This window comes from Cyprinodon tularosa, unplaced genomic scaffold (assembly GCF_016077235.1).
Source record: "Cyprinodon tularosa strain WSP-4 unplaced genomic scaffold, ASM1607723v1 ctg319, whole genome shotgun sequence".
Taxonomy (NCBI): Eukaryota; Metazoa; Chordata; class Actinopteri; order Cyprinodontiformes; family Cyprinodontidae; genus Cyprinodon; species Cyprinodon tularosa.
In genome coordinates, this window is record NW_024039029.1 from 1339513 (window position 1) to 1411601 (window position 72089).

The following is a 72089-nucleotide window of genomic DNA, read 5'->3' on the forward strand; positions in this document are numbered from 1 at the left end:
CAAAAGGCAAAAGACTTTGAAAAGACACAGCTTTTGATGGGGGGAGGGGAGGAAGGGAGGAAGAGGAGGTGAGAAGGCAGGATAAACAGAGGTGTGGAGGACCAAAGCTTCCTCCTGCGGAGCAGAGACTGGGACACGAGGAAACAGGAGGAGCGTCTGCCGTCTCCAACTGTTCCATCGCTGTAACACAGGCACATGACAAACACATAGCAGGAACAGCAAAAGTGAAATATAAAACAGTTCTTTGAATTGTGATGCACTTCCAAATCCGAAAGGCCCAGAGAAAGTTTGTCAAAGCGAATGCCATGTTTACCAACTCTTTAAGAGATTAATAATCTCTTTAAATTCTCATTAAATTAACATATTTTTCATGCTCATGATTATGTTACTGTTTGTATTAAGCTGCTGAATGGTCAAAATGTAAGATAAATGTATGTTTATGTCATTTTTTCACACACAAGACAATTCAAAGGACTTTATCGGAAAATAAATGATAAAAGGTAAAGAAAACGGCGCGCACTGTGAGGTTTAGTGTTCTGAGGATAGATGAGTGTTGAAAATTAAACTTGGATTTTGTCTTTTCAACGTTAAGATGTAAAATATTGAAGCATCAGATTATAAAAAATATGGTCAAAGTTCTTTATGATTGTAAAGGTACTTTTACACCCAGGGCTGGCCCAAGGCTCCAAGGGCAACATTTGATTTTTAGGCCCTTTATTTCTACCAATAATATGGATTACTTTAATCAGCACTCAGATAGACAGATTTTCCACAAACATTCTATACACTCATTGCAGCTCTGTCTTAGCGCTGTTTCATAAAGTTTACCTTATGGTGATGAAATGAAACCGGTATCCAGTATCTACAGTATACTTGCTGTATGTGGTTTATAGTTCTCACTTTCAAAGGCAACAGCAATGTGCAACACCATCAAAAATACAATAGCTATATATATATAAATACAAAAAATTGTAGAAAAAAGGTAATTAAAGCAAACAATAAAATACCAAGTATATTTTTAAATACTGAAGAAAAAAAAGATATAAAGTTTTTTGATTCGTTTTTAAGACTGATGTATGAAACTACTGTATATGCAAAAGCACTATTTGACAATATAAGCTGCCTTTATCCGCACATGTGGCTATTTCTGTCACACTGATCCTATTCATTACTGTTTGCAAAGTCACTGGTTTCTTTACTGTAAGAGATCCAGCTGACCATTTTGTTTTCTGTTGCTGCAGACCGTCTGCAGAGCTAAGCGAAGGTTTGGGTAGGACTCAGATATCCGTAGGAGAATAAATGAGGTCATCTGTGCTTTAGGATGTCTGGAAGGTTTTCCATCTCTAAAGCCATTGAACTGTCGTTGCCATCAGGCGGTTCTCCAATGCTATGTTTGTCTGGGAGAAGTTCACACTGATCCTTCTCAGTCTGAGTCTCTATCTGCCCCCAAGACCAATGTTTGTTTGTTTTTTTTTATGAATAATTAATGATTTCTACATGAGTACAGTGTAAAAAAAAAAAAAAAAAAAAAAGCAACTTGGCATTGTGTACTTTATTTTTTCAGAAATAATTACAAAGTAAAAAATTTTCTCGGGGCCCATGGGACCCCTACTTGCTCTAAGCCGTTTGCGTATGCCTTGGGCCGTATTCACAGCTAACACGAATGTAACAAGTAAAGCAAGTGATAATATATTATATATATTATTCCTGTGTGAAGGTGCATTCAGACTTGAACAGACTTTATTGTAATTTTGTACACACAAGGGTCAGGGGCGTTGCTAGGCACAAAGCTTTACTGGGGCACTGGCCTCCTACCGCATATGCCCCTCCTTCCATACACAAACACAGACAAGCACACTGCCCCACCCTGATACATTCCTACCAAAATTACCAGTTGAGATATTAATGAGTGTAAGAGCATATTTGTTTTAACAAACATGAACATTTTCAACACTGCAGCTATAAAAAATAAAATGTTTCCTTGTACACATTCTAAAGTAATCATTAATTCCTAGGTTTCAGAGTTTTAGTTCAGGGGAAAGTTTAACTCAACCCGAACTAAGTTTTTCTTTTATTTTTTTAGCATTAAAGTGTACCTCCTATTTTTCATTTTTGCAAAGTGGTCAATCACTAGACTGTGCCTCAGCTTAGAAAGTTCTTCCTTTTCAACTGATAAAATAGCAAGATGATGGAGCCTGTCTTGTCCCATTGTGCACCTCAGCCAAGTGTGGATCCTTCTCAACACACTGAATGACCTTTCACAACTACAGCTGTTGATTGCGATTGTGAGGGAGATCTGGATGACCTGCGTTAGTGTGGGGAACATGATGTTATCAAGCAAGTTGAAAACACACTGCATATCCTTGATGACAAGGCTTTTCTTTTCAACCAGGAAAAGCTTTGAAACCATTTTGAATTAAATGAAAGTTTTTTTTTACTCCAAATTTGTCCTGGGGATTGTGGGACAACTTCACTTGTTTAGGACCATCATGCTTTCCCGCTAAGTCACTAATGTCCCCTTCTTGTTTGTGGAAGCTGGTTGTTGCTCCCTCATCACCTTCATGGTCCTGTCTCTCCTGTCTCTCACCTGTCTCTTGCCTGTCAGTCTCACCTCCTCCTCCCTTTCCTACTCCAGCACCTTCATTCTCATTCTCTACAGCAGACATTAAAAAACGTTAATTTATAATTATGTAAATATCTATTATATTGTTTATAACGTTCCTAATGTAACTAGTTAGCTTAAATCACTAATTCATCACGGGACCTTACCTCCCTCTCTCTCATCTTGTTTTACTGCTTCCCTGTCTCTGCTTCGTGTGAGGAATTTCCTGATATCCATCTACGAACCAATGCAGTAATTTTCAGTTAGTAGCCTATAAATCATGTGGTTTCACTGGGAAAATAATAAAATTGCATGGTAAGAAACGTTACCAGAACTAGAAATGCGTCGCGGCCGCACAGTGTCCCATCCAACTCAGTTGAGAGCAGCGCGTTAATTTACCAGCAGTTCATGCAGTGACATGCGCTGACGTGGGGGCGCTAATACATCCTCAATTTGGAGTTACCAACACACTTGCTGCGCATTTGAGTAGAAATATACGTCTCCTTCCGTTGGAATTATCTAAATTGATGCATTAAAAAAAATGTATCACTGTTGCAAATATTCATGAGATTTATACTGGGGCACAGCTCATTTATACTGGGGCACGTGCCCCAGTAAATGGGGTCTGGCGACGCCGATGCACAGGGTGTAAACTTAAAAAATTTCATTCAGTACAGCTCTCAAGACATTTCCATTTCTAAAATGCAGCAAGACTGGTATATGATTTACAGTTTCCAATATTCAGTGCCTTTTATTTTTTATTTTCTTTTAACCCAATTTTATACAACATTTAGCAGTATAATGACGCTGAGGAAGAAGCTGTTGCAGAATCTGCATCGAATGCTGTGAAGTATCTTCCCAGAGGGCATCAGGGAGAACAGTCCATGGTGGGGGTGTGAGGGGTCATTTATGATGTTTTGCTCTGGACAAGCAACGCTGGGATGAAATGTTTTTAATTGAGGGAAGAGGAGCCCCAATGATCTTCTCTGCTGTTCTCATCGCTCTTCTCACCTTCTTCCAGTCTGAGGCGCTGCAGCATCCACACCATACAGTGAGACAGCTGGTGAGAACGGTCTCTATGGTGCTACTTTAAAAGGTGGTGAGGATGGGTGGGGGCAGGTGGGCTCTCCTCCACCTCCGCAGGAAGTACATGGGCTTTGCATAAGGAGGGGCAATGCAAAGTCACTTTAACAAACTCAAGGAACTGGCAGCTGAACAGATGTTCCTCCTATCAAATGACACTGTGGGGGGAGCTGGGTGGAAGTTCATAGGGTGTCTGGGTGAATTGCAAGCAAGGAAGGCAGAATAGGAAGTGAACCACAGAGAAAAGTATAACTTGTTGGAGGGTAGAAATATAAAGATGTGATTCAGCCTCTTTTTATGATAGCAGATCTTGTAATGGTCCACAATCGGAGGTTTGTAGAGATATGAATTATTAAATAAAAGTGTCATTTAAATGGAGCCTTGAGAAGCACATGAGATCTTTGTTTATTCTGATTTATATTTGACACATTGCAGCTCCAGTCAGTGAGGTAAGAACTGAACTGTACAGAGAAATATGTTTGTCCTTGAAAGGTTTTATGCTGCGCAGCACAGAGGACGATGCACAGGTTAATGAACCAGAAGTTCAAAGGAACTAAAAGGTGACTGACAGCCGAGAAAGCCCTTGCATGTAAGCATTTAGACATCAGTTAACACCTGAAAAGTGAATGACATTTTAAAAGGATTTCATATTTCATTTATGAAGAACATGACAGTCTTTTCTTGTAATAGATTTCTATTTAAGAAAGCTTAACAAACTGATTATAAACGATCCAGAGAAGCTGCTTGTCCTCTTTAGGTTATATCTGTGACCAAGAAGTTATGCTGTGGTTTAAGTTGTAAAAAAAAAAAAAAAAAGGAAATCATGTAGTTGTCACAGCCTGGAACTGAAGAGTTTGTTTTGGGTCTAAAATGAAAGAGACTTTTCTTTTTTAACTTTAGTCAACATCTCAACAACTCTTAATGTTTGACATCCTTTCTGGTTTGTTTTTGTGATAGATTTTATTCCATGGTTACATCATTAACTAATTAATGCAATCTTTTCCTGTAACCTTGCTGTTCTTGTGAACGCTACACAATCTTGGTCAGCTGATCTCTAAAGCGCAACGGCAGCTGGAAAAACAAGACTTAAACACAGGAGCAAGATTTATTAACCCTACCTGGAGATGTTAAAAGACCAACACTGTTCATAAAAACTGAGACGAAAATTATATTTATGAAAGCATTGACCTGTTTTAACCTTTTGATTAAAGTAAATCAATAAAATGCAGGATGATCCGATTCAATTCCTTTTAGTTTAATGCTAATTCTATCTTTTAATACGGCTGAAGCCAAGCTTCTCTTTACAGTCTTTTAGTTTTAGAGGTAACTGATCAAAAAATTAACATGGGGATCATATTTTAATTGGCTGCAGTTCCCATGAGCCCAATTTCTGCTCCTGATAAAAATTTATTTTCTTTGGCTTAGCAGCAAACCAGTGGTGGAACAGCTCTGGGTAAAATGTGTGCTGTTTAGTAAGCTTTAGCCCCAGTCAAGCACTGGGACGAGTTTGGTTTTAAATGCCTGAAATCTTAAATTAGAATGAGATGATGAATCTTTGAAACTTTTCCACCTTCACCCATAATGTGTTATCAGCTGAGGCAAAGCCAGCCCTCGACGTGTTTTGTTGCATCAAGACATTAATTATGAATAAAGCTGCAAATGATGCAGTCAAAGTTCTGTAGTGTGGTTAGAAACCCGACTGGAAAGCTTATTGTAAAGTGTTAAAGTTACTGATCAACAGCCCTTTTTTATTTTTATGTTCTGCTGTAAGGATCTAAGAAATTCAGTCTATGAATCACAGAACTTTTACAGGATGTTTGCATCATATTCTGAAGGTATTCGAAGTGGAAATGAATGCTGCATAAAAATCATTTATTTTTCATAACAGAAAATAAAACTTATTCAATAAGAGTTCTCAATCAGTCCTGTCCTTTTAATTATTTCTACCAGCAAATGCACCATTGAGAAGAAATTAAAGCCTTGACGCTGATGACTCTAAAGCTAAAGTCTTTTGTTTGATGCAACTCTTTCTCTTCATGCAATCATTTATTAATTTCCTCTACCTGCTTTATTTTGTTCAGGGTTGCAGGGGGGCTGCGTCTGTTCCCACTGTGAAGCAATGTGAGTTTATTTAAAGAAAAAATGACTGACGCATGTTGCAGGGTTTCCGCTGTGTGAATAAAGTATTTTTTTTTCTAAACACATCCACCTCATTTCATAATTGTTTTAACTTTCCTGGATAGTTGTGTTTATGCATTTTCTCTTTGCCTGCTCTCTTCATGGATGCTCATACATGCTCATAAAAGAAAAAAACTCATAAAGCAACCAAAAGATTATTTTAAACAGGTTTCTCTAGATTTCCTTATGCCTTAATCACAGTATGTAATACTTATTAGCAGAATGTTTTTTTTTTCTACTCCTCTGCAAAGTAAGAACTTAAAGGTTTTAAATAAGTTTGAATAATATCTCTAAATGAGTTCCTGAGTAGAGCTGTGTGTGGATCCTTTTTTATGACTAACATTAGCTTGTAAATGAAACTGCAGCAGATTCCTCCATCTTCACCCCAATATCCAATACATGCTCCTCCTGTTCCTGGTGTGAAAAATATGCACATAAAAAACTCAAACAATCCATAAAAAAAGTCTGCTAATGTGTGTGGGCTGTTTGAAAGAACTGCAGATTGATTTCATATGCGTTGGTGCAAAGGATTCTCATTCTGATTCTGCTTTGTTTCTGCAGATTTAAAGAAAAAGAGGAATATAATTTATTCTTTTTATACTTTTGTTTGTTCCATCTTCAAGCCAAAGGTGAAAACAAGGAATTTAAACACACATTTCATCTTGTCTTCTTTTGTTGCAAACACTTTCCAAACATGATGCCACAATCAAAACCACAACTAACTCATCTAAACCAGCAGGGGATTTTTACCACATAATTTCTCTTATATTTATTTACTTATTTGATTTCTGCTTCTTTAACTTTTTCAACCCTTCCTTAATCCACCGAGATAATGCAGTAAACCAACTTAAAGTAGTTCATAACTGTGAAGTGGAGGGAAAATAACAGATACAGTTAGGAATATTAAGTATTTGAACACCCTGCTATTTTGCAAGTTCGTAATGTATGATTTTTTTTTTTACTATTTATTTGTATGGTACAGCTGCAAAAAAGTATTTTAACATCTGAGAAAATCAATGTTAATATTTGGTACAGTAGCCTTTGTTTGCAATTCCAGAGGTCAAACATTTCTTGTAGTTTTTTTACCTGGTTTGAACACACTTCAGGAGTGATTTTGGTCCACTCCTCCACACAGATCATCTCTAGATCAGTCAGGTTTCTGGGCTGTCACTAAGAAACAAAGAGTTTGAGCTCCCTCCAAAGTTTCTCTATTGGTTTTAGATCTAGACACTGGTTAGCCCATGCCAGAACCTTGATATGCTTCTTCCAGAGCTACTCCTTTGTAATCCTGACTGTGTGCTTCGGGTCATTGTCATGTTGGAAGACCCAGCCTCAATCTTGAAACTGAGGGAGGAGGTTGTTCCCTAAAATCTCCCAATAAATGGCCCCGGTCATCCTCTCTTTAACACAGTGCAGTCGCCCTGTGTTAAGGAGAGGATGACCGGGCCATTAATCTAGAGACACCTTTGATCGGTACTGGGGCTGATTTGGAGCGTGTTTGGGTTTACTGAGGGAGTGCCTCGGAGGGTCGCTCGGGGGAAAATGTGGGTTGCTCCTGCTTGGGGGTGCATTGGGAGCCCAGGGTTTGGACTTCTGGAAGTTGGGTGCATGGTCTTTTGGGGATCTGCGTTGGCTGACATTCTTTGACCGGCCTGGGGGGACATGGGATAGTCTGTCCTTGGGTGGCTGGTTTTTGGACTGGTGCCTGCAGTGGTACCTAGTGGTACCTGCTCTATACGTCAGAGCAGGTGCTCACCCCCAGAGGGGACACAGTGTCAGTAAGACAGTGTAGGGATGGTGGGGTGGGTTTTTTTTTTTTTTTTTTTTTTACTCATATGTGTTCATAAAGTTGGCTGAATCCAGGGGTGGGTTAGACCTCCCCGTATACAGTAGTGGGTGGAGGTGGGGGGAAGGGGCAGCCTGGCGTTACTTGAATGATGATAAATTTGAGGGGAAAAAAGGCCAGGCATGTAAACAGCAAACTGTTATAGTGTGTTTTTATAATGTATTTGCTCAAGGTAGTTTTAAATTCATCAAACAATAACAAAGATCAGGTCTTGCTGTTCTGTGTATGTGTAAAATTAAAATCCCAACTTTTATTTCCAGGAAAGCACATCCTGATGGTCTGCTTTGAAAATAAAATAAAAAACCTTTTCCTCGAGAGTCATCTCTCCAACTCTGAAGGACAGATCTTAGGAAGAGTGCTAGGTCACCACTAATACTTTTTGTGTTATCTCTGTTTGGACTCCGTTGTGTGAGTTGCTACAGACTGTTGGATGGCAGAGGAAAGGCTGAGATGGCTCGCAGCACCTCCATCAAAGCTTACAGCACCTCTACCCAGCCCTCTCTGTCGCCAGTCTGTCACTGTGGCTGCAGGAAAATCACATTTCTGCTGCATTACTGCAATTAATTCAAACTAGGCTGATAATTGTTAAGTTGTGCTCAGAATTACTGACAATGTAAGATGTTTTGTCGAGCCAAACCTCCAGATAATACTTAAAGCAGAATGGAACAAAAAAACGCAATTCAACAATATGACAAGGAAGATGAGGGATGGGTGACGTACCAATGATGGATGAGGAGAGAGGACAGAAGAACGAGTGGTTAGGGAGGCAGAAAGGGGTTATAAAAAGTTAAGGGATGAAGCTGAGGGAGGAGGGGATGAGTGCATAGGGAAGAGGAATGGGGAAATTAAGGAAGATGAGCCAGGAATTTTGAGGGAACTAGGAGTAGGAGATAAGAAGCCAAAAATATCTGATGAAGAATGAAAAAGGCAGAGATAATGGCAGAATAAGGGATGGAAATAATAGGTAAGGATGAAGGGAGCAGGATGACTGAGACGGTGATGTGGGGAATTAGAAATAAGAGATAAGAATGAGGGAATAAAAGGATGAAGAGAAGAGCTGAAGAAGCTAAGGATGAAGGGCAAGGTTGATATTAATAAGAGATGCAGGGGTTGAAAGGCAGGGATGTGGGAAAAGTGGGGATCAAGAAGTGAAGATGAGGAGGGTAAGGATGAAGGGACAAGGAGAGGGGGGTGATGAGGGGTAAAGATGACGGCATGAGCATTTGAGTTTTAGGATGGCTGACAAAAAACTATATTAAAAATATATAAACAGCCTGTTGGGAAATTAGAGGTGAGGTGGAGGATTCTGAAATGAAAGTAACACTTTACATCTCAATTTTTTGATCGTCTTCTTCAGCTAGTTGGCAAACTAACATCAGCATCAACATGTTTCTTTTCTTAAAGCTTCATTTATGGAAGTAAATCTGTGTCGCTGGGATTTGAATTAAAAATGCCACTGAAATTTAAATGTTGTATGTTTGTTCTTACTGTTTCAGTGTTAAAATATATTCAATTACTTTCATTTTTCTGTAGTTGAGTTAGCGTTAGCTTGCATGACCGGCTCCGTCGTGCTGGTTTTCCTTTAGTATGAGCGCCACAGGCGTCACGTCATGTGACTAAGAAAACGTAACGGCATTGGCTGGGTGTTGGACACCACAATCCATTGCTAATGTCTGTGACCTGAAGTAACCCTTCCCTTTTTACACAGAATTTAGACGCCGAATTTAAGACAGTGAAATAGAGTCAGTTGAATCTCAGGAGGCTGAAAATATTGAGTTTGAATTTTGAATGCAGATTTTTTTAACACTGAAAAATTAAACTGAAAAATAAGTATTGAAAATGTAATCACTTTGAAATAGTAATGTGAATTTTTAGCTTGAGGAGAAAATAACTAATGAAATTTCAACTGTGTAAAAATAATGACAATGATTTTTTTTTTAGGTCAAAAATGTGTTCTGAATATATTTTAACACTGAAACAGTAAGTACAAACATACAACATTTAAATTTCAGTGGCATTTTCAATTCAAATCCCAGCGACACAGATTTACTTCCATATTCATTTTAATAATCCTGATTTATTTCTTATATTTATGTGATATGGGGGCATTCTGTGTCTTTCATGTTTAAGATTTGTGAAGGATTCCAATGCAGAGATAAATTAAGGTGAAGCAAAAGCAGAACAGACATGGAGCACAGGGACAGGCCGGGCGTGGACCAGGAGTCCTACAGAAGAATCCAATGAGACCAGTTAACAAAAATACTGAGGCTGATGTGAAACATGACCAATAAAGGCAAAAAGATAGTTAGAGAAAATTAGGATGGGTCTTTGGCAGAGTTAATGCAGGAAAACTGAGGGTAGGAGACTAACACGTATGAAGAGGTCTGAACAGAAACATAAAGAAACCCAGCGAAGAATCTAACAGAGATCTAACAGGAAATATCTGTGCAAAGAAGACTGCAATGAACTATTAGAAAGACTAGCTTATTCCAGCTTAGAAAAATGTGGAAAAAACAATTACCTAACAATAACAAGCACAGAGACATTATCAAAGTACAGAAGAAAAAACCCCAAACACCTCAAGATGTTGAGATATCTTTAGTCCCCATTCCTGTGTGCGAGCACATCGCTCTCAAGATGTGTTCCATGTTTCTTTCTTTGTGTTTCTGTTTATTTCTTCTCCATAGTTGGCAGATATCGTACAGATTTGTCTCACTGTGATCCTTTTAATACCACCTTGCTGAGGCATCAACACATTTCCAACTATTTAAGCATAGAGAACACTTTTTAAAGGCTTTCAGCCTTTTAAAATAGTTTCCTGAATAAACCAATTGAAACCCATTAGACCTGCTGACACTCTGACCAAGGTAGATTTGTGTTTCAGATTTTATTACGCGTCACAGTATCAGCATTTTGTTTTTGATCTCCTGTAACCCTGAAAATGTTCTGAAGTATTCACAATCAAATAAACTGGTTGATTTGAATTGATTAATAATGATTTTAAGGTTGTTATGTAATTCCTACCTGCAGTTGGTGTCCCTTGAGTTAATAACTGTGAGTTCTCCTTACATCTGGGGGAGATTAATCACTGGGCTTTTAGCAGCATCACCGAGGACTTAAGACTGAAGAGTTTTAACCCTTTTTTTTTTACAAAAAAAGGTACACAGTAATAACATTTTTAAATCAAATTTTATCTGAACACCAAATTTAGAATAAATGCAGATGAAAAAATGTCCAACAATAAAGTGAAAACAAAACTCTAAACATAACTAAACCTGATAGATTAAATCTGCACGGTAGAAATTATTCATATAATTTGTGTGACCTCTACTGCACAAAACAGGCTGATAAAATTCCCCCATTCAAAAGGGTTGTATTTGGGTACAGCTAAATTGGTAATTAAGGGGAGCAGAAACATTTAGTGTACAAGCTTAAAGATAAAAATAATCAATTTGCAGTAGAGTAATTTCCAAACATATTTTGAAATGGACCTGAAATAACATATGTGTGAAATTCTAATAATGTTTTTTTTTTTTCTGAAAATATGTATTTTCAGTCAGGTTGCATTTTATATTATTCTGACGAAAGGAATGCAATTGGTGTTCCATATTTATCCAGATATGGATGTTATCAATTAAATAAAACTACAGATTATCAACAAAATCACCTTTACATGAACAACAGGGTAACACAATGTGCATAAACCTTCTCACTCTGGGCTCTTATTCATTTGCAGACATTTCACAGATGCAGTCAAATAAGTTTTACAGATGCAGAGATTCTCCACCATAATAAATGGCTCATGTCTGACAATCACTGGTGCTGCTCTTTATATGAAGGAATGTAGATTGTCCCCCTTTAAAAAAAAAAAAAACGACTAGGGTCCAACTCCAAGTAGGAAACCTTGCTCAACATGATTAACTTCACTACATTCGAATGAAAATGCAGTGGATGGATTTTTTTTTAAAACAATGATTGAATATTAAAAGAATTTTAAAAAATATTTTACATCCTATGTTTGATTGAAGACTAAATTATTTTCTGACTTTTATTAGATGCCCACCAAAAAAACCAAAAAAATCATCTTTGTAAACAGTAGATAAGTAAGCTGGGCAAAGGTGGGCGCTGTCCATGGTGCTGAAAATGAGGCTCACTGTTCTGTTGTAGACAAAAATGAACTATTATACACTATTTGTTAAAAGTTATAAGCAAATTATTATAATAGCTCATATTTCTCAAGCTTTAGGGTTCATCTTTATTCTGTATCTGAGATTAAACGTTTCTCTCTAGATGTAGAAACTGACCGAAATGAAGAAGAAAAACCTACTTATTCCCACAGTTTTGAAACACTCATGGACAAAGAGGTACGTTTACAGAAACATAACTTCAACGCAGTTTATAGGAGACTTGCTGAGAATAATGAACTAGTGGAAACAGAAGTTTTTCATACATTGTGCTGTAGTGGTGCTGCACAGGTAAAATTATCCAAAAAAAAGAATCTGAATGGTCACCAAAGATGCAGCTGTCACTCAAAACAGGTTATCTTTGGACCATCTGCCATTGGTGACCATTACAATCAAATGGAGCCCCTTTATAAAAAAGAGATGCTTCATTCAAACAAGTGGATAAGGTTTTTAATGCGTATTCACCAACCACTGATGCCTTGTTCTAAACAAGCTCATTCTGCAGATGTCTTAATCAACTACCTAAAGTATACAGTGGAATCCAGCATATGTTGTCTGCACTGGTGTATTATGCAGGTTATTTCATATTTGTATATCACTTTGACACAATTTTACCTCTGTTTGCACTCTCTGCTAAGATGCTTACGTTGCTGAGTTTGGGGTGAGGGGGATTAATGTTTATTTAATGTTCTTTAATGTTGGTTAAAAGGAAGAACTTCCTCAGCAGATGTCCATATCTGTGTGTGAAACTGCACACAGGCAAAGAGGATGGGGCTAAATGTGAACATGCTTAGCTGTCGGTTGCTGTGTGCTTAAAGGTAAGCATTACAAGACAGTGCAGGTTCAACAAAATGTTGGGGAACAACTGAGGATGGCCGTTAAGATGCTTATGGTAGTCCGGCTTAGGCAGGATCCAGAAGTCCGGATTCTACAGTACCTGCACGTTTCTCTGCATTTTTATTATACGTTTTGAAATAAGCCTGAAAAAAGTCTATATCAAATGCTTTGGTAAGCTGCTGTGAATGAGTAACCTTCTTACATCCTACTCAGTCAGAGCAGATTTGCATAAAACAGAATAAAAAAGCCACAGTCAGAGTGAATGAGGAGCTGACTTTTTTTCTAAAGGAATCTGCTGTTATATGGAGTTAGGCAATGTTTATAACAGATGACACTGACCAGGCAGGATGAAGGAGCTTCTGTGTTCATTTTACCATTCTTCCATGCAAAACTGGTGTCCAGACCTATCTCATCAGGCCAGAGGTGGTTTCAGACCTGTATAAATGGAAACTGTTGCGCATTAGGGAAGCATATTGTCGCTTCAGATCCTACTTGGTTGCTTCCAAGAGACAGAGCAGCACTTGATGAAGGCTTTTACACCTGATAGAGCTCGACTCCTTCACAAGTGACTGTGCTATTATTAGAATACAGGTCACCCCAGTGGAGTTGAAGTCAAGCCCCACGGTCTGCTGAACTTCAAAGAATCTCGAGAATGAATTTTAAAAGAAGCCCCGACTCCTTTAAAATCAGTCTGAATCCCCAGTGAGAACAGCTCCAATGGGAGCGTGGCACCGGTGCGAAACATGTTCAGCATTCCTACTTTCCAAAGGTGCAGGAGAGATTTAAAAAGCAGGAGCCACATACACGACCCGCCATCCATCCATCACATTTATGATTACTCTTTTACCCCTTCCAGTGACGAAAAAGAGCATGACCTTTCCTGTGATCTGCCTTATATTTGTGCTATCTTGAAACATGACTAGAGGAGGAGAGAAAGCATGAGACAACCTCTTAATAGATGCATCGTTCTGATGTCACTGCTGAAATTGAAAGAAAAAGAAGCTCCTGTTGTCACATTTTCTTTGTAAAATATGCTGAGCTGCAACATGAAGGTATTTTACATTTCAAACTAGGTGAGCATTATTGCCAGAGGCTTTTTATAGCAGGAGTAGCGCCACGGCACTCAAACTGTGGAATAAATACCACTGGTGAGAAGCCTACAGTGGATGGATATTATAGAACTGAAATGATGGTATCAATCATTAAAAGATAGAAATACTATTAACTAGGGTTGTCACGATACTAAACTTTTCAACTGGATACCGATACTAAGGAAAATATTCGCTACTCTATAACATTTTCGATACCACAAGGATAAAAACTCAAAATTTTAACAGAAATATTTAGATTAATAATCAAAATACAATAAATAAATAAATACAATAAAGAATAAGAACAACATTTTGAGGTTTTTTGCTGTGCACAGTATTAAGCAAGCTTCATAACAAACTTACAAAATTAAAATTAAGTTTCCCTTACTTGGCTATGCTTTGCACACATAACAATGACACTAGCCAAACCGGTTAAGAAACAAAAATAATTCTCAGCACAGAAATATCAATTACACTGTGTTCAGAAAGTGCATTTTCCACTATTCTGCACTTTAGATGACTGTTTAGGTGCCACTGTTGGTAGCACTGTATCGATACTTTTGAAAATGAGTATTGTATCCGGATCCAACGTTTCAGTATCAATACACGTTTTAACATCGATACTTTTGACGACCCTACTATTAACTTAGCTGTAATGCAGTGACAGCCGTGAACCTGGGTGGTAGTTTAGCTGTTTGTCACATTGTTTTTTCTTTAAAGGACTTTTTTAATGTTGGTGCTTTTCTGTGTCAGAGCTGTCTCTTTTCTAGGGGTGAGGATTGGGTGGATTCCTATATACCTGTTTCAACTGGCTGGGAGTATATTATGTATCTGACTAGGGTTAAAAAGGACAGATTAGTTTGTACCTATAATAATTATAATAGAATGGAACTATTTTACTCATTACTTATTTAAATTAGAACCATGGTTTGTTCTGATTCTCTACAGCTGATAAATGATGAAAAGTGAACAAAGAAATGCTGAAAAAAACATAACATTTAACAGAAATGTGGTTTTAACACAGATCAATATGAAGTAATTACAAAATAGTGTTTGCTTTAAAATGCTCATATTTGGGTGAAAATGTGACAGAATGCTTAAAAAAACAGGTATGAAGCAAGATTGCAAAAGCAATACTTGTATACTACAAATAAACATAAAGTAAGATTAGATGAGTTATGAACTTGTTTAAGGTAATAGAGATGAACAGATGTAGAGTTTTACCACTTTGTCACAAAATTAAATAAAAAACAAAATTATTTTTAACCCATACATCGATTGGGATTTTATTGCTTTTGCTTTGCATTAAGCCTACGCATTTATTTATTTCACTCTAGGCTTTCAGTTTTGTCACACTGCAAAAAAATTAAAATCTCAATACGTAATTTTTTCTTAAAATAAGCACTTTTTTCTTGAATTGAGGAGGCAAGTGAGATACTTTGCAAATGGAACAAGACATTTTGCATTTTATATATGAAAGAAAAGATTACATTGTCTTATTTCAAATGCATATTATCTAATTATCTTTTTAGAAGAGTAAATAAACGAATTCCATTGGCCAATATTACTATTTACCTACTTAAATTAAGGGTAAATACACTTAATTTAAGAGATTTTACTTATTTCTAGATCATGCATGACCTTGAAAGCATGCCTGTCCAAAGTCCATTGTTGCAGGACTTCACTATAACTTTGGGCAAAAAGGTTCTAACTTCTACTATCCTGAATATATCTGCATGCTAGCTGCAACACTGCCTCCCCTTCTGTGTGGCAGCAAACACACTTTAAGTGTAATACTGCCACTTAATGAACAGAAGGGAGAATTTTTGTGTCTTACTCTTGTTGAATGTAATGTGAAAAAAATTGAGTGCCTCCACCAATTTCAAAATTGCACTTTGTTTGATTTCTATTTTATCGCAAATGCAATTAATAGCCCAGCCATAGTCAGGGCAACCATTGCATTTTGGGGCTGGGAATTAGAAAATTACATCATAAAAAATTAAAGTGAGATTTTTAAATCCACAGAGTTTTCTGTTCCATATAGCCTTTTTTTAAACTCACTTGTTACTGTAGGTTAATTAAACCACATTCTTCAAAACAATCACAGGGTGGTAACAGTTAAAATTTCCACCTTTTTTTCTGAGAATCCTGTTTTTACAATGTCAGTCATGATGGTGGCACTTATTAGAAAATTACAGAGCCACTGATATAAAGTTAAATCTACTAAAGAAGTATTTCCATCGTTCCATCTTCTTCCTCTTATGCAAGGTAGGGTCCTGGGGTAGCAGCTTCAGTAGGGAGGCCCAGACATCCCTCTACCCAGCCACTTGGGCCAGCTCCTCCGGGGGGACCCCAAGGTGTTCCCAGGCCAGCCAAGAAACATAGTCCCTCCAGCATGCTCTGGGTCTCCCCCTGGGCCTCCTCCCGGTGGGACGTGCCTAGAACACCTCACCAGGGACACCTCCAGGAGCATCCTAACCAGATGCTCGAGCCACCTCAACTGGCTCCTCTCGATGTGGAGGAGCAGCGGCTCTACTCTGAGTCCTCCCCGGATGACTGAGCTCCTCACCCTATCTATAAGGGAGAGCCAAGACACACTACGGAGAAAATTCATTTCAGCTGCTTGTATCCTGGATATCGCCCTTTCGGTCCTGACGCAAAGCTCATGACCATAGGAGAGTAAATGAAGAGCTGTGCTTTTTGGCTCAGCTCTCTCTTCACCACAACAGACCGGTAGAGTGCACCCCCCATTATGCATCAAAGCACTTTTTTACTGTGAAATCCTATGAAACACAGTAATCAGGGAGTCTTTTCCGAGATCTGCCAAAGAGCCTCTGAGGCAACAAACATTAAACATATGACCATTTTTACAAGACTTCTCACAAACTGACTAAAGATGCTTTTAAGAGGTGCCCCACAGAGACCAAAGGAACAGCTCTTGCTCTTTCTGTACATTATGTAGGAGTGTAATAAGTCAAATGTAACTTTAAGCTGCACTGCTCTTCTCAAACCAAGGAGTCTCACTGATTAGAAATGTTTTGCCCTCCTCTCAAACCATCAAATTGTGCACCTGCTTCCTGACATAGTGGGCCTAAGTTGCACTCAACAACTCCTTCAAACAGCTCTGACCACCATCTTTCAACAACCCCTAGAAATAAACTTAATAAAAAAGGAAATGGAATGCCAATCTCTGCAACATTAATAACTCCTTGTCCCGGCTGACACAAATGGAAAGAACAGTCTGATTGCAGGCAGAGAATTGCTCAGGAACACCAGAAAGCTCTTACCTCAGACGAATTATCCTGGCTATTGCAAAGGAACATTAGCCGGCGATGATGGATATTTTCAGTATGTGTAAGATGAAGCCAAGCTGATCAGAAACACTCTCTGCAGTCCTTCTTTAGGGTCACTACACACAGGCCTAATTACATTGCCTGTCACAAGTCTATCCTTTGACTGGTGTGCCATTACTGCCATCTATTGTTGAGATGAGAAAACTGTCCTTCCTGTTGTAGAAACGCTGAAGGTTGTTTTTTTTCCCTGTTCTCTTAATTTGGCTCAGATAGGTTCCAGATGATGTGCCCTAACCCCACAACTTAATCCCCCCAGAATGATAAAAGCAGTACTTCACACTGTGTAACACTTTGAGGAAAAGCTGTGTGAATCATCATACTGCCTTATAAAACTCAGAAAACCTTGTTTTTTTATTTAGAGATTGAAGACACAAATCTATCATTACCCATTATGGGCAGAGTACGTTTCCACGACTTTCATTACACGACACTACGTACCCTAGATACTTCCTCAGATTTAAACATAATCTTATTCTTGTTGTTCTACATCTATTAGTCTTAAAATTTCCGCTTCCCCTTAAATCGTACCCTCCCTCCCTTTCAGAGAACATCTTTTGGATTTTCCCAGGCAATAGGCTATGTCTTACTTTGAACATGAATACTGCAATTTGGTATTCTATTAAGTCCTGGTATTTTAGCAATTTAGATTTTAGAAATAATGCGTTTGTATGTTCCCGAAGTCCGGGGTTGTGAATGATTCTTAGGTTAGCTATATACCTTGCAACTGAAGCTTTGACTAAACTGGATCTTAAAGTAGCAGCTAACTTACAAATGAATGACTGCAAAGGAAACTAGAAAATTTCTAAAGAAATTTTGAGGGGGGCCACCTACTGCCCGTCTGGGTAACTGGGCCAATACGGCCCTGGCAAGTGACATTGGGGCTCCCCAGACCAACTGCTTACGCCTTTGAGGGCTGCTGAGGGAAGGAAAGAGGGCTAGGTCATGGGCAAAGAGAGCTGTGTGCCACTTGTGCTGAAATCTGGGAAATAGACGTGCACAGCATATGATGCACAAGGGTAATATGGGTTGTCCATATTGAACCGCAGTGGGTAAAGCGCAGTTGGCGGGCTCCGCCCGCCTGCTAGGAGCCCTTGCAGGGATGAAAAAAATCACCAATGGCGGGCTCCGCCCGCCTGCTAAGAGCCATTGCAGTGATGAAATCACCATTGGCGGGCTTCGCCCGCCTTCTAAGAGCCATTGCAGTGATGAAATCACCAATGGCGGGCTCCGCCCGCATGCTCAGAGCCATTGCAATGATGAAATTACAAATGGCTATGAGCAATATGCCAGAATGTATGAGTGTGTATAAGGAAGAGGCTTTTATTCTGTAGAGTCCCTGTAGTGTTATTTGGAAAGTCTATCATGGATGTGTATCAAAAGATGGGTCATGCCCAGCAGTGATGTAGAATCCATTTCCAAATGTTAAATCACTGGTTTTCCATGTTATTAGGTGAATAGCTGCTGTATTACAGAGTAAATGGGAGACTTTTATTGTGAAATTTGCTCTGGGGTGTGTTTTGAAAAGGTCACTAGAGTCTAATAAAAACAACCTGGAAGAGTTTGGGTCATAATGTTGAGCCATTTGCATCAATTATTGCATTAGTATAATCTAGAGGCTTTTATTTTGTAGGGTCCCTGGAGTCTTATTTTGAAAGTCCAACAGAGTTGTGTTTAGAGAAAATGTTCAGACCCAGCAATGATAGTTGATGACTTTCCAATCGTTAAATCACTCTTTTTTCCATGTTATTAGGGCAGTAGATGAAGATGAAATGGGAGGCTTTTATTTTGAAATTTGCCATAGGGTGTGTTTTAAACAGTCTCCTAGAGTCTATTCTCTAAAATGGGGTTGAGTTTGGGTCATAATGTTGAGCCATATAGGGCAATAAATATATGTAAAAAATGTAGAGGCTTTTATTTTGTAGGGTCCCTGGAGTCTTATTTTGAAAGTCTATCAGTGTTGAGTGGCAAGGGAAGTGTCATGGACAGCAGTCATATAGTATCAATTTCCCAATGTTAAATCAGTGCTTTCACCCTCCATTAGATTAATATGTGCTGTTTAAAACAGCAGAGGTAAAATCTGTTTGAAGCACGGTTACCTTGACAACGCTTAACGAGCCTGTCAGTGACAGAGAGAAAAGCGCAGCACTATCGTCCCTTCGCTCTCAGGCTTTTTTGAATGGGAGGAACAGCTCCGAACAAACGACTGCTTAGCAAAAACCGTATGAGTTATTCAAAAAATTTCTTCACCATGAGCATCAGCAATCCTTCGACTCCAACTATGCCAACTTTGGTGTATGTGTGTCTTTCAGAACAATATTTATGACGAGTTGAAAACACATAGTGATGTTCGTTTTTCTCCCCTCTTCTGCTCCAAAACCAATGAAAAACGGCTGATTTTCATCGACACTAGGTCGGTCTGGAGCGTTTTTAAGGAAAAGTATTAATCCTACCGTAATTCCGAAGACATTGTGTGAGTCCAGAGGTTTCAGTCTACAAACTGACCAAAAATGGTGACTGTAGCTCCAAATATGTGGCCGTGAGGGCGAGTTAAAATGTTTTATCTTAAAAAAAATGGCTGCCTCACACTAAGAGTTCAGCAGCTGCACTGTAGCAGGCTGCTGCAGAAGCTAACTGTCAGCTAGCTTCCAGGTGCTTACCCTCCAAACAAACGACTGCTGAGCAAAAACCGTAAAAGGTATTTGAAAAATTCTTTCAGTGAAAGCAACATCTATCCTTTGTCTCAGACTGGGATAACCTTCATGTCTGTAGGTCTTTCACAACCCAAAACGAAGCACAAACAAAATGGCTGATCCCACCTGCTCCTCCCTTTGTTTTAACTGCAGCAGCTCCTCTCACTCATCTTTTTGCTGCTAAAGCACCCCTCCGAACAAACGACTGCTGAGTAAAAACCATAAATGATATCTGAAAAATTCTTTTTATCTAAGCGACAGCTATATCTTGTCTTCAATTGGAGTAACTTTCATGGCTGTAGGTCATCTACAACCTGAATGGGAAGAGAAAGAAAAAGAAAAAAACGTTTCATCACAGCTGAGCTTCTAATTGAGCTAGCTGCAGCAGCTCACTGTCACCCAGCTTTCAAGTGCTTAAAACAGCCTCCGAACAAACGACTGCTGAGCAAAAACCGTATGAGTTATTCAAAAAAAATTTTCACCGTGAGCGTCAGCCATCCTTCGACTCCAACTATGCCAACTTTGGTGTATGTGTGTCATTCAGAAAAATATTTATGACAAGTTGAAAACACATAATGTCATTCGTTTTGCTCCCCTCTTCTGCTCCAAAACCAATGAAAAACGGCTCTGATTTTGATCGACTTTAGGTCGGTCTGGAGGGTTTTTAAGGAAAAGTATTAATCCTACCGTAATTCCGAAGACATTGTGTGGGTCCAGAGGTTTCAGTCTACAAACTGACCAAAAATGGTGACTCTAGCTATAAAAATGTGGCCGTGAGGGCAAGTTTAAAATGTTTTTGGGTCTTAAAAAAACGGCTGCCTCACACTCTAGCTTTTCAGTTGCTCCACTCTAGAAGGGTGGATTTTGCTAAAACTTTGTGGCGCTTGAGGTCCGATTATACAAAAACCGTAGCAGTTATCAACATGCCGTCTTCAGTTTTAAACAGACGAAGGATTTATCTACAAACTGAGCTTTAAACAGTTTTTCTAGGTGAAGGTATGGCGACACAGTGAACCGCTGTTTTTTATGCTTTTTTTTACCTCTCCCCATTCATTTCCTATGGGATTTTATTTGCGACGTTTTCGCTAATAATTCGCAAACCGTCAGACTAATGAGAAAGTTTTATACAAGCACGCATCGCACCATTGGTCCCGACGCGTGTGCCAACTTTGGGCCCGATCCGCCAAACCGTGCGGGACTAGTTACGTGCCGAAGTTTCGGTGGCGAGGAGAACTATAAGCTATAAAAATAATACGCGGAATAAATATGTGCAATAGTAGTAGGTGGGCCATGCCTTCGGCATGTGGCCCCCCTAATTAATCTATCTATCTATCTATCTATCTATCTATCTATCTATATTAATCTATTTTTCTATATCTATCTATCTAACTATAAAGGAAATTAATCTTATATATCTATCTGTGTCTATCAGTGTAAAAAACTAAGGAAAGGGTGTTTTTTTTCATGAACGACAGCTTTGATCTAGTTTATTATTTCTCTAAAGCAGCTTCATAACACAATCAGCAGGCGATAAAACCAGCTGTCACAAGAGACAGTCCTCAACCAGAGATGATAAATTCATTAAAGTTCCCAGCCACATTTCTTCCTCTACTTTTATCGCATGTGTTCTCAACAATTTGAGTCAAGGAACTCTTATTCATCTTAAATACATGATTGTAAAAAAACTGCAATAGTAAATTTGGTACTGATTTTATGGTCACAGAGAGGTGAAAATACTGTGCAAATGCATTAACTTACTGCAACACTTCACTGACAAACGCAAAAAGGAGGCTACTTTAGATACTTTAAATGCATAAATGCTAGAACAGAAAATACATCCATGCATTTTCTGTCAGCTTATCGCTGCTGGGGTGGCGAGGGGTGCTGGTGCTTATCTCCAGCTGTCTACGGGCAAGGGACGGGGTCCACCCTGGACAGGTCATCAGTCCATTACAGGGCAACACAGAGACAAATAGGACAGACAACTATCAACACACACACTCACACCTAAGGAGAATTTAGAGAAACCAATTAACCTAACAGTCATGTTTTTAGACTGTGGGAGGAAACCTGACTCTTAGAACCTTCTTGCTACAAGGCGGCAGTGCTACCCACTTCGCCACTGAGTAGCCCCACAAAAAACATGCCAAAGAAAAAATGTTGTTCCTAGAAAAATAACTGTAAACTAAGAAAAGCTGCAAACTAGCTCCCCATAATGTCAATGTTTCAGACCACTAGGGGGAGATGAATATTAAGACGTACAGTACCAGAGCAAGGACATTACTACTAGTTAATGTGAATGGACCAAAATAATAAACTGAATACATCACAACACAAATGAAAACTTTTTAGGTACAAATGGAATCCCTTATTTTTAAACACAAAGTCGCTCCAGGCATCCCATTCATGTCTTTACTCAGGGTCTGGTCCCATGTGAATTGATTATTATCTCCCCGCGGTGGTCTGGATTGGTTCTGTTATGTGGAGCTTATATGCAGTTGTTTTATTTTCTACTTGCAGCATTTACCCTTACACATAAAATGGCAACCAAATGTGTCCAGATTATAGAAAGCCTTTAATTATATAAAAACCAAGTGTCTCAGAAAATTAGAAGCCTATTGAAGTTGCATATTAGGATGTTATGGTGTCACATTCTAGATAGTTAACTAGCTAATTAACAGAAAAGGCTGGCAGTGTCTCAGTTTGGGTCAGAAGACTTCACAATTATAGTAAAAGACTGCTGACTTGACAGTTGTCTATAAGACAATCAATGCAACCTTCCACAGGTCATTGCTAAAGGAGCTGTTTGTTTACACGGTTCTGTTTCCATGCATGTTCATAGAAAGTGAAAGGAAAAGAGTTCTGTTAGGAAAAAATGCACTATCAACAGGGATAATGGCAACCTTGAAAGTATTGTCAAGAGCAATCTATTCAAGAATTAATGGGAGTTTCTTTAGGATTGAGACAGGAATTATTGCATTGAGACCAATAACTTCTACACATTGGATAGAAATTTCATCTATTTTTTTTATTAAGGGTATTGCGGAGGATTTATGTAAATATTTGAAAAGAACCGCCCTCTCCACTTTAAAACAAACTGGACATACACAGCCCTGTACCCGCTCCTGAGAGTGAACGCCTGTTAATCCTGTGCAAGGGCATGCAGCCCATTTCTCCTCGAGGAGGTGCAGGGACTCAGCAATAAGATGGTCGCTTGGATGGATCTCATCTAATCCATATTTATTTGTTAAAAAAGTTCCCTGCAAATAAGACTACTGGTACATTAAATAAATCATGACATGCTAGAATCTATGTGTGCTGCAGTGAAAATGTGGACATGTTGGTGGGGTAAATAAGGATCTGTGGAAACAGTATAACTACTAACAAGGCAAAAGTTACAAATATAGAGGTAGATAACTTTGACTAACAGTGATGTCAAATGGATTTGTCCAAATAGCCAAACTTTAGCTGTTAGTAGAAACTTTGCAACCAAGGAATCTGTGGGAAGCCCGACCTGTGCTTTCAGAGTTCACCATCGCGTGAAAGAATCTCCCAAAAACACTCTCCTCTTGTTTTTTTTTCTTCTGAGGCCTTTCTCTTCTTCTCATACACTTCTTAGACACTTTTTTCTTACAAATCTTCATTTTTAAAGAACCACGGTGAGAAAGATGAGCTTGACTGGATGAAAATATAGCTCACCACACATCTACGCCTACAAAGTGAGCACACGCAGAAAAATTATAGCTAGCTGGGGACGAGCAAGTAGGACGGCCTTACGTAAACATGTCACCAGAATGATTGACAATTAAAAGGACCACTTATTTTGATGATCCACCTGGAAATAAAAGGTCATCCTCTATACCTTTAAGCCACTCTTAAACAAGCGACAATATCAGAAGTGTCTCAACTGGACCGGAAATAAGGGGGTCAAAAGACCTCTTTTCAGGTAAAAAAAAGAAAAATTAACATTTCATTTAAAAATCAATGTCTAAGAATGTGGAGGAAGAGCGTAGATGCACAGGATCATGTTACTTTAAGCCCAGTTTGAAGTTTCCACAGTCAGTAATGGATGAAGGTACGCTGACATTTGCTGGTTCCAGTCCACCGTGTTTTTGAAGTCCAGAACCGATGCAACAATCTGGCTTTAGATTCCAGAGCTCTTCATGCTTTCATTTTGCTGACACGCATTATGAAGATACTGATTCAACTTTTCCAGCTGGACTTGGGTCCGACTCACACTGCCAAAGGTTCCCAAAGCTGTTTTAGTCACCATGGTATTTCTGTGAACTTAGCGGTTATTGTTAACAGGAAGATGAAAGACGCCAGAACCAACAATGCAGATGACCTGAAGGCTGCGAGCAAAGGAACCAGGGCCTCTGTTACCCCTCAGACGATCATCCCATCCTGCAGCAATTTAGGCAGTAACTCATTGAGGCGTTGAAGCAAACAATATGTTTAAGAAGACATTTCTATTCAAAACATAATTTTTATTATCTTCATAGAATAATTAACATCACAAAAAACAAATAGCTCTCTTTGTATAATCAATCTAAATGATTTACTTTTTAAAATTTGCTCTAAAAAATGTTAACCTTTGATGAGATATTCTAACTTTGGAGATGTTCTTTAATATGCACTGCTGGTCAAATGCTGAATAAGAAGAAACCAGACAAAGAGACTAAAATAGGGTTGCTAGAAAAAGAGAAGCTATATAAAAACCTACAATGGTACTTTACTATGCAATAAAACATTAAGAATGTTAGCCTGACACAGAAATGCTTCATGAAAGGACTCACATGCAATAATTTCAAGAAGACAGGTAGAAACATTGCTCCATGTGGTAAAGATGGCTTCACAAACTAGTCTGGAACTGATGGAAGCCATCCGGATGATCTAGAATCATTTTTTACATGAAGGAGAATAAATCTCCCTTCATTCACCCTCCGGTGAAAAGGTAAAATTTGTAAGCTTAGGGAGTGGCCGCGTGCTCTTTGAGATTTTATTATTTGGTTTTTGACTTCTCGACTGGAGAAAGGTAAGTTAGAGTCCCTGCCTAAAGTGGAGGAGTTCAATTATCGTTGGGTCCTGTTCATGAGTGAGGGAAGAATGGAGCAGATCAATAGATGGATCGGTGCGGCTGCTGCTATACAGTAATGCTGCACCAGTCTGTTGAGCAAAAGGGCAAAGCTCCTGATTTACCTGTTGGTCTACCCTCCTACCTTCACCTATGGTCATGAAATCTGGACCATGTCTGAAAAACTGATATCAAGCAGCTGAAAGAAGTTTTTTCCTCAGGGTGGCTAGGCTCCTGCTTAGAGATAGGGTGAGGAGGGTCATTTGGGAGAGGCTTGGAGTAGAGCCACTTCTCCACATGGAGAGGAATCAGCTGAGGTGGTTTGGTCAGCTTTTTTCACTCACCTGGATGCCTCCCTTTCAAAGTGCTCCCGGCATGTCCCATCGGGAGGTTAAGGGGGACGACCCAGGACACGCTGGAAGGACTATGTCTCTCAGTTAGCCTCGGCCTCCCCCCAGACGAGCTGGAGGAGGTGTGTGGGGAGAGGAAGGCTGGGACGCTGCTGAGACTGCAGTCCCTGCTAACCGGTCCCAAATAACCGGGAAGACAATGAGTAAACGACAAGAACGGGTTTTTGAGTTGGAGTAAAAGCGAGGAATTTAATTTGGACAAGGATTTCTCTGAATCTTCTCTTGAACTTTGTTGTCTAACCCTCAGTCTTTTAAGAATTATGAAACAGCCGTCCTGACTTGGCAGTAAAGGAGGATGGGGTGAAACCTTCCTGATCCATCTGAGTAACCCTGTCAAAGACAGGAAGTCCTGACTGGTAAGGATGGACAAAAAAAAAAAACATTTATATGGAGATTTTGGGCCGGATCTATCAAAGGTTTGCGTGTATAAAAACGTGAGCTATTTCACTGCGCACGCTAAAAGATGTACAAACTGAACTATCAACAGCGTGCTAAAAGGATTTGGTCTTTAAAACGTGCTAAATAGCGCCTCTTATCCATTTAGTACTTTTTCTGCAATGAATATGCAATATGGGGCGTTTACACGCAAAAGTGTGTCTTGTGGGAGGAGAACATGTAAATATATTAATTTAGCACTCGCAAAGTGATTTATTAAACCTGAAAGCAATTTTGCTAACGGTATCTGACTCTATATTTAACACGTTTCAAAAGAAGGTGCAAATGGTCTGTATGCGTAATTGCGCACACATGGCAGCGGTTATTGTCGCAAGAAGGAGACATCGAAATGAAGCAAGGAGACGCAGAGAACGAATTTTTTCACTCCGTGTGAATATTTTTGGAATTAACGAGGAAACGATCATCAAAACATATCGTTTATCCAGCATTGCCATTTTGGAGCTGTTGGGGGAACTCCGAATGGATTTGGAGCCAGCCACAAGGAGGACGCACGCAATACCAGATATCACAAAACTCCTTGCAACATTGCACTTTTTTGCATCTGGGATCTCCCAATCTCGTTTTTCAGAAGTGTCCGACGTTTTAAATGCCATGTCGCCCTGACGCCCTAACGGAGAATCCCGACCTCATCCTTGCGCCTGTGGAGCAACATGCCAATGCTGCGGGGATGCGTTTTTTTGATTTGTTTTTTTTTTACTGCAGTGAAGTAGAAATTCAGCCACATACCACCTTAGGGAATAAAGGTTGCCAAAGTGTGTATATATATATATATATTTTATTTTTTTGGAGGGGGTGGGGGTGTCACTGTAAGATTAAAATTTCTTAATGCACTAGGCTAGTTTGCACAAACAACAAACTACTTTGCCGCAAACCACAAAACGCGCAAAACCATCATTTAAATAGGGTGTCTCCAACAGTTTTGCACCTGCCACCAGTTACGCAATCGCTCTTGTTAAATCACCCGCAAACCATGGTTCAGCCCCTCGCGCAAAATTCCAGTTTGCCAGCGCAAATTACTGCACGCAAAATTGGATCTTGATAAATCCGGCCCTTTGACTCATGATATTAAATTATAACTTCTAGTATAAGATGAAATTTGACAAATACTGTTTTTATGTGTTTTGTGTTTATGTCTTGTTATATTTTATTCTTAATTCATCAACTAATTTCTAAAATGTGCTCATTTAACCTAAAATGCATTTTACACAATTGTCTCAATATTCACTTGGAGGGTTTAGCCGTAGGGTTGCTCTTAACTATTACTTTCTTGATTTTCACTGTTTGATTCAACACTAGTATAAATATGTTGCATAAGTACACAGACTACAATACCAGAAATCTATTTTTAGATCAGATTAAATAAACTGATTCTTAATCTTAAGAACTGGAATAAGCTCTTGAAATTTGAATCTGAAATACAGCCCTCGTGTCTTTGATCTGTTTTGTCTTCTTGGACTCTGAAGCTTTACCTACAAACTTGATATTCCCCCTCTGTCAAAAGTCTCAGCCTGATTTGCAATTGTTTCATGGTTGTTTTTTCTGTCTGGTACCTGCTTGGTTCAAGAACCTTGACATTTCCTAATTACAGACTTGTCGCTGTATTCAAGAACCAAATCAACTGCCCAGATGCACATATATATTTCCTGAGAAACATACAAAGCAGTTCCATTGAAACAGCTAATGCAAAAGCTCAAATAATCTCTGACATAAAGCCTCCAAAGAACTTTCTCCACAAGATTTCTCAAAAACAATTAAAAGTCAAGCCAAGGTTCAGACATATGCATTAAAGTTGTCCCTCTTTTTGCCGGGGTTAAATATAACCCTTAATAAAGATCCAAATTATAATTCAGACGAACACTGAGCTTAACTCATCCTTCCTTCAGCCAAACCCTCCTCATAAAAAAGATTATTTTAAAAAGCTCAGGCTGGTCTGTGTCCCAGATAATTATCCCGGTGGATCATTTTATACATGACAATGCATACATCACATTTTTTAGATACTTTCCCCATTTCCTACTTATTCTTTATCAAACATTACTTCACTGACATGACTGAACGGGTCAAATGCTTTATTTAAAAATCCCAAACTAATAAATAAATGCAAACGATGAGCGAGCATGAACCTTTTTACATTCTCTACTGAAAAAGAGAGCACTGCCAGCCTGAATACTGAACTGAATGATAAAGTGATAGCTAATCACTGACACCTCACTTCCAGAGCGGTACAACTGGCTGATTTATTGCCTAGAGGAGCAAGCTGTGGATAAAACTGTTAGCCGTCATTGTCCCACTGCAGAGGAATCCTACTAAGACTATGTTTGAATTGCTTTCATCTTGTCTAACAAAAAGATACAGTTCTCCTAAGGACACACAATACATTTTAATACATTTGAATATCAGTTCCTGAGGGGGAAAAAAACTATTACGAAACAAACCAAATATTTATTGAAAATGGATGACAGATCAACAACAAACTGTATTGAGTAAGTCTCTGGTCACAAGCTGAGAACGAAGCGGTCAACCTTCATCATGTATGCTGGTTTCAGGTATTTCTGCAGCTCACTTTTCTTCAACCAAAGCAGAGCCGAGTTTGGAGCTTTTCCTGGAGCGCTGTCAGCCAGGATGGCTTTGAAGAAGAACACCTTTATCCCAATTGAGCTCTCGGTCCGAGTGGCCTTGGGCAGTTTGTACTTGTAAACACCACAGGGAGCGTTCCCGAGGAAAGTTGCCTTGAAATCAGCTGCTGCGGACAGGAGGAAAAGGGAGGCGAGTGTTATCAGGCGGAGGCGAAGGGTGAAGCAAACAGGAACGTGCAAACATGCTCAAGGTTTTGACTCTCTTACTACTGTTTGAATCAAACATTTGCTGCAACTCAGCTGTTGCCTCTGCTCCTGACTCTGAGCTGCAGCAAAATCTCTTAAACTAATCTCGTTTCAGGCAAATCCACCCCCCCCAGACGTCTCAACATAAGAGTGAAGCACCAACACCGGCTTGTTAGATGGGCTGCTCCCCTCTGAGTCCAGCTTTATTAAAAATGAATCAACTTGTGCAGTTGAAAGACACTTTAAATAAAAAACCCTCCACCAAACAAAGCATTGTAACGTGAGAAAGACGGTCTTCATAGAAGGTGATTGATGGAGCAAACTCCTGATAAAAGAAGCCCAGTAGTTAAATGCTGAGTTAATCAAGTGCTGATTACTTTGTAGACGCTTCAGCTTAAAGGCTTCATCTAGCTGCATGCCAACAACTGGCTGGCTTTGTTTCAAGTGTCTGCTGTGTTAGAGACCTGCTGTGGGAACTTCATTGTGGTTAGCTTTAACACAGTGTTAGCTGGAATAGAAAGGATGCGTATTGACGAGACTAGCTAATCGAAGCTCAGAGTCAGAAGGAGAGAAAGCTCAGGAGTCTCATTTATAAAACATGAGTAGCTGCAAAAAAATTGACCTGGAAAAAGATAACATTCATTTCCATCCAAATTTGTTGATTAAAAAAAAGAGCAAAAAAAACAAAACACGGATAGTGTGTGATCCCACATGAAAACTTTTGACCCATTTGTACATAGATTTTTTTTAGAGAGGGTAAACTGACGACACAGATCGGACTGTAGGGAACTGAAACCAGATCACATCATTACTCGATTTTACTTTGCAGGAATCGTTAATCATAGATAGATCTTATTAGATAAGATAAGATTTGTGGACGAGCTGAACAGAGATCCAAAGCTCAGGGGGAGGAATATGTTTGGAGGTAAAGTAGAGGTTGCATTTCACAAGTCTGGCCTCTACAGCAGACAAGGAGGAAACCATTGCTTACACTTGAAACCCCTGTGTGGTAAAAAGCCAATGTACAGCTATAAAGCACGGTGGAGGCTCCATCATGCAATTATAATTCTTTTCTTTTATTCTACAGAGACAGTAGATGGAATGCTGGATGGAGCTGAGAGGAGGGCTAATACAAAGAAATCAGGTTGGAGACGATGACTTGAGACACGGAGGTTAATCACCTTCCAGCAGGATAAATCTGAACCCACAGACACAGATGCTGGAGAAAGACAGATTCATCAGGTAGCAGACATCTTTGTCTGATAAACGTTTTGGTCGTTTATCGTCTTGTATCAGTATTAGCAGATCTGTTCACATTCATTAGTGCATATAGCAGCTGTGCCTTAAAATAATATGAGGCGTGAATTTGCTCCTCCCGTCATATGTTGTCCATTGGTAATAATTTCAATGATTTGTTATAAAACGTTTCTTTTGAATTAAAATTGAAATGTATATAACATTTCCTATTATTGCGTAAAAATCAACCAAAGAATTGGTTCCTAAACACAAAGAAAAAAAAGGCAGCACATTTTAGGGATTGGTTAAATTGATTTAAACATTATCAGTACTGGTAATAAAAAGCTGTATCAGTTGATTTCTCGTCAATATGCATTTGTAAAAGAAAATAAGATTAAAAAGCACGTATTATATTAATTTCAAATCACAATATTAAGCTGTTTGGTGTCTTTCCATCACTTAAAATCCCAATAAAATATATTGTTTGTTTTCGAATGGGAACAGAGTTTTTACATCTCGAAAGAGGATATTTTTTCAAATGTTCTAGATTTTAGTTTAATTTAGCTTAATTTTGATATTAAGATAAAGATATTATATGTAAAAAAAAAAAAAAAAAAAAAAAAATGCCTCTCATTTTGATACAATGGTAATAAAGTATTTATGTACTATTAATCAGTTCGGCTGATTTTATCTTCTTTTCAGGGATGAAAATAAGGATATAAGCGTATTAACAACTGGTGGGAAAAAGAAGATCAACAACATACACCAAAAAAACACACATAAAGTTGTGATACCTGAAACGGAGCTGAGCGCTCGTTCTGCCGTCTGCCGCAGCGTTTCTCCCTCCTGCCACGCTGCCTGAGGAAGCAGCCACAGCTTCTCTGCTCCCACCTGCTGCTCAGCCAGCAGCACCAGCGAGTTGGCCAGACAGCGCTGCACCGAGGTCAAGTCCTTATCTGCGTCAGCTAGAGGAGATAAAGGCAGGCAGAGGGGACACATGACCGTTCGCTCTGCTAGTGTGAGCAGATTTTACACTAACTTTCCAAATGTCACAGGAAGGAAAATGCCAATTGAAGGTTCTGGAGAAGGCAGACTTTCTGAATGCCAATGCGAAAAAAAAAAAAAAATAAGTCCATCCAGATTCTTCTGAGCTACTTTTCTTTATGTTGAATATTTCTGTTTTACTAGATAGCAAATATATTTCATATATTTTCCAATTAATTCTAAATCAATTAAGTTCATTTATATGGCATCAATTAACAGAAGATCACCTCAAGAAGCTTTACACAGACGGTTCTATCAAATCAGACATTCAGATTTGTTAAGAATGTTCATGGAGAGTGAAGCAGACATAGAAAAGGAACACAGATCCATTCCAGTTTCTACACGGACCTCTGAACCTTGGAGCAGGCTGGAAGCTCTTTAACCTCTGCTCCCAGGTGTCCTCCAGGTCCTGAGCCATCATGATCTCTTGGTCATCACGTCCCTCCTCTTCATCTGAGTCGTAGTCGTCAGCCTGCTTCCGACTCATCCTCTCTGCGTCCTCCATCAGCCGCAGCTCGTGGTCCGACAGCAGGCTTTTCTCCAGCTCCATCTGGAAATAATTCAGAGTGAGCATAAATCTGCAGCACCATACATCTAGTATCTTTGTACTCAAACTGAAATTTCGATTATAATGTAAATTGTAGTTGACAATAAAGAAGATTGATTGATCTGATTGATCTGCCAAAACTTGTCTTTAAAAACAAACAGAAACATGTTCAAAATGTAGCCTTTTCTCCTCCTTAAGATTTTGGAGAAGTTATGTTTTTTTTTTTTTTTTTTTTTAGCAAAGGCTAGGAGGCAGTTAGACGATAATTGTAGTGTTTTTGTTTAATACTTATACAAAATCCTGGAATTTTTTTTTTTCATTGTAGAAATAGTGTGTCTAATATATCTTTGTGTCTACTTAAGACAAAATAAAATGTAAAAGAAAAGAGAAAAAAAGAAGAAGAATCAAAGAGTCTATACTTCTCAATGATAATCAATCAAAACGAGATTGTATTTACTCCTAAGAGAGACATGCAGTTTTTTATAGCAGCTTACTGCAGAGGAGTTTTTAGCCTTTTTTGGTGGTGCCTGAAGCACCCCTAAATTAAATAAAAAATATGTTGCAGAACATATTGCCCCGTGCTTAACACCAACACAATAATATGATAACCAGTCCTCTAGAGGTGTAAATAATCGTTTTGTATCGATGCATCGATCCGACAGCTGACGATCCGATGCATTGACACGTCCGCAAGAGTTTTGATTCATGTTTTTTTCTCCTACTATTTTCATCTATTTGCTCCTATGGCGTAATTCTGACTCCCATGCTGTGGTGGTGCTAAACATATTTTGCCCTCTTACCTCGCTTCCTTAAGCCACTACCCTCTTTCTGCATGCAGACACACACTCGCGTAAACAGTAGGCAAGACAGAAATGGCGGATTCTTGAGTATCGAAAATAATCGAATCGTTGGGTCAGGAAATTGATACTGAATCTAATCATCATGATAGGTGTGATTTACACCCCTACAGTCATCGTGTTTGCTGAGCTTAGACTTGGGTTACTCTATATCCCCTACCCTCTGTTGGTTGGAGTTAGTTAACCTTACAGGTTTTCAGTACCAATGTCCTGTTTAAACTGGAATGAGAGACTCTAGCTGCTGTCATAAACATATGTTAATTACAGCTAAGGGGTTAATAGCCTAATGATGCAATTATTATAAATATTTGGTTTGTTTCGTAATACAGTTTTTTATTAGTCATGTCACAATTCGGATCCCAAATGGCTAATAGTCCTTCTAGGTATGTGACAGCCAGTTTCCTGGTTCAAGCCCCAACTCTATCCTTATCTTGGAGGAGTGTTGGCCTAGTGGTTAGAGCAGTGGGCTTGTGCTCACAGAGGGTTGCAAATGTTAAAGATAGGCTGCTTTATTTAGCAAATTTATTTTTTTATTTCTTCCATAATTCCCATGTGGACCCTTGCGTGTCCTACATGTCTTTACCCGTGTGTGTGTGCGTGAATCTATGTCAGTGGATCTATATGTGGGAAACTGGTCAGGAGCCATCCTGCTACTGGTCTTGGAAGAGAAAGTGTATCTATGAGCAGCGATCCTCTCCAACATGCAAAACAGTTCAATGTTAGGACAAGTCCATCAGGTTACCCTCTGTTACCACAGCAGCTTTGAACCATAAGAGTCTTGGGGCCGAGGTGTCCCCACACCCCCTGAAGGATAAGTCTTTACCTGTGTCATCAGCAGTATCACATAGAGGTAGAAGGAAACAGAGCGTCAAATAAGGTGTTCCTCCCTTCAAGAGGAAATGTCATATTTAAATGGCATTTCAGAGTTCCTGAAAATGCTGAATTCGACTGCACCTCCTCTATGCAAAAACAAAATCTGTTCTAACATCCCCAGAACAGTCAGTAGTTTGTTGTCACATCTGGACCCCTGACCAGATCCAAATATGTGCAGGAAACATAATATCCTCACATATGTGTTATAGCCAATAAACTATCGTATTAAGGGTGCAGTTCTGTCATATTCATTGACTGCAGCTGCAGGTGAAGTAAATTCAGGTGTTCTCATTGCTTCATGAATAAAATGTATGGTTATCCATCCCCATCATTAAAAAAAGGATCTGATCCACTCTGGGCTCCTGAGCAATAACCTTTAACCCCACACTGCTCCCCGGGCGCCACACAATGGCAGCCCACTGCTCCCCAAGGTGATGGGTTAAATGCAGAGAGTTCAATTCTCCAGTGTGAGATCAGTACATTTCTATTCTTCTTCTATTCTTCTAGTAATGACAAGCTAACTGCAAATACATTTGCATTATAAGTCCTGCTGTGTGCAGACAGCCTAATTATGGACACCAGATTACTTTAAATAATAATAATAATAAAGCAAGGTGGAGGTAACAGTAGCTTATATCAATGTTTATATCCCTTAATAAATATGAAACACATAGTTTGGTAATCTGCCTCCAGCAGCAGAGCGGTGACTCCAGTTTGCTTGTCTGGTGTTTTGCTAAAATCTCAGATATGATGCATCAGTTCATAATGGAGTCGGTAATTGCAAAAAGGCACTGAACATGTTTAAACAAATGTAGAAAAAAAAATGAAATGCATCTCTTTGTTTTCAGCACCCCTAAACCTCTGATCAATGGCATGTCCGGGAAAAAAAGTTTATAAGAACCATGGTTCGGCTGTCCTGGAGGTGTAGCCTCATTATTCAGGCTAAAGTCTTCTACTGATCATCTTTAGATCCTCTCACCTGCTGCATCATCTGCTTAAAGCGCTCCTCTATCGGGCTGCAGTCCGCAGTGATGACAGGTAACCTCTGCAGACACACTGCCGCCATCAGGGTCCATGGAGAAGCTGCTCTTTCCTCTGTAGAACTGCTCTGTGGAAACCCTCTGCGAGAAGGAGTGATAGAAAAATGGCGACATCCCAAACCCCCACCGACTGTCCGGTTAAAACAATACAGGAGCTGGGAGAATGACCGACTTGCTACCGAGCTACAGGGCGCAGCCATTTTCGTCTTCTTCTTCTTCTTCTCCTGGAATCCTTCTACTTCTTCTTTTCTATTATGAACGCATTGAACTTAAAGGTGCATAGCGCCACCTACTGTACATGAGTCTGTAGCAACATTACTTTACATCAAATTCTATTTTTTTATTTTGTATTCTGTAGATAAACAAAAATGCTTTCATTGATCTGGGAATATCCTTTATATTTCCTTCATTTCACAATACTAAGCATTAGTCTTCTTCATTTCCATTATGGCGGATCGCAACAACTTTAAGATGCATACCGCCACTTACTGTACATGTGTGTGGCAACATTACTTTACATCTGCCAAATTCTATTTTATTTATTTATTTATTTATTTTTTTTTTTTTTGTATTCTGACGATAAAAAAATAACGATTTCCTAAATCTGCAAATATCTTTTAAATTTTCTTAATTTCCCAATATTTTTGTGGAAGTATGATGTTAAAGCCAGAATAAGGCTGGAGTTTCACTTCCATAGAGCCACACAGAACATGGGGGATTTTATTCAGCTGTTGGGTCTTAACAACATTTTATGTACCGTGTTAGATGAAGGACAACTACAATTCAACAAGCTCCTTATTTTATGATTTTTAGTTGACACTTGATTTACATCAATGCTTGTTTATATGTTTTCAATTGTGTAAATAAAATGTTGTTAAAAGTAAAAAAAAAAAAAAAAAAAAAAAAAAAAAAGAACTTTAAGCATCCATTCTCGGCCGGTCCCTACAACCATTATTCTCAATTTCTCCCTTTCATGCTCATAAGTGTTACAGTTCATCAGTACGTTTTCTACATTTTCCTTTTCTCCACATCCTTCACATTTACCATTATCACCCCCCCCCCTATTAAATATAAATTGTCATTTCAATAGGTATGACCCACTCTTAATCTGATCATTATTACTTCTTCCCCTCTGTTTCTCTCATTAATAAAGTCTATTTAATATTGACTTTTGTACTTTCATGTAATCCTCTTACTTTATTATCTTTATTCCATCTTTTTTGTAATTTTTCCATTTCTTTACTCTTAATTAGTGATTCACCTTTCCCAAAATGAATTGTAATCGTTGTTGCCCCCTATAAACCTTTTTGCTTATATATCTGCCTTTTCATTGCCTTTTACACCTTAATGTGTTGGAACCCAACATAAACAAATATCAATGCCACTGCTTCTTCTTCTTCTTTCTGATTTTTACTGATGGGTGACATCTACATCTTAAGATACATTATCTCCATCTACTATGCTGTAGTGTGGACCAGTGTATCTCCCTTTAATCTAAATTCTTGTATATAATCATCTATTGTTCAGAAATGTAATAACTGATTTATGTATTCTATGTTTAATTAATATATTATATTAAGTTTTAATCTTCTGGAATTTTAATGGTTGTTTGCAAATAACTGTAGGAGTGAATTACTACCAGCATCTGCTATGGAGTGGAGACTGGAAATTACACAGACAAAAAAACAAACAAAAAAAACTTATAAAAATCCATCCATCCATTTTCTGTCACGCTTATCGCAAGTGGTGCTGGTGCCTGTCTCCAGCTGTCTACGGGCGAGATATTTAATTTTTATGTAATAATTCAAAGGGATTGGACGCAGACATCGAATTTCCGTGTTTTCTTCCATCTCCTTCTTATGTTGTTTATTGAAAGTTGGCCAAAAAGTTTAAGGTGTGCATTACCGCCACTTCTTGGTATAGAGTGTTGCTCTTCATAAATTAACTTCCAAACCATGTGCTATATAATCAAATTACAATAATTAATTATTTTCTAAAAAAAAAAAAAACTAAATGAAATTTCTGTATTTGCTCTGTAAACCTATTTGTTAATGTCTCTATTATACTTAATTTTTAATTAATTCTTTCAAAATCAATCCTCATTTTTTTTTTCTTGCTCTTAATTCTGGATGTCTCAATACAGCATGTGTTATGGATGTATCCTCTGAACAATATTCACATGTTCCTGTAGCATGCTTTTGTATTTTAAGCAGTTTAGAATTAAATCCTAAATATGTCCTAATATTAATCTTGTTACTATACTGCCTGCTTTTCAGCTCCCTGTCCTGGTTATAAATTCTCCTACCTTTTTTTGTATCTACAAAATCATATTTTATTCCCACCTTTTAAGCAATCGAAATTCTCAGGGGTTGAAAAATCTGAACCTTTGCTTACATTTACTTTGCTAAATCCAAGTACTAAATGTGGCTGTGACCTACAGTGAAGAAGGCAGCAAGATAAGATTTTTTTAAATCAAAATAGAACAAAGAGAAAATAATATTGACAAAGGATGAAGCAGGAATGCTCTTAAGAGGTTTGTGGGTGGTTTCTAAAAAAAGCCCTTTTATTTGGCACTAAGGACAGTTTCTTTGTCCTACCTCCAGCACAGACAATGGCCAGCTTTCGCTTCTCCGATCTACTGCTGTCCTCCCCTGCCCTGATGCACTCCTTTCTTCCTCAAAATCTCCCACTTTGATTCCTTAGTTTCACGGTGGACACGGCTGGCAGCCTCTTCCTGGTTCTAGTTCTCTCTCAACCGGTTTTCTGGCACTCATTACACGCTACTCGTGTCTGAGCTTCCCTTCCATCTGTTGTCCGGGTGATTTGTCCCCCAATTAGTGACAGCAGGGTCCCAAACTGGGGTCAAAGGTAGGCGGAAGTACAGTTAAAAGTGAAAAACAGCATTGCCAGTCACTTCGTGAACCAAAATCCGCCATATTGAGGTGAAACTAACAACCAGCAGACTTGATAACGTAGGAGTTTGGTGTAAACACACTTTCAGAATTATTTTTGGTTCAGTTTTCTGTAGACCAGCTTCTGTGCGAGTGCCACCTGGTGGTTAAATAAAATATTGCAGTAACAACTTGGATATACAGGTGCTGGTCATAAAATTAGAATATCATGAAAAAGTAGATTGATTTCAGTAATTCCATTTAAAAAGTGAAACTTGTATATTATATTCATACATTACATACAAACTCATATATTTCAGATGTTTATTTTGTTTAATTTTGATGATTACAAATGACAACAAATGAAAATCTCAAATTCATCATATCAGAAAATTAGAATATTGTGAAAAGGTTCAAAATTGATGGCCCCTGGTGCCACACTCTAATCAGCTAATTAACTCAAACCACCTGCAAAAGCCTTTAAATGGTCTTTCAGTCTAGTTCTATAGGCTACACAATCATGGGGAAGACTGCTGACTTGACAGTTGTCCAAAAGACGACCATCGACACCTTGCACAAGGAGGGCAAGACACAAAAGGTCATCGCTAAAGAGGCTGGCTGTTCACAGAGCTCAGTGTCCAAGCACATTAATAGAGAGGCGAAGGGAAGGAAAAGATGTGGTCGAAAAAAGTGTACAAGCAAGAGAGATAACCGCACCCTGGAGAGGATTGTGAAACAAAACCCATTCAAAAATGTGGGGGAGATTCACAAAGAGTGGACTGCAGCTGGAGTGAGTGCTTCAAGAACCACCACACACAGACGTATGAAAGACATGGGTTTCTGCTGTCGCATTCCTTGTGTCAAGCCACTCTTGAACCACAGACAGCGTCAGAAGCGTCTTGCCTGGGCTAAAGAGAAACAGGACTGGACTGCTGGTGAGTGGTCCAAAGTCATGTTCTCTGATGAAAGTAAATTTTGCATTTCCTTTGGAAATCAAGGTCCCAGAGTCTGGAGGAAAAGAAGAGAGGCACTTCATCCACGTTGCTTGAAGTCCAGTGTAAAGTTTCCACAGTCAGTGATGGTTTGGGGTGCCATGTCATCTGCTGGAGTTGGTCCATTGTGTTTTCTGAGGTCCAGGGTCAACGCAGCCACATACCAGGAAGTTTTAGAGCACTTCATGCTTCCTGCAGCTGACCAACTTTTTGGAGATGCAGATTTCATTTTCCAACAGGACTTGGCACCTGCACACAGTGCCAAAGCTACCAGTACCTGGTTGAAGGACCATGGTATCCCTGTTCTTAATTGGCCAGCAAACTCTCCTGACCTTAACCCCATAGAAAATCTATGGGGTATTGTGAAGAAGAAGATGCAATACACCAGACCCAACAATTCAGAAGAGCTAAAAGCCACTATTAGAGCAACCTGGGCTATCATAACACCTGAGCAGTGCCACAGACTGATGGACTCCATGCCACGCCGCATTGCTGCAGTAATACAGGCCAAAGGAGGCCCAACTAAATACTGAGTGCTGTACATGCTCATACTTTTCATGTTCATACTTTTCAGTTGGCCAACATTTCTATAAATCCTTTGTTTTTATTGGTCTTCAGTAATATTCTAATTTTCTGATATGATGAATTTGAGATTTTCATTTGTTGTCATTTGTAATCATCAAAATTAAACAAAATAAACATCTGAAATATATGAGTTTGTATGTAATGTATGAATATAATATACAAGTTTCACTTTTTAAATGGAATTACTGAAATCAATCTACTTTTTCATGATATTCTAATTTTATGACCAGCACCTGTAATTACATGTTAGTTTGACCTGTGCTGTGTCAGACAGTTATTCTCTCTGGTTTTGACTAAGCAGAAATTACTCTTGATGATAACAGAAGCGAACACTGACAGTCGGGCTGCAATTCATGTAAACTCCACCAGTAAAAAAAACAAATTTCTTTCTAGCACTTTGATCTGTTATTACCTTATTGGGTGGAGTTTAAATTAATTGGATAAGTACCGTGTGGGCCTGGAAATGCGTAATTTAAGAGAACACAGTTATGTACAGCGTAATGAATAAAACAAAGCTTTGAAAAAAATAAAATTTTATCAGAACTCTCACTAAAGAGAGCTTTTTATTATTGATATAAAAAAGTTGTTATATCAATAATATAAAAACACCAATTTCAGAGACATAGACAGGTATGGGGCATTAAAGGCTAACAACAGAAGCCAAACCCCCATTCTGGAGGGGTGGACCCGTTCATCCGTTTCAATTTTCATGTTTTCAAAACAAAAACAAGGCTTTGTTGGGCTTTTGTATACAGCCTCCAACTCAACACCCCTGACATTTTGAATTGAAAAAGCTTCCTGGATGGAAAACTAAACGTCTTCAAACTTGGAAACAAAGTCCAGTGGATTGTTTTTTAATTTCTTTTCTTGGAATGACTATGACTTGGACAACTGCGAATCTTTACCAGCAACATCAATAATGTAATATTTGACAAACACAATATTTATAAAAAATAAATAAAAAACAATACAAAATGAAATCAGTCAAACAAGGAGTGTAAAATATTTTTGTTCTCTGTTAGTTGTATAGAAAAAAATATTGAAATGCTGTGAAAAAAAATTCAAACCTTTAAAATATCTATTTACAATTCTATTTTGAATGTTTGATTTTAATATATCTGTCTTTTAATGAGACCTAATGTTTTATAACCTTTGTTTGTTTGTTTTTTTCATTACGATAAAGAGGCTTTATTTACAGCTGAGCTATATCCGCCCCGTGGCATTTAATGACAGATTTCTGAAGATGTCTTAGAATTCACAGAGTTATTGTTCTCCGCACATCCCATACTGCTGAGTTCTTTCTATATTGTGGCATTTTGAAACAAGAAGAGCCAGCTCCATTGCAGCCATGCAAAATTCAGCAGGCAGCTGTTAGGACAGCTCAGTGACACATTAGGGGTATATTTCATAATTCAGATATTCAAAAAAAATGATTTTTGACTAATCAAAATTAAGTGAAATATTTTGATTATAATTCCGGATGTGTGACACTTTAACTGACAAATCAGATGACGTCATTTGAAATATCTCAAAAGGCATTTTGACTCTCTTAAAGATATTTTGAATTGTTATTTTTCCCTAGACATGATATAAAAATATTAAATATATAAAATATAAATCATTAAGGGCAGTCAAAATTTTGTAAATAATGTTTGTCTATTCTATTAACATTTTCTGTATCTCTATATAGGTCTGTATTATGAGTCATCTTTTCAGTTCTAAGGGCCCCATGCCTGCCTTTGCTTAGGGACCCAAATTTCCTAAATCCGCCTCAGCTCACCGGAAGAGCTACGCGCACACAGGTGCGCCTGGGGGACTCGGTCACGTGCTTGCAGCCAGGTGCGCGTGGAGCTTTCTTTGCTCTTGTGTCCCATTGCGTGGTCTGTCACTTTCCACCTGTCCCTTCCAGACATGGCGGGTTACCTGAGAGCTTGGAGCCCCGCGTGGAGGAGGCTGGCCGCTCCACATGCGTCCGTCCCAGCGGCGCTTTCACCAGCCGCTCTCTGCCTTCACAGAGCGCAGCAGAGAGACTGTAAGTCAGCTTTCCACTAAAACCATAATGACTCCAACACGTTGCTTCTTTTTGCTGAGGCTCTTTGTGACGCAAACGAACACAGGTATGAGGTGCAGGTGCATTTATAAATAAAAGGTAACGGGAAGTTTCTGCTGTTTTGGCTTCAAGCCATTGATGAATCACACAGAGCCATTAGTGCTGGGCCATGTGATCATTTAGATTGGAAAAAAACAAAAAAAACAAGCAAAGAACAAAACTAACTTTTGAGATACCATTAACATTATGTCAAGATAAGAATTTTCCAAATATACAAGAAAAGTGTTCATATATTTACAAATATGTGTTGAACTGTGTATTTGCAGTCTGCTTTGGCTCTGCTGTCCACGTGTTGGGTGCAAAAAAAGGAGTTGCGTAATAAAAGCTGTCAAAGATCCTATATGTTCCTAAGGTCACAGTGTTATAGAAGAGGATTAGGGCAACTGAGGGGGGAAAAAAAGTTACCGATTTTTTATTTATTTAATTTCAGTAAGAGAAAAAATATCAGAATTCTGACTTTGATAAAACAGGATTTTAATGCATTTATTTTCTCAGGAAATACATTAACCTTTAACACATTATATTTTAGTATGTTTACTATTTTGGGGGAGGGAAAAATGTAATTTAGTTCTTTTTTTACAAATTAAAATCGAGGGCGTCCCGGATGTAAAGTTGGTTCTGCAAATGAGCTGATGGTACGGGTCGTGCTTCTGGGCTGGACCGGGTGATGACATTGTGTTCTTGTCAATTGGAACAGTACTAGGGCTGAGGCTGATGACGGTTCAAAAGTTCACGAGCACATGAGAACGCACAAGTACACATTGAAAAACGGGTCAATGACTCTATGTAATCAGCTGGTTTTCCTTAGATAGAAATCTGACTGGATGATTTGGTTGAACTGTAAAGTGCCTTGAGATGACATGTTGTGAATTGCCGCTATAGAAATAAACTTAATTGAACTGAGAAATATGATTAAAAATCAGTACCTCTGATATTTTCAATTGCGACTATATTGCAAATGCAATTAATTGCGCAGTTTTTAACAAGCTGCCTCTCCTGTAATTCAGGAGGTTTGGATGCATAAAGACAGGTTTTAGTTGCTCTAATGTGGCGATTCAATTAATTTGCATACAAAGGTCAGTTAACTAATCAAGTAAACCAAGTTAACTCAGGTCAACCTGCAGAAACCTTGTTTTCACTTAGTCTCACTTTATGTTTCAGATTCAACAAAGCGCATCAAAGTGGACAAGCCGGTTGTGGAGATGGATGGGGATGAGATGACGCGTATCATATGGGAGTTCATAAAAGAGAAGGTAGAGCAGAGAGGGTTAAAAAAAGCCTCCTTTAGTCACTTTTTGTGTCAATATGTTCAAATGCTTTGGAGTTTGCCGTTGGCCTTGATATGAGATCATCTTGTTTAGCTCATCTTACCAAACGTGGAAGTGGAGCTGAAATATTTTGACCTGGGTCTGCCCTATCGAGAACAGACAGACGACCAGGTCACCATCGATTCAGCCCTGGCTACTAAGAAATACAACGTGGCTGTAAAGTGTGCAACAATCACTCCTGATGAGGCCAGAGTTGAAGGTGAATCTGAAGGCGGTCTGATGAGTGTATGACGAGGTTATCCCCAATAAACTGATCTGCATTTAAAGATATCCAAATATTTCACTGTATTCTAATGTTTTTTTTTTGTTGTTTTTGAAGAGTTTAAGCTTAAGAAGATGTGGAAGAGCCCCAATGGAACCATCAGGAACATCTTGGGCGGCACAGTTTTCCGCGAGCCCATCCTGTGTAAAAACATTCCCCGTCTGGTTCCTGGTTGGACGCAGCCCATCACCATCGGCAGGCATGCCTTTGGAGATCAGGTATTCACAGAAAGGAGGCGGATTCGTATTAACTCATAATTCAATGATTAAACCCTTTGAAATGCTCTCAGTACAGGGCCACGGACTTTGTTGTGGACAAACCTGGGAAGTTTAAGTTGGTATTCGCTCCAACAGATGGAAGCAAGCAGAAGGTGTGGGAGGTCTACGACTTCCAGGCTGGAGGCTGTGGGATGGGAATGTACAACACTGATGAGGTGAGAGCAAGTTTCCGCATTTAGAACGCGTCCAAAAATAAGTAATCGAGCCAACCAATAGGTGCATGTTTCTTCAATGGATTTTCATTGTTGTGATCTAAGCTATTTGAATTGCAACTTCATTTTCATCACACAGTCCATCAGCGGCTTTGCTCACAGCTGCTTCCAGTATGCCATCCAGAAGAGGTGGCCTCTGTACATGAGCACCAAGAACACAATCCTCAAGGCTTACGACGGTCGCTTCAAAGACATCTTTGAGGAAATATTTGAAAAGTAAGACGAGGAGCTTTGATCCCCTAACGTTGTTCTCTCTCAGCATATCACTGTTGAGCTGTTTGTGGGTTGTTGTAGCAGAGAATACAGGTGCTGGTCATAAAATTAGAATATCATGAAAAAGTAGATTGATTTCAGTAATTCCATTTAAAAAGTGAAACTTGTATATTATATTCATACATTACATACAAACTCATATATTTCAGATGTTTATTTTGTTTAATTTTGATGATTACAAATGACAACAAATGAAAATCTCAAATTCATCATATCAGAAAATTAGAATATTGTGAAAAGGTTCAAAATTGATGGCCCCTGGTGCCACACTCTAATCAGCTAATTAACTCAAACCACCTGCAAAAGCCTTTAAATGGTCTTTCAGTCTAGTTCTATAGGCTACACAATCATGGGGAAGACTGCTGACTTGACAGTTGTCCAAAAGACGACCATCGACACCTTGCACAAGGAGGGCAAGACACAAAAGGTCATCGCTAAAGAGGCTGGCTGTTCACAGAGCTCAGTGTCCAAGCACATTAATAGAGAGGCGAAGGGAAGGAAAAGATGTGGTCGAAAAAAGTGTACAAGCAAGAGAGATAACCGCACCCTGGAGAGGATTGTGAAACAAAACCCATTCAAAAATGTGGGGGAGATTCACAAAGAGTGGACTGCAGCTGGAGTGAGTGCTTCAAGAACCACCACACACAGACGTATGAAAGACATGGGTTTCTGCTGTCGCATTCCTTGTGTCAAGCCACTCTTGAACCACAGACAGCGTCAGAAGCGTCTTGCCTGGGCTAAAGAGAAACAGGACTGGACTGCTGGTGAGTGGTCCAAAGTCATGTTCTCTGATGAAAGTAAATTTTGCATTTCCTTTGGAAATCAAGGTCCCAGAGTCTGGAGGAAAAGAAGAGAGGCACTTCATCCACGTTGCTTGAAGTCCAGTGTAAAGTTTCCACAGTCAGTGATGGTTTGGGGTGCCATGTCATCTGCTGGTGTTGGTCCATTGTGTTTTCTGAGGTCCAGGGTCAACGCAGCCACATACCAGGAAGTTTTAGAGCACTTCATGCTTCCTGCAGCTGACCAACTTTTTGGAGATGCAGATTTCATTTTCCAACAGGACTTGGCACCTGCACACAGTGCCAAAGCTACCAGTACCTGGTTGAAGGACCATGGTATCCCTGTTCTTAATTGGCCAGCAAACTCTCCTGACCTTAACCCCATAGAAAATCTATGGGGTATTGTGAAGAAGAAGATGCAATACACCAGACCCAACAATTCAGAAGAGCTAAAAGCCACTATTAGAGCAACCTGGGCTATCATAACACCTGAGCAGTGCCACAGACTGATGGACTCCATGCCACGCCGCATTGCTGCAGTAATACAGGCCAAAGGAGGCCCAACTAAATACTGAGTGCTGTACATGCTCATACTTTTCATGTTCATACTTTTCAGTTGGCCAACATTTCTATAAATCCTTTGTTTTTATTGGTCTTCAGTAATATTCTAATTTTCTGATATGATGAATTTGAGATTTTCATTTGTTGTCATTTGTAATCATCAAAATTAAACAAAATAAACATCTGAAATATATGAGTTTGTATGTAATGTATGAATATAATATACAAGTTTCACTTTTTAAATGGAATTACTGAAATCAATCTACTTTTTCATGATATTCTAATTTTATGACCAGCACCTGTAAAAAAAAAAAAAACATAAGCCAAGCATTGGTGATAGAAGGGCTTAATGACAAGACGAGACTTAACTGAAGTTGGACGTGTTTCCTATCGATGAGAAAGCAGAGGCCTACTGGAAACTTTTTCTAAGGAAGTTGCGTCTTTTAGGACTTAAACATGTTCTCATTCAGGCTGCAAAAGTAATACTGGAAAATATTTTTTGAGGGAGTCCTGCTAAAATGTTTGAGTCGCTTTTAGGCACACAGGACAGTAATACCTCTGACCCTTTTATATGAATAAAACTGATCCGATATCGGACTCAATATCCTGATCTTTGCATCTCTCAACTATCTTTTATTTATTTATATTTTCAAACCTCATCTCTCACTAGGACATATAAGCCCGAGTTTGACAAGCTGAAGATCTGGTATGAGCACCGACTTATTGATGACATGGTGGCCCAAGTTCTGAAATCTAGCGGAGGATTTGTTTGGGCCTGCAAAAATTACGATGGAGATGTGCAGTCGGACATTCTGGCTCAGGGTCGGTGTGCTGAAACGGGAAAACGAAGCAATGCAGCTCTGAATGTCTCCAAAAGATTACCTTGTTTGTTTTAAATGATCCGTCTGTGATCCAAACAGGCTTTGGATCCCTGGGTCTCATGACGTCGGTACTGGTGTGTCCGGATGGCAGGACTATTGAAGCCGAAGCTGCTCATGGTACCGTCACCAGGCACTACAGAGAACACCAAATAGTAAGGCTTTTTAATGTGGTGGAGAGAAAAATATATAGCTTTTTTTTGTTGTTTTAAAATCAGATATTTGGAATAAGCTTTAAATAAAAGCAGAAAATTTATAGTTTGAATCTGTTCTAGCAAAATATCATTTAAACATATTTTTATGAACAGACTATATCCTATTAGAGTGAATAATAAGCCATCGCACAATACTGATAGCAATCTGATAAAGAACCTGTAGCCAGAGCCGAAGCAGACAAGGTGGGCTACTATCCTGGTTCAGTTAACCATAGTGCTGTCTGCAGGAATGCACCAGAATTCAAGCAAACTGATGAATAGCTGGAAGGAAACCCAGAATAATTAATGCAAATGACATATTTAAATTCCACCAAAATCTGAGGAAAGATATGTAAATTTGTGCATTTAAAGAAATTTGAATCATTGATGATTATTCTGACATTTGATGTTACACAGAAAACTTGATTTACGCCCAGTTTAGAGTTTGTAAACATCTGGTATCCTTTGCTAAGGCTTTCCTTTCTAACATGGATTTAAGGTGTGTGTTTATTTGTAGGGCAAACCAACCAGCACCAATCCCATAGCTAGTATCTTTGCCTGGACCAGAGGGCTGGAACACAGAGGAAAACTGGATGGAAACTCAGATTTAATAAAGTAAGCCATTTCTCTGATGCATATTTTTATATAACTGTAGACTTTTTTTTTTTTTTTTTACAAAATGGTCCTTGGCTTTAAAGGTTCTGTCAGACGTTAGAAAAAGTGTGCGTGGAAACGGTGGAGAGCGGGCTGATGACCAAAGACCTGGCAGGCTGCATCCACGGCTTGTCTAAGTGAGTTTGAATTATTTCCTTTCAAGTTCCTATTAGTTCGCTTAAGAAACAAAAAAAAATTATTTCCTGCATTGTAATCACTGTTTTTGTTTTTTCTTGTATAGGGTTAAACTGAATCAACATTATGTCAACACGACTGACTTCCTGGATGCCATTAAGAACAATTTGGACAAAGCTCTTGGAAAATAGACTCCATCATATTTACAAGAATTAAAAACATTTTTACTTTAGTACTGAATGAATCTTTGTATATAGATGGATTGTGAATATTTGATAAAGAAGCGATTGTGCCTTTATTTGCCCATGTTCTTTCAGCTTTAAATGTTTGCATAAAGCCGATGAGGCTACAGTACAAATTAAGTTCAATCGAACTTATCAGCACTTTTGTCAGTTTAAGTTTACCTTGCTTTATAGCAAGAGAATCCTTTTGGATATATTCGAACTATGTTGGCAGTAAATCAAAATCAAGTATTGTTCTCTTTTTCTGTTATTCGATGTAATGGAAAGCAAAAATCATGACATGTTATTGTGGCAGCTGGTGAAACTGACACAGGCAAAAAGTGGCCATTTTGTCCACTGTCCTCAAAGAAACTAGATAAATGGTTAAGTGTAAGTAAAAAAAAAAAATAATTCATCTAGGTGACTGCTGCTCTAATTGGTTGTCTTCCGTGGTCCAAGGAGGGAACAGTGCTTTGCATGATCCAACAGATGAGGTATCAGACCTCTGACAGCTAAAGAACATCAGCTGGTTCTGAGAAAATTTTGCTAGAATTGAACAGGCTTCAGTTTGTAGTGTCCTGGCTTTAATGCCACTGATAAGTCGAACTAAATGCTGTCCTCTGCTAAAATCAGCAACAGCAGGTAGTTGAGAGCTTGCCCACCAGAAGAAGGGTGGGCTGTTCTGATCATTGTACAGGTGCTGGTCATAAAATTAGAATATCATGAAAAAGTAGATTGATTTCAGTAATTCCATTTAAAAAGTGAAACTTGTATATTATATTCATACATTACATACAAACTCATATATTTCAGATGTTTATTTTGTTTAATTTTGATGATTACAAATGACAACAAATGAAAATCTCAAATTCATCATATCAGAAAATTAGAATATTACTGAAGACCAATAAAAACAAAGGATTTATAGAAATGTTGGCCAACTGAAAAGTATGAACATGAAAAGTATGAGCATGTACAGCACTCAGTATTTAGTTGGGCCTCCTTTGGCCTGTATTACTGCAGCAATGCGGCGTGGCATGGAGTCGATCAGTCTGTGGCACTGCTCAGGTGTTATGATAGCCCAGGTTGCTCTAATAGTGGCTTTTAGCTCTTCTGAATTGTTGGGTCTGGTGTATTGCATCTTCTTCTTCACAATACCCCATAGATTTTCTATGGGGTTAAGGTCAGGAGAGTTTGCTGGCCAATTAAGAACAGGGATACCATGGTCCTTCAACCAGGTACTGGTAGCTTTGGCACTGTGTGCAGGTGCCAAGTCCTGTTGGAAAATGAAATCTGCATCTCCAAAAAGTTGGTCAGCTGCAGGAAGCATGAAGTGCTCTAAAACTTCCTGGTATGTGGCTGCGTTGACCCTGGACCTCAGAAAACACAATGGACCAACTCCAGCAGATGACATGGCACCCCAAACCATCACTGACTGTGGAAACTTTACACTGGACTTCAAGCAACGTGGATGAAGTGCCTCTCTTCTTTTCCTCCAGACTCTGGGACCTTGATTTCCAAAGGAAATGCAAAATTTACTTTCATCAGAGAACATGACTTTGGACCACTCACCAGCAGTCCAGTCCTGTTTCTCTTTAGCCCAGGCAAGACGCTTCTGACGCTGTCTGTGGTTCAAGAGTGGCTTGACACAAGGAATGCGACAGCAGAAACCCATGTCTTTCATACGTCTGTGTGTGGTGGTTCTTGAAGCACTCACTCCAGCTGCAGTCCACTCTTTGTGAATCTCCCCCACATTTTTGAATGGGTTTTGTTTCACAATCCTCTCCAGGGTGCGGTTATCTCTCTTGCTTGTACACTTTTTTCGACCACATCTTTTCCTTCCCTTCGCCTCTCTATTAATGTGCTTGGACACTGAGCTCTGTGAACAGCCAGCCTCTTTAGCGATGACCTTTTGTGTCTTGCCCTCCTTGTGCAAGGTGTCGATGGTCGTCTTTTGGACAACTGTCAAGTCAGCAGTCTTCCCCATGATTGTGTAGCCTATAGAACTAGACTGAAAGACCATTTAAAGGCTTTTGCAGGTGGTTTGAGTTAATTAGCTGATTAGAGTGTGGCACCAGGGGCCATCAATTTTGAACCTTTTCACAATATTCTAATTTTCTGATATGATGAATTTGAGATTTTCATTTGTTGTCATTTGTAATCATCAAAATTAAACAAAATAAACATCTGAAATATATGAGTTTGTATGTAATGTATGAATATAATATACAAGTTTCACTTTTTAAATGGAATTACTGAAATCAATCTACTTTTTCATGATATTCTAATTTTATGACCAGCACCTGTATATTTGTCGTGCAGAAGTCTGGTCTGTTTGAGTCTGTTCAACTTGTACCAAAGCATTACTACAGATTGTACAATTACTACCATTCACACATTTAGTCCTCTAGCTCTGAAAGGGAATAATGGTCCTAATGGGCTTCCATAGCGGTCTGAGATACTGACTTAAGCCGTGCATGCACTACGATATTTTTTTTTGGGGGGGGGGGGGGGGGGGATTCTCCAGTCGTGCGAGAATATTTTTCAATCGGGCCGATTTTCAGCCTCATGTTGTGTCCTGCATTGTGCTTTATACAGGGGGTAACGAGGGGCTATCTGCCTCACGACCACCTTCCGATCAGGAATCATGAGGTCAGGAGAAAATCAGTTGGCCATCGTGAGATGTTCATGAACCAATCCTGAGGTTGAAGCAGAGCTACGAGCATGTACTACGCACGTGCAAACAAGGGAGTTCTTCATCCAGATTGACGAGTCCAATGGGTGGTTTTTAGAGGTGCAGTGTGAGCAGGTGGATCACCTCGGAGCGTCTTGTTGCACAGTGTGCTATGGCATAAAAATTTGCAAGCATTGACAGCAGTTGCTTATGGGCCCACAATCTCTGACATCCCCTACGCAATTGCCGACCAGGACATCTCTTTGCAGACGACATCAATAGAAGAGCAGACAGTGGTACTTTTAATTACTATGTTAATAAGTGTGTATAGTTCATTAGATGGTTGGTAAAAAAAATACACTCATGTTTTAAACTGCAATAAAGATCTTAAAAGAACGATGCATCTGAGTATTTTAATTTTTACACTATGACTTGGAATTATGGGTAATCCAGAGCCTATATTAAGTACAATGTGTTAGCGACGATGGATACCAAAAAGACGTACTTAAGCGGATTCCAGAAAAGAAAAAGGAAAGAAGAACTGCTGGAATAATAGAAAAAAAACTACCCAAAATAAACACGTTCTTTCAAAGAAGCAAAGAGGAAGAGTTGGACGTTGCTGCTACAGTGAGTAAAGATTGTGACCAGGACTCACACGTGGTGCACTGTAGTGGACCAAAATCCCGGACAATTTTGAAATTCCCCCTGGACATATTTTAGGTATAAAAAGTACGACATGTCTGAGAAAAAGAGGACATCTGGTCACCCTAGTTAAATCAGCTCAACTGAATGTAACTAGGCTTCGACTCACTCCCACTTATTTTAACCAAGTGAAGTACTGTATGGTTCTGGGCCATGTGTTCCCCCCCCCCCTCCAGCTTTTATTTTCATTACCCTGTCACAAGTACTGAGCAACAGAATGAACTATCTTCATTTAACCCTTCCCCTTGGGAAGCAGTGAGCTGCCATCTTGTGGCACCCAGGGAGTAGTGGGGGGTTAAGGGTCTTGCTCAGAGAGCCAGAGTGGTAGTGGGGCTTGAACTCAAAACCTCAGGATTTTAAGCTCTATGCCCTAACCACTAAGCCACCACTCCAGTTTATGTCCCCATGCATGTGTGTTTGGGGCAAAGAATCATTTGCTTTACCAGGCTGCCATATTAAACAGGACATTTGACACATTGCAGGTACATTGTTTCACCAGCAGAGGGCAGTGTGACAAAGCTCAGACACCATAAATTCTCCACAAGCCCTCATGTATTTGATACATGGTGAAATTTCAGTTGCAGGTAAATACTAACAATCATAACACAAGTGGTCTGCTGCAGTTAATTACCTAAACTTATAAAAAGTTACCTGAAATAATGTTTTTCTTGTTTATTAGACATGGTCTAATCCCAGCCTCTTTGACACTTTCAGACCGCCGCATGTGGAACCACCAACTATTTGTACCTCAGGTTCATTCTCTGTCACTTGGTTTGGAAGTTTATCCAAAAGTACAAAGCGACTGCTAACCAGGAGACCGGACCGGCCCCTTGTTTTAAATGAGTTGTCAGAAAACAAATCCAAATTGGCATTTAGATGACCTTCATTTGCTGTGTTATTTGCTCCTCCAAGAATCTCCCCCTAAGGATCCGGAGTCCATATCATCATTGACGGCCTATAAGATTCCTTTTTGAGACAAATAATGGAAACTTTTTCCTGAAAGGATGGTCCAATCTGATCCAGTAAGGTCCAGATCCATTTTATCAGGGAGTTTAGGGTTTCACAGGGATTAAATGAAAAACAGTGAGGCTTATCATACAAAGACATCATTCAGGTTCTGAGAGGGATAAACATTCAATATTTCCCAGCATGGGATTGATATCTGAAGGATGTCAACAGTCTGGAGGGGTATGGAAACAACAATGCATTTTCAAGGTCTGGGTGAATATAAATAAATGATGGTTGTCCATCTTCTGGTATCAGAATGTTATATTTATTGTTTCCTTCTTATTTTTATCAAAGCAACACAGATCTATTGGCCATAGTTTAGGTTTGGCCATTAAATTACTCCGATATGTTATCTGAGGATCAACAACAGAAGGAAATCAGTGTCCGCAAAAAAAAAAAAAAAAAAAAAAGAGGGCTGGTAGATAGATCCATTACCACAAAAAGAGTTAAGATAACCAGCTCTCTGAGGTTCTTCTTTAATTTAAGTTCAGACTATTTCTACTCAATGTCCGTCTTTGAAGGGTGGACGCCAATGTGGACGCCAGGCAAATGCAGAGTCCAATTCCACTGCAAGCCAAAGTACAGTCAGAGGAAAATATCACCATACCAGTAGAAAAACCGATATTATTTGTAGCATATGTTATCAACTGCACTGACCAAGCCAAGCATAAAACTGAGAAGATTAAAATAATAGTGAGAGGAGCTGAAAAGATTTTGGGGTTTAAAGAGGGATCATGGGAGAACATAAACAAAAAGTTGGAGGTAGATGGGAGACCAGGACCATCAGGTGATATATGTTAATATTACAATGGAATGCAAGAAGTTTAATAGCTAACGGAAAAGGAACTTAAAGGTTATATTGACAGTCTTGAAGAACAACCAGAAATCATTTGTGTATAAATGTAAATTTAAAATAATAAATTTTTATAATCCATGCAAAACATTATCAATTGAAAAAATGGAAGAGTTAACTGAATATTTGGAAGGGAAAGTAATTTGGTGTGGGGATTTTAATGCAAATAGTACATTGTGGGGTAAATGTAATGATAAAAATGGACAAGTTAAAGAAGAATGAATGGAAATGAAAGATCTTGTGTGTATTAACGATGGGAAGGGAACAAGAATCAATGTGAGAACAGGGATGGAATCAGTTTTAGATTTAACTATTGTCTCAAATGTGATAGCTGGTATATGTGAATGGTTCATTGATAAGAATACAACAATCGGTAGTGATCATTATCCTATAACAATAAGAGTAGGTTTATATTTAAATATAAGAATATAAAGATCTATAAAAAACAAAATTTTAATAAAGCAGACGAGTCAAATAAACTTGGAAAAAGTAGATATGAGAATAGATATAAATGATGTAAATATAAAAATTTGTGAGATAATTATGGAAGCAGCCGACCATTCTATAAAGAAAACAAGGTGTAAAAATGATAAGAAAATGGTGCCATGGCGGACAAATGAATGTAAAGAAGCAATAAAAGTAAGAAATAAAGCATTTAAGGTACTAAAAGATAATCCAATTTATAATAATTTAACTGATTATAAAAGAAAGCAAGCAATGGTAAGGAGAACTATTAAGAATGCAAAAAGAGAATATTGGAGAAATTTTGTAGCACAATAGAAAAAGACACAAAAATAGAAAACATTTGGAAAGTAATTAAAAGAATTAATGAAATAAAGAGAGAGTTTGAATATCCTATTTTAAAGATAGACAATAAAAAATAATAAAATATGTAGATAAAGCTGAAATATTGGCAAGAACATTTAGTAAAATTCACAGTTCAAATAATATTAGCGAAGAGGATAGAAAAGGAAGAGAAAATACGAAACGTAAACATAAAGATTTACTAGAGTGTGTTGAAGAAACAAATAATTTATTGAATGTTGAGTTTACAAAAGTGGAACTGAATGACGCACTGAGGAAGACAAGAAATACAGCACCAGGTAAAGATCAGATTTGGTATAGAATGATAAGTCAACTTAGTGAAAAATATAAAGATATAATATTGCAACTATATAATAAAATTTGGGAGGAGAGAAAATTACAGACGAACTGGACAGAATCAATTATAGTACAAATAGTTAAACCAGGAAAATATCATTTAAATCCACAGAATTACAGACCAATAGCTTTAACATCAAATCTATGTAAAATAATGGAAAGAATGATTAATAATAGATTAGTATATTATTTTAATAAGAAAGGATATATGTCAAAATATCAAAGTGGTTTTCGAAAAGGGAGGTTTACTAATGATCCAACACTATGTTTAAATGGAAATGCTAAACTAATATCAAAAAGAAAAGCAAACCAAGAATAAAACTTTGAAAAATTTATTTAGAAAAAGTTTTGAGATTAACTTTGCTGTTTTCTCCGATTTTCTTATGATTTATTTTTTCAAAATTTTTATTTTCACCCATTTTTTGTGAAATGTTTTTGAAACAGATTTAACATTTTAAAATTTCTCATTTTCAGCTATAATTCAATCAATTACATTCTTACTACATTTATGCTACTTAATGCATTAATACTACAGCTTTGAGAATTTGGAAGCTACCTGGAATCACAGCTGAGATAATTGCCAAATTCTCAAATGTAAACATTTTTAGGATGGACAGCTGGGCACCATGACGATGGTTTGTTTAAACACAAATATTTTGTGGTTTGAATGCCAGAACTTCATTGTACCTGAGTGCAGATCGCATCTAGATCGATATCGATGGTATAAATCTTCAGAAAATCTCACCGTGATTTGAGTTTTTTTGACAACTGAGGACTTTAAACTCAATCAGCAACATGGAGACCCCTGCTGTTGTCCCTGGAAAACAAGGTAATGTTCAAATATATAAAAAAGAAACAAATGCAAATTCAGAGTTAAATTTTATTGAACCAAATGTTGCAGAAATGTTATCTTATATTAAAGGTCTAGTGGAGGATTTTCTTATTCAAGGTGTATCATCAAAGTTAGTGGTCCTCCTAATTGTTTATCATTCTGGTGAAATGTTTACGTTGGGCCGTCCTGCGTGCTCGACCCCATTTCCAATTATTTTCAGTCTAACATAAATAAAATGTTATGCTACATTTACTGGAAAAGCATGACATGGTTTGACAGTAAAAGGTTTGCAGTTACCTTGTGTGTAAAAAAAATATGATACTTATGCATTTTTCCTCCAAAAATTGCAAAATCTAATTCCTTGGTGCCAAGCTTTTATTCTATCAAATCTTTGGTGATGCAGGATCAGTGGATTCATGGGAAAGTGTCATTTTTTCTTGTCAAAGTATTTGGTGGCTCATGTTTTATAACTAAAAAGAGGGTTTTTAGATTTCTCTCAGTCTGCATCCTCTTCCATTGCTTCCTAAATAGATCTGCTATAGAGTGTAAACATTTGTTCAATGAACTCTTTCATAAATGGGAATGGTAAAAAATAAAAAAGAAATGCAGACCGAAAATAAAACTTTGAAAAACTAATTTAGAAAAAGTTTTGAGAGTAACTTTGCTGTTTTCTCCGAATTTTTTATGATTTATTTTTTTCACAGCTGGGATAATTGCCAAATTCTCAAATGTCAACATTTTTAGGATGGACAGCTGGGCACCATGACGATGTTTTTTTTTTAAACACACATATTCTGTGGTTTTACTGCAAGAACTTAATTGTACCTGAGTACAAATCATTTCTAGATTGACATTGTTGGTATAAATCCCCAGAAAATCTCACCGTGATTTGAGTTTTTTAAATCTGAGGCCTTTAAACTCGTTCAGCAACATGGAGAGGCCTGCTCTTGTCTACGGAAAACAAGGTGATGTTCAAGGTATATGAAAAAGAAACAGGAATGCAAATTCAGACTTAAATTTTAGGGAACCAAACGTTGCAGCAGAGTTATCTTATATTAAAGCTATAGTGGAGGATTTTATTTTCTGGGTGGATCATAAAGTAAGTGGTCCTCCTAATTGTTGATCATACTGGTAAAAAGGTTTAAGTTGGGCCGTCCTGCATGCTCGATCCCATTTCCAATTTTGATTATTTTTCCTCCAAAAATTGCAAAACCTAATTCCTTGGTACCAAGCTTTTATTCTATTAAATCTTTAGTGATGCAGGATCAGTGGATTCATGGGAAAGTGTCATTTTTTCTTGTCAAAGTATTTGGTGGCTCATGTTTTATAACTAAAAAGAGGGGTTTTAGATTTCTCTCAGTCTGCATCCTCTTCCATTGCTTCCTAAATAGATCTGCTATAGAGTGTAAACATTTGTCCAATGAACTCTTTCAGATAACCAGAGCGTCTCTGTTGGACCCAGCAGCCGTCTGGATGAACCAAGCTGCAGGAAAAGAAAGGCGGAAGCTGTCACAGAGGTGGACAACAAAAAGTTATGCAAACAGAGCTGCAACAACTTCAGCCGCCTCACCACTGGACAAGATCCCTCTGTGTCCGTAGAGTTTGTGAGAGAGTACCAAAAGGTACCAACATAAATACCAAAAGTACTAAAATACATATGTGTATATATTATTTCCCTCTGGGATTATTAAAGTATTTCTGATTCTGATTGTGAAAAGGGAAAGAGCAATTCTACTGGACGGGCACCAGCCAGTATAATAGTGATAAGCAGCACCAGTATCAGCCTCAGGGAGCCAGAGGAAGAGCTGGAACCCATTAGGGACAGGAAGAGAAAGGCAGATGTCCCTGAAGAGTCCTCTAAGAAGAGGCAGAGAGTCTCTGAGGCAGAGCAAGGCACCAGCAGCTCAGTTTCTGACAAATGTGAGCCCAACACTGAAATAAATGCACCTCAGCAACTCCTGAAGTGGGAACACAAACATCCTTCCTTTTTCTGCTTAGGCTAAAGACAAGCTATTTTACTCCTTCTCAGTTTTAGTGTTAAGAGAGGAAATGTTATAACTTCTATGTTTAAAGGTTTAATTCAAAGCCAGACAGCTTTTAATAGCAAAGCTAGAGCTAACAGTAATAACCCCCTTAATCAACCATTGGCAGTGTAAAGCAGGATGGTGGCAGTGTCATGCTGTGGGACTGTTCCTCTTTAGCAGGCACAGGGAAACTGGTCAGAGGGCGTAGATTTATATCAAATTCTGAAAACCATGCATCAATTTTTATTTACCTCACAGTTAATTCAAATATCCTGATGTGAAACTCTGACATCAGTTCCCATAAAACTCATTGGTTTGTGATTAGAGAGTAAATGAAGATGAAAAGTTACAGAAGAGGGAAGTTTTCCTTTATTCGGTATTAATGAAACATTTATTTAAGTTTTTTAAGTTAAATTCAACTCAGTTTAAGAACTTGAAAAGTTTTCAATATTTATGAAAGTATTTATAATTCAATCAGGTCGTCAGCCTAGATATTAGTCTTATTTTTTTAAGAAGGTTTAGCTTATTAAAATTTGAAGAAATCATAAGAATAATTTTAGCCATCCTGAAAATATAAAAGGAAATCTGCATCTCTGATTGCTGTTGTTCATCATTAACATCAATAATCTGACAGTATTCACAGCTTTATTATAATCAGGTGATTTCTCTGTTCACTCTTAGCTGAGTTTGAAAGAAAATACAAACGTCTTGGACTGATTGGCAGAGGAGGCTTCGGATCCGTCTACGCTGGCCTTCGCCTGGAGGATTCATTACCGGTTGGTATTATATTGTGTTCTTGGCCTTCTGTCTGTCTTTGACTCAAATCTAAGCAGGCATCCTGAAAGCATCACTGCCGATGTCTGCAGAAAGGATAACATTTGTGCTTGTGTCCAACAGGTGGCCATCAAGTACGTCGACATGAGGAGAGCTCAAATCAGACTGAGTGAAGTGAGTGAACTGGTTTAGAAGCAGCCGGCCTCCCAGTCATCTTAGTAGACAGTATTTGTCCTTTGCTGTTAGTTACACAATCAGGTCATTGTGGTTTTTTTTAAGGTGGACGGTGTTCCCCTGGAGGTGGCCCTCATGCAGAAGGCCGGAGGTGGGCCAGATTCAGCGGGGGAGTTTGCTGCCGTCACCCTCCTGGAGTGGTTCTATGTGGATCAGGACCTGGTCATTGTGATGGAAAGGCCACCAGCATCCATGGATCTTGTGGATTACTTGTCCTACAGAGGAGGTCGCCTGGAGGAAGACGTGGCCAGGGTAGGGAGGCTGGAGGTTTGATGTTTTTGCTACGTCTGCATTCGCTGGCAGACTAAGAGCTTTTCTGCTTTTTCCATTTAACAGCTGCAGCAACAACTTTTATCTTTGATAAACCATCATTTCTTAAATAAATGTGTAACATAATAAAAAGGACTCAACCAGTCTTTAGGTTCAGGGGAAAATAATCCATCTGGGTTTGGATACCTTCTCTCTCTGTCTCTGATCAATGGAAAATGCATTTTGTTTATAAATCAGTTTATCTTTTTCTAATAATACATTTTGCTTAATGATCTGAATCATTAATGTGTAAAAAAATGTAAAAACCAAAGAAATCTTTAAGGGGAGAATAAATTTGTTAAAGTTTTATTTAATCTCAACAACTGAAGATGAGATCTTTAATGATAAAGACACATTTTTCATTGTTTTATTCCAGATTCTTATGAAACAGATGGTGGACGCTGCCATAGACCTCCACAACAAGGAGATTTTCCACCGAGACCTGAAGTGTGAAAACACACTGGTGGAAATGGGATCCCAGGAGCCTCGAATCAGGATTATTGACTTCGGCTGTGGAACCTTCCAGACCACCAAAGTCTACAGAAGTTTTAGTGGTGCGTTTCTACTTTGTTAAACATTTAACTGAGATCCTCTTTGAGTCATTTCCTTTAGAAAGCAAATGGACGAACAAAGCATAACAGTCTGCTCTGACTATGCCTGTATTCCAGGTACTCCTGCATTCGCCCCCCCGGAGTGGTTCAGCAGTAGGAAATACAGACCTTCTCCGACCACGGTTTGGCAGCTGGGAATCATCCTGTATCGAATGCTGCACAGGTGTCACTTTGACACCAGACGTTTTACACGGGGCCTCATTAAGTTCAACAAAGACCTTTCGAAAGGTATAGGAACATAACCAGCAAGTGCCTTGCTAGTTACCGCCCGCCTGTGCTTCTGACCTTTAACCCTTGGCTTCTCTTTCCAGAGTGCCTGACTTTTCTGGCCCTGTGTTTGGAGGAGGACAGTAGGATACGAGCCACCCTGGAGGATCTCCGTGCCCATCCCTGGCTCCTGTCACTGAGGCCCGTCTCTCAGGGATCCACTGGGCCTTTGTACAAATAATGAAACATATTCATATTATTTCAATATATATATTTAAATTGCTCTCTGACTGTTGTGTGCATCTTTGTAGCTCAGTCTAGCACCCTGACTACCACATCCTTCATTATTTTCTGGAACTATAAGTCGACTTTATTGTGTTTGAGGAAATCCCACTTTCTTCTTTTATAAAGCTGGTTGCATTTTGTGCTTCTTTTAACACCAAGAAGATTTTGTTTACAAGTTATTAAGATAAAGCTGGGTTAACAGTTCAAAACCAGGTTACTGTTGAGGATCTCAACCTTCCTGTACATGACCATCATATTATAATCCTAAAACTATCCATCTTCTAACACGTTTAATCCCAAGTGGGAGTTGCCAGGGGTGCTGGTGCCTATCTCCAGCTGTCTATGGGCGAGAGGCAGGGTACACCCTGAACAGGACCCCACTCCATCACAGGGCAACACAGAGAAAAACAATCATTCATACCTAAGGAGAATTTAGAGATTTAGTTTAATTTAGCCAATTAACCTAACAGTCATGTTTTTGGACTGTGGGAGGAAGCTGGAGTACCTGGGAATAGAACCCAGAACCTTCCTGCTGCAAGGCAGCAGTGCAATCCACTGCGCCACGGAGCAGCCTATATCTTAAAACTATTTAATTGGAGATATCAGGTTTGATTTCTCTGGATTTATTATTGATGATAAACTCAACTGGAAAAATCAGCTTTGTGCAAAATGTCTAACAGTATTTCTATATTGCAGAAAACTAAATGTTTTGATTGGATAAACATGATCTATATGGTGGTTAAAGCTATAAGCTGCACCGGCCCTAATGAGAAAACTGCCCCCGCATTTCAATATAACGGCATAAGATGATATAAAAAAGTCCTGAAAAAAAGAAGGGATTAAGAAGTAAAACTATCCTAAATTTTTATCTGTACAGTGCCTTGAGATAACTTGTGTTGTAAATTAGCCAATAAAAAAATATTAAATCATATTAGATTTACAGAATAAAAGATAAAATAGGGAAGATATTGAAATTAATAAATTCATGAACGAATAAATGAACAAACACATAAATATATCTTAAAATAAATTTAGGATAAATATTACCATAAATTAATTATAAAGTAGTTGGAAAAAAATAGTTGTCCCCCCTACGTTTGATGAAGGAAAAATAATAATAATAAAATGGTCAAAGAAAAATAACTTCAGTCTCACAAAAATAATAAAGAATTCTATGAAAAATAAATAAATTAAAATCAGATATAAATTTCCAACCATGTTTCAACAGAAAGATTAAAAACATGCCTGGACTAAGACGATGGTTTCCTGAATAATTTTGTTGCCCAATCTTTTCAGTCAATCACTGTTTTTCAATTTTTTATGTTTGAATTTTGTAAATAAAGTGTTTTTAAAAGTTTAAAAAAATTCTTCTTCAAATCCAAATCTTTTCTTAGGAGTTTCTGCTGTTGGATAATAACTATTTATAATTTTATATTTTACTTCTTTTACTTTTGGATTACGCCTGAATACTTTAATTTTTATTTATTATTATTCTTATTATTATTAAATCTAAAAACATTTACATGAAAAATATACTCTCGGAGAAGATAGCAAGGGTGAACATCAACAGATAAAGATCAATTACAATAAAAGAAGAATAGAAAGAAGAATCAAACATAGACAGAGCCAGAGAAATAATAAAAACAAAAAGGTTAATGCACCTAGAATAGCATATATTTGGAGAAATCAAGTCTCAATTTTTTTGCATATTTGTCATTTTTTAAAATCTTTTTAAGAGAGCAAAAAAATTTTTTAAAGTCATAAATAAACCAATGAAAGGAAGGTTTCGAATGTCTCCATTTAGCACAGTGGATATGATATTTACCCAACAGCAGTAGGATATTAATAATATCAGAAACAGGCTGGGGAAGATGGTCCATATAAAAAATGACATAATTGAGTAAAAAAACAACATTCTTTTGAATATGTACTCAAAAAAAATTAAAAATAGGAACCTGGTCAGTTTTTTTTTAGAAAGCAGGTGGAAGAAAAGAAGCAAAGAACATATGAGGAGCTATCTGCAGGACAGGAATGGGTCACAGAGTCAGGATTTAACCTAAAAGCTGATTAGCATCGTGTGAGAACTAATTTACAGATCAAAACATGTGAAATATTTCATTTTTTTTATTACCAAAATAAGTAAGATGATTTAAAAAGGCTAAAACCACAACACACAAGATTTGTGTCAGTTCCTTGAATGCACATTTGCAAAACCAAAGCCTGAATGCGCAACTGAGTTTAACCACTAGATGGCGCCAAAGATACGCCGTGCAGTTCTATTTCTGTTTCGTTAGATTTTCTGACATTATGGGAACGAAAAAGGGAAATAAAAATAATATAAACCCACATTTAATAATTCAATGAAAGCATTTGAACTAAAACCCAAATAGATACGATCTGCTCTGATTTCCAGTCCTACTCTGAACGTTGATCGACACTTTAAGAATAATACTGCGGGGTTTTGTTTTGATTTTCAAAAATAATAAATAAAAAATAATTTATACTCAAGCATGTCTACATTAGATGTAAGCTGCAGAGAATGCAATGGTTAAAAAAAATTGTTTTAGTTTATTTATTTTTTATTAAGCCATTTACATTTATGTAAAAAAAAATACTTTCAGATAGGATGGTAAAAGTGTATATGAACAGATGAAGATTAATTACAATTGAAAAATACAAAGTAAAACAAATAGCAGGGCATTGATATCAGCAAACATTTAAATCAAACATAGAAAGAGCCATAGACATATGGAAAAACACAAAAAGTAGATGCAATTAGAATAGCAAATGTTGGGAGAATTCAAGACTTTGTCTTTTAAATTTTTTTTAAGAGAACAAAGAAAGGGTTTTAAAGACATTAATAAACCAATGAAATTAAGGTTTAGAATGTCTCCATTTAGCACAGTGGATATGATATTTACCTAATAGCAGGAAGACATTAATAGTATCAGAAACAGGCTGGGGAAGATGGTCCATATAAAAAATGACATCATTCAGTGCAAATGGGGGGACATCATTCATTTTCAAAGAAATCCAGTTTTTCATCTCTTTCCAGAAGCAGGATGACACAGCTAAAACATATGATCAAGAGTTTCACTATTATTCTTATTACAAACGGAACACATATCCACACTAAAACCAAATCTTTTTCTTAAAAGTTCTGCCACAGGATACATTTTGTTTATAACTTTAAAATGTGTTTCTTTGACTTTTGGTAGAATAGGCCATTTAACACATTTTGAGAAAGCTTTATGAGCTGTATCTGAACTAACAGGAATAGCAATGGTTAAGCCTTTGTAGAGCAAGTTAGTGTTTTTGATGCCTTGTACTTCCATTTTTTTTAAATCTGCCTCCACTATGCCTTCCAACGATTCGTACTGTTGCTATTGCCTTACTTGTTTGTACTTACTCTGTTTAAATAAAGATTTTTTTTTAAGTCTGATAACGTCAGAGAAAATGAAGAAAATGTGAAAAGCATAAAAATTGTCAAATAAAAGTCATAAAATATTTTTTTACAGATGTGTATTACTATTCTTTAGTGAGTTAAGGATATAAATAAGTAGATTTAATACCATAATTAATCTGTTTGCGCATGCGCAGAACGAATCGGGTAGTGACAGGCTTCAGTAGTTCAGGTGTAATAATCTTCCCAGCCAGCCGGCGGCGCCCCCGCAAATTCCATTCGTCAACAGAAGAAGAGTCGCCTGCGGAGATAACACGTTTTTTTCCATTTTTAATGCAAATTTAACAAAGTACAAAACAATGACAGGGCGAAATGTACATGGATTTCAATTCAAAACAACTTCTTAACAGATCAAGTAAATTCGTAAAATGGAGCATCATCAAGCTAGTATATAAATAATAAAGACCATGAAATAATACAGAAACAAGACAGCATAAACATTACAGCATTTACACATCTGAATTGTGTCTGAAATAAAATTATAACAAAACTGTACAAAAGTAAAGTAATAAAATAATAACAAAGGGCAATTTTATATCAACTTCAAGTTTTCCAATAAGGATGATACTTTGACAGCGGGTTTGGAATTAGTCAGTCATTTTTCCAATGGCAAAAAGTGGGCTTTGTCTTAAAATACCTACATCTGTGTATGAAAAATTTTCCGATCAGTATAAGGTAATTTCCTAAATATTCAAGAGTCTTATTCTCACTTTCTAAACCAAACAAATACTTGTGTCAGATAGTGCTGACAAAACAACGTTCTTACATATTAGCCAACTTTGGAAATCTTTCCAGAATTTAAAGATTGGTTCACAAAAAAAAAATAAATGTTTAAAACTTTCAACGATTCTCATGCAAAAAACACAATATTCTGTATCAAACTTAAACTTAGAAATAAAAAAATTTTTTAGTTGGATACAGGTGCTGGTCATAAAATTAGAATATCATGAAAAAGTAGATTGATTTCAGTAATTCCATTTAAAAAGTGAAACTTGTATATTATATTCATACATTACATACAAACATATATTTCAGATGTTTATTTTGTTTAATTTGGATGATTACAAATGACAACAAATGAAAATCTCAAATTCATCATATCAGAAAATTAGAATATTACTGAAGACCAATAAAAACAAAGGATTTATAGAAATGTTGGCCAACTGAAAAGTATGAACATGAAAAGTATGAGCATGTACAGCACTCAGTATTTAGTTGGGCCTCCTTTGGCCTGTATTACTGCAGCAATGCGGCGTGGCATGGAGTCGATCAGTCTGTGGCACTGCTCAGGTGTTATGATAGCCCAGGTTGCTCTAATAGTGGCTTTTAGCTCTTCTGAATTGTTGGGTCTGGTGCATTGCATCTTCTTCTTCACAATACCCCATAGATTTTCTATGGGGTTAAGGTCAGGAGAGTTTGCTGGCCAATTAAGAACAGGGATACCATGGTCCTTCAACCAGGTACTGGTAGCTTTGGCACTGTGTGCAGGTGCCAAGTCCTGTTGGAAAATGAAATCTGCATCTCCAAAAAGTTGGTCAGCTGCAGGAAGCATGAAGTGCTCTAAAACTTCCTGGTATGTGGCTGCGTTGACCCTGGACCTCAGAAAACACAATGGACCAACTCCAGCAGATGACATGGCACCCCAAACCATCACTGACTGTGGAAACTTTACACTGGACTTCAAGCAACGTGGATGAAGTGCCTCTCTTCTTTTCCTCCAGACTCTGGGACCTTGATTTCCAAAGGAAATGCAAAATTTACTTTCATCAGAGAACATGACTTTGGACCACTCACCAGCAGTCCAGTCCTGTTTCTCTTTAGCCCAGGCAAGACGCTTCTGACGCTGTCTGTGGTTCAAGAGTGGCTTGACACAAGGAATGCGACAGCAGAAACCCGTGTCTTTCATACGTCTGTGTGTGGTGGTTCTTGAAGCACTCACTCCAGCTGCAGTCCACTCTTTGTGAATCTCCCCCACATTTTTGAAGGGGTTTTGTTTCACAATCCTCTCCAGGGTGCGGTTATCTCTCTTGCTTGTACACTTTTTTCGACCACATCTTTTCCTTCCCTTCGCCTCTCTATTAATGTGCTTGGACACTGAGCTCTGTGAACAGCCAGCCTCTTTAGCGATGACCTTTTGTGTCTTGCCCTCCTTGTGCAAGGTGTCGATGGTCGTCTTTTGGACAACTGTCAAGTCAGCAGTCTTCCCAATGATTGTGTAGCCTATAGAACTAGACTGAAAGACCATTTAAAGGCTTTTGCAGGTGGTTTGAGTTAATTAGCTGATTAGAGTGTGGCACCAGGGGCCATCAATTTTGAACCTTTTCACAATATTCTAATTTTCTGATATGATGAATTTAAGATTTTCATTTGTTGTCATTTGTAATCATCAAAATTAAACAAAATAAACATCTGAAATATATGAGTTTGTATGTAATGTATGAATATAATATACAAGTTTCACTTTTTAAATGGAATTACTGAAATCAATCTACTTTTTCATGATATTCTAATTTTATGACCAGCACCTGTATATTTCATTGATACTTTTGAATTGCATCTCTTTCGCTTTTGGTGGCAGAGGGTAAGTTATGTAATTAGTTCTTATTTTAACAATCTGATCTGCTGTAAAGTCCTTTAAAATGTAATGTCTTCTAATTGGATTTGGGAAAAGTTCTTTTAAAAGGAAATTTCTCAACATCTTATTGTTACATCAATATCCTGGATCTGAATATCTTCAGTGATCTCAGTATAGGGGAAATGTCAGAGTATAACAAAGTATTTTTAACTAGAGATCTAAAAGAACGAGGTATAGATTTTAACAGTTAGTTATACAGTTTTTCAGAACAATTTAGGTTGTACTGGGCACAAAAAATACCAAAATCCAAAAAGTTCCCCTCTGAATCCATTAAGTGACTAACAGACCAGATGCCTTTAGCATACCACTCCCTTTCAAATACCGACTTTCTGTTGACCAATACATATCTGTTGTTCCAAATAGGAATGTTGTGTGGAGTAAAGTTATGTTTGTAAATCAATTCCTCCCATTTTTCCAAAGATAAAATTGGGGATCGTAAACCAAAAAGAATCTTTATTTTTGAGAAAACATTTTAGCCATTTTAATTTAAGGACCCCGTTCATTACATCAAAATCAATAACATTTAGTCGTCATTCAACCAATGATTTAACGACATTGTCTTTTCTAATGGCATTTATTCCTCCAAATGAATTTCAGAAGAATATCATTAGTTCTCTTTATTAACTCCCTTGATACCAGCAAAGAAGAGACTGGGTAAATTATTCTAGATAGACCCTCCATTTTGGACAATAACACTCACAATTTCTTCACAATGCTCAAATTCTCATTTATTTTCATATTTTTGGAAATAACTATACCTAAATACTTTACCTCTGATTTAATGGTAATATTATGTAGGGGATGCATTGTTGGGTTGTGTAGTGGCAATAGTTCACATTTATTTAAATTTAAGTTTAAACCTGAAACAGAGAACTGATTTATTAATTCTAGAGCTAATGGAATTTGTCCTACATTTTTAAAAAACAGAGTGGTATCGTCAGCTAATTGACTGATTTTAATTTGTTTATTCAACACTGAAATACCTTGGATATCACTGTTCTGAATACGGATTGTAAGAATTTCTGCAACCAGAATAAACAATAAGGGGGAGCATCCACATCCTTGTCGTATACCTCTTTTAATCTCAAACCTACGACAAGTGCCTCTCCCATAAGTAACTGAACTATTTATTCCTTTATATAAGATTGCAATTTTTTAAATACATTTATAGCCAAATCCAAAATGATGTAGAGTTTTTAGCATAAATGTGTGTTTCCATGAATCAAATACTTTATAAAAATCTAAAAAAAGAATAAAACCCTCTTTTTGTATCATATCTTTATGCTCTATTAAGTCTAATACTAATCTAATATTATTGTGAATAGACCGTCCCTTCAAAAAAACCTGATTGTGATTCACCAATAACTGCAGACAGGCTTTTTTTAAGTCTAACAGCGATGGCTCCTGAGAATATTTTATAATCAACGTTAAGTAGTGTTATTGGTCTCAAGTTGTTCAACAACCTTTGATCTTTTCCAGACTTAGGAATTAAGGTTATTAGCCCCTGCTTCATACTTGCTGTCAGTTCACCATTCTCCAGACCAGGGGCGTCTCTAGGTTTAAGAGACAAGGGTGGCTCAGCCCCTAGAAGATATTGCGCGTGCAATATTTTTTCAGTGCACCTGCTAAGGCGTTGTCTAAGACAAGGGTGTAACTTTGTGTTGAAAGTTGGTGGGGACGGCTCATAAGGAAAGGGAGCTACCTGCGCGACGCCTTTTTTTTTTTTTTGTTGGAAAGGATAAAGCCAAAAAAATGCGAATAACATTTATCAATTTAATGCTTACAGTTGAAAACATAACTGTTACAATATTCACTTATATATTTTGTGCAAAAAATATCACATAAATCTAAACAGACAGTACAATCAAAGAAATCAAATAAATATATCAATTTTGTAGAACATTTATTGACAGTCAATTTTGGGTCACTTTTTAAAATTAATTTACTTTTAAACCAGGACTCGGACAAGATCTTATGGGGCCTTAAGCAGAATATGATTAAGCAACTCCGTCTTTCTGTCAAGAACATCCACCAGCAGGGTATCCAGGGGGGGATTTACCATTAGGCAATACTAGGCAGTTGCCCAGGGCCCCAAGTTCTGGGGGCCCCATAAAACTCTGTTTCCATGTATGGTTAATACAACTAATCCTTATTTGTGCACATTAATTATGTTTTTGATAAAAATCCTTTGGCTAAAATGCCATCAGAACGCTGATAAATAGAGAGGAAAAAGGGACAAGAAGAGAGGGAAAAAACCTAGAACAAATAATGGATGTCTATTCTATTAACATTTCTCTATCTGTAGAATGGGTCTGTTTTATGGGTTTTCTTCTCAGGGGGCCCCCTGCCTGTCTTTGCCTAGGGCCCCAAATTTCCTAAATCCGCCCCTGAGGGTATCAATACTGATTTGATAGAATCTGGGAGAGCGGACTATGTTCAACCATCCATTTTCTTTAACCTTATCCCTCAGTGGGATCAGGAGGTGCTGGTGCATATCTCTAGCCACGTTCTGGGTGAGAGGTGGGATCACCCTGGACAGGTCACCAGTCTGTCGCAGTATGTTCAACCAGCTTAAAAGTAATCGGTAATCAGATTTATTATTTGCACTTTTACTAAGTGAACTTTCTAACTCCCTTAAATCTGAAATTCCAATGCCAAAATTGTTTAAATCTTTTATCTTTAGACCCCCTGCAGAATGACGTCACACCTGCAAGATCCTATCCTTACCTTCCTGCTAGATTGCAAAAAGCAGCTTGCTCATAAGTTGTCAACATAACACGCTAAATCTTAAATGTACGTGTACATATAAAAGAAAAAGGGGCGCAGTGCTTGCTACTGAATGGCAACACTATCAAGGTCAGGAAAAAGTTTTAAGTAAAGCCGGGATTAAAACAGTAGCTACAAGAAGCTTCAAATAAAAGGTGTTCTTTATGTTCAACCTAAACACCAACTCCAATAGACCATCAGTAGAGCAGGTGTTTAAATTAATCAATCACTGCTGCGAAAGCTTATAGCAGTGAAAGCTAATATACCACAGCCATCACTTAATAAACGCAAAATAAACAACCCTCTTAAAACGGAAAACTGTAATGGACTGAAAGTCCTGTTTTTTATGTGGGAAATTATTTGCGTGTGTTTTAGTATAATTCTGATATATTGGCGCTGTTGTCTGTTTCTATGGCAACGATACTGAATGTAGTGTAGCTTAGAGACCTGCATGGGTCGAGTTTTACCAACCCGCACCCGCCCGAACCCGTTAGGATGACTACCGAACCCGACCCGTCACCCGCGGATATCTTCAATTCAAATGTTATGGGGAGAGGTTGGAGGGGGGTGGTGGGGAGAAAGCGAGAGGCAACAGAATCTTTTTCTGAGTTTTTTTGTCGGGGTTTGTGGACGGTGAGCAGCGGGGAGAACTTTTTTTATTTTCTTTCTGAGGAGCGGCATGAATGGGGTTTTAATCAGATATACACAGCACCGAAAGCAAAATACGTGTACAAAATATTGGTGGGGACATGTCCACACCGGTCCTTAAGGAAGTTACGCCTATGATTGTTCAGATTAACTTGTCTTCTTTATGGCTTTTATTCGGTGCTTTACTGCATTTGTTTTGGGAAAATATGAGGAAAATAATTATAGGGTGGCTAATGCCAAAATAAGGGTGACTGAAGCCACCCTTAAATAGGTCTAACGACGCTTATGCTCCAGACATTCCTTAATTACTTTAAAAAGGATTTCCCTTATATCAGCCCAAAAGTGTTGATTAAAATTGGTCGTGAGGCCGTCTGTTCCAGGGTTTTTGTTCAGGGACATTTTGCCCATAGATGCATCTAATTCTTCAATCCTAAAATCAGACTCACATTAACTTTTCCAGGATTCATCAATTTGCGGAGTGAAATCTTTAATTTGATCAAATATTGAATCACCATAATCCCCAAAAGAACTAGAGTCGTAGAGGGTAGAATAAAAGTTGAAAATCTCATTTTCAATGTTCTTCGGATCTTTGCATTCTGTTCCATTGATTAAGAGACAAGCTACTGAATTTCTTTCCTGTGTAGTTTTTTCTAACTTGCAAAAATATGCTGAATTCTTTTCCCCTTCCTCCAACCATTTTGCTTTGGATCTTATAAAAGCTCCTTTAGCTTTATCCAAATAAAGTTCTGGTCATTATCATCCATTGATCAGTATTGAGAAATATCCTTTAGTATGTTGGGTGGCAGGGGGATCTGTTCCCATGCATAGAGATGTCTGTGGCATGCACTAACTTAACATAGGCCTACGTAATCCTAAAATAACATGATATTTACAGTTGGTTTATTAAAAAATGCTTTTCAGTAAAAGTCAACAGCAATAACTCCAATACAACATGATCATTTGTTTCAAAATGTATTTATTGAAAAATGCTTAACAATTCCTGTAATGAATGAATAGCACAATGACAGAAATAATGTCTCATCCCTCACTTAACAATAAATGTAACAATAACTCTCAACTCCCAATAACACTTGATACTCAGCCTCAGCAATGAACGAAATAATGTCTGTTCTGTAGGCTATTGGAAAAAATTAACAAATGTGCTAATTAACAAAAAATACCTCTTGTGTAGCAAAAATAACTCAAAATTTACCAAAAACGAACTAACATATCAATAGACTTTTGGTGTCCAGGTGTCTTTTCAGATCCCTTGCACCTCCATTGGACACCGAGACATATGTGCCTGCTTTGCACACTGTGCACAAGGCCTCCCATTTTTCTCGACCCGGTGTGAAAGCGGGGAAACCCTTTTGTAAATTGTCGGTAAACATACATTTGCGCTTTGGCATGTTTTTGGTGTACTGACAACCACACTATCTATCTTCTGATTAAGAACAGGGCTGCGCGCAGAGACGCGGCTCAGGGATTACGTCACACGCAGCGCCGTGCGCAGTACCCTAGTGCCTGTAAATTAAATGGTCCAATGAAGGTAATTAAAAAAACAGGACATTTCCTCACTTTCTAAAAAAAAACCCGGGACGCCCGGGACAGGACGTGAAATACGGACATGTCCTGGGAAATACGGACGTTTGGTCACCCTACCTAATAAATCAGTGCGTCCCGTTTTTATGTCATCTGAAAACTTCTCCCTCTGCCTCTCTTAGCCGTCTCCAATCCTGCGTCCCTCAATCAAGCCATGTGAACCTCAGAAAAGGCTTGTTTTCCTGCTCGCCTGGCCTGCTTGATCTGTGGCCACAGCCTTCTCCTTTCCTCCAGATCTTCTTTTGGCATCATCTCAGCAAGCTGGATTCCTGCTTCTTTGCAAACTACCGAGCTTTGCTTCTCTTCCAGATGTCTTCTTTCACTCATCTGTGGGTGAACAGAATCAAGACATGTCCTTTTCTGTTGTCGCTCTTCCTTCCAAGCCGATGCACAATGTCCACCGCATCTTCAATTTTTCCCTTTAGGTCGGGGACAATTTTCTGGAGAATGTGGACCACCCTGGTGCAGATGTCCTCTCCCTCTCTTTCCTCCAGACCTTTGATGCAGAGACACCACCTCATTCTATATATTCTTGCTATCGGACTCGCTCTGTCAGAAACTTCTTTCTTCAAGGAAACATTTTGCTCCTCCAATTTTTTCACGTTTTTTTTGCACTCCTGCACTTCTGCATTAAACTGGACAGCTTTTGCTAAATTATCAAGCATTGTGCCACTTTGCCTCATTTGCTCCTTTAAATCCACAAGCTGACTCTCCACTCTCTTTTCGAGATTTAAAATGGCTTGAAGAATGGCTTTGTTTGATACGGGAGATTTGCTTGTTTCATCTGGCTTTGTTTTCTTTCCTGCCTGAGTCTTACTCGGAGTCGGAGGAGCAGAGTTGCCTTCACGCTCCCTCTTGTTTAACTGAGACACCTCTATTGCATAGTCGTGTTCCACATTCTTACCGACTTGGTCGAGATTTGGCTCTCTTTCAAGTTCTCTAAGATCCATTTTAAGCTTGGCGGGTTTTATGACTTTCTGAGGCCCCATGATAAACTTTTAGGCTGGAAAAATTACAAAAGTTTGGGCTAAATATTGGGACCTTCTGGAAACAACGTCTGCTCAGTGCGCCATCATGACTCCGCCCTCAGATTTTAAACACGTCTTTGAAGGGTGGACGCCAATGGGGAGAGGAAGAGGGAGAGGACGTGGAAGAACTAAAACAGATGAAGGGAAGTCAAGGCAGTAAACGAGAACTGGAAGGAAGTAGTTCAGATGAAGAAAGGATAGTTAGGAGGAAAGTTGTGAGGGAGGAATTTAAATATTAAAACTGAAGAACAAGCAAGAACAGGTTAACATCAGCCCCATTGTAGTGTCAAGAGAAATAAAAAGAAAATTGGAGAAGTCGAAATGGAAAAGATTTTGAGAGATGGAAACCTATTGGTAGTTTGTAAAAAATAAAGAGCAAATGAATAAGGCATTAAATGTGGAAAATATCTGTAAAAAATACTGTGTTGGAGAAAAAATCATGGGAGAAAATAAAAAGATTAGAGGAGTGATTTATGGAATCCCTCTAGATGAAGATCTTGATAAACTTAAAGCTACAGTGTGTAATTTTCAGCGACATCTAGCGGTCAGACTGCAGACTGCAGCAACATGAACGTCTCCCCCCCACCGCTTCTCCCCCCCAACAGTACGGCGAGCGTTACGGGACAAAATGTCTTCCACGACGTCCGCATCACCTACCTTCTCAAGTGATGAGGTTTGTTTACATAGATAATTTTACAGATAGTATTTCATTAGTCTGTGTAGGGTATAGATTTCATGTAGACTTAAGATAATAAATATACCCGTTATTTTTTCTACGTCGTTGTGACGTTTTGGTGAGCTGCTTTGCATGGTGATATAAACAGACGAAGTAATTGTAGTCATTAGTTTAACAGCGAGATTGTGTTCGCTGGAAGAATATATATTCCCCGTTTACAGAGTCCAAGTCTTGTTTGTGGCACGGGGGTTACAAGGCAAGGAAGAGGGAAAGGAAGAGGGCAGAGAGGCCGGGGTGAGCGTGCAGCTGGGGCCAGGCGAGAGAGGGGAGCCAGCGGGGTGAGAGCAGAGGAGGAAAGGCTTGAAGATCTCCAAAGGAGCCGGAGAGAAGTAACCGAGGTATATATCCAGAAAATTATTTTACAGAAAATTACTGAATCATTACCTGTGAAACGTCAGGGACGTTGCTGAATAAGTATACTGGAGAGTAACAGCATCATCACGCAGCATGTTATTGTTTTAGACAGGTCTGAGCATCCTGTACTCCAAAAACTGCAGTGATATTAGACAATTGTGTGTATAGGATTAATTACCTGTCCAAGAGAAAACTGGCAACTTGAGCGTCACTTTGAAAACCTTTTTCCTCCATCAGTGACTTCCATCGTGTAAATGCCGTGCCAATGTTGATCCGTGTTTTTTGTCGTTTCTTGTCACTCTTGCGTTTATTCTCGTCGTGTTTCCGCTTCTTAGATGACGGGGGTTCGGTGTCCGCCGCTTTTCGTTGTGATACAGAGTAGGCATGATCCTCCATTCGTCTGATGTTTGGCCACACAGTGCCAAACAGTTTGCAAAGTCACTCACGCCTGCCGCCTTGTTTACCTTTCTTGTTACCGAGGCGCACTATACCAGCTTCTTCTTCTTCTTTGGTTTCAGGCAGACTAAACGCTTCTCAGGCATAATACTGCCATCTACTGTTCAGTACCGTCTCAGTTCATCTCTCTCAACTTGCCGTAGTTATTTTC

The 72089-nt window shown here is 38.3% G+C and overlaps 3 protein-coding genes across 4 annotated transcripts; 2 read left to right on the forward strand and 1 right to left on the reverse strand.

The window, feature by feature from the left end:
• Positions 1–28194: 28194 nt before the first annotated feature.
• Positions 28195–34466, reverse strand: mrpl46 (mitochondrial ribosomal protein L46). Of its 2 annotated transcripts, none has more exons than XM_038292870.1 (4): positions 34163–34466; positions 31255–31456; positions 30657–30827; positions 28195–28544 (listed from the first exon to the last, which is right to left on the reverse strand). In XM_038292870.1, the coding sequence occupies exons 1-4, from the start codon at positions 34421–34423 to the stop codon at positions 28300–28302; spliced, it is 879 nt and encodes a 292-aa protein (XP_038148798.1). In that variant the 5' UTR covers positions 34424–34466; the 3' UTR covers positions 28195–28299. The 2 variants fall into 2 exon arrangements, with proteins under 2 accessions (XP_038148798.1, XP_038148797.1); XM_038292869.1 differs by having other exon boundaries at positions 28195–28547.
• A 6029-nt stretch (positions 34467–40495) lies between these two features.
• LOC119788504 (isocitrate dehydrogenase [NADP], mitochondrial-like) lies at positions 40496–46987 on the forward strand. The gene is made up of 11 exons (XM_038292868.1): positions 40496–40723; positions 41963–42054; positions 42163–42328; positions 42449–42609; positions 42681–42824; positions 42961–43097; positions 45165–45316; positions 45415–45527; positions 46084–46181; positions 46265–46357; positions 46462–46987. The coding sequence occupies exons 1-11, from the start codon at positions 40603–40605 to the stop codon at positions 46544–46546; spliced, it is 1362 nt and encodes a 453-aa protein (XP_038148796.1). The 5' UTR covers positions 40496–40602; the 3' UTR covers positions 46547–46987.
• Positions 46988–53769: 6782 nt separating this feature from the next.
• Positions 53770–58440, forward strand: LOC119788509 (serine/threonine-protein kinase pim-2-like). Its single transcript, XM_038292873.1, has 9 exons — positions 53770–53803; positions 55241–55428; positions 55525–55726; positions 56512–56606; positions 56728–56778; positions 56884–57090; positions 57524–57701; positions 57816–57986; positions 58070–58440. The coding sequence occupies exons 1-9, from the start codon at positions 53770–53772 to the stop codon at positions 58204–58206; spliced, it is 1263 nt and encodes a 420-aa protein (XP_038148801.1). The 3' UTR covers positions 58207–58440.
• Positions 58441–72089: the final 13649 nt, after the last annotated feature.

Excerpts from the sequence above, each read along its gene's own strand:
- mrpl46 (XM_038292869.1), bottom strand. The coding sequence starts at position 34,423 with ATGGCTGCGCCCTGTAGCTCGGTAGCAAGTCGGTCATTCTCCCAGCTC. Across the intron at positions 30,828-31,254 it reads GCCTGCTCCAAGGTTCAGAG|CTGACGCAGATAAGGACTTG; the intron begins GTCCGTGTAGAA and ends TATCTCCTCTAG. Across the intron at positions 28,548-30,656 it reads AGCGCTCAGCTCCGTTTCAG|CAGCTGATTTCAAGGCAACT; the intron begins GTATCACAACTT and ends TCCTGTCCGCAG.
- LOC119788504 (XM_038292868.1), top strand. The coding sequence starts at position 40,603 with ATGGCGGGTTACCTGAGAGCTTGGAGCCCCGCGTGGAGGAGGCTGGCC. Across the intron at positions 40,724-41,962 it reads CAGAGCGCAGCAGAGAGACT|ATTCAACAAAGCGCATCAAA; the intron begins GTAAGTCAGCTT and ends TTTATGTTTCAG. Across the intron at positions 46,358-46,461 it reads TGCATCCACGGCTTGTCTAA|GGTTAAACTGAATCAACATT; the intron begins GTGAGTTTGAAT and ends TTTCTTGTATAG.
- LOC119788509 (XM_038292873.1), top strand. The coding sequence starts at position 53,770 with ATGGAGACCCCTGCTGTTGTCCCTGGAAAACAAG. Across the intron at positions 53,804-55,240 it reads TGTTGTCCCTGGAAAACAAG|ATAACCAGAGCGTCTCTGTT; the intron begins GTAATGTTCAAA and ends GAACTCTTTCAG. Across the intron at positions 57,987-58,069 it reads CAACAAAGACCTTTCGAAAG|AGTGCCTGACTTTTCTGGCC; the intron begins GTATAGGAACAT and ends TTCTCTTTCCAG.